We start from the raw sequence: 72089 nt of genomic DNA, 5'->3' as shown, positions 1-72089 counted from the left end.
CCACTCTCATCCGAAGACCTCTCCTCCCGCTTTTGTTAATATATTTGAACTTTAGTCGGACATTCAAACCTTCTTGCAGCTGAACCACCTCCGCTCCCTGTTTTGATCATATATGGTCTGGCAATACTACCTTTTCTTACCCGTTTGTGAGTAATTATGGCTGGACATTCACACCTACTTGCAGCCGAACACAACCTCTCTCGCATTTGATGATGTATGGACCGGCATTCTTACCTTTTCTAACACATTTTTCAGCAATTATGGTCGGAGATTCACACCTACTCACAGCCGAACAACTCCGCTCCCGCATTTGATGGTGTATAGTCGGGCATTCTCACCCTTTCTCATCAGCTTTTTGCAAATTATGATCTGACATTCACACCTACTTGCAGTCGAACAGCTCTGCTCCCGCTTTTGATTATGGATGGTTGGATATTCGAACCTTTTCTTAACTGCTTTTTACAAACTTTGGTTGGACGTTCACACCTTCTTGTAGCCGAACACATGCACTCCTTCTTTTGATGATGTATGGTTGGGCATTCGCACCTTTTTTTTACCCATTTTTCAGGTATTATGGGTGGACATTCACACCTTCTTGCAGCTGAACACCTCCTCTCCCACTTATGATCATGTGTGGTTTGATTTTCGAAAATTTTCTTTCATGTTTTCTAGCAATTATTGATGGACATTTAGACCTTCTTGCAGCTGAACACCACCTCTCCCGATTTTGATGATGTATGGACCGGCATTTTTACCTTTTCTAACACATTTTTCAGCAATTATGGTTGGAGATTCACACCTACTCACAGCCGAATAACTCCGCTACCGCATTTGATGGTGTATAGTCGGGCATTCTCACCCTTTCTCATCAGCTTTTTGCAAATTATGATCTGACATTCACACCTACTTCCAGTCGAACAGCTCTGCTCCCGCTTTTGATTATATTTGGTTAGATATTCGAACCTTTTCTTAACTGCTTTTTACAAACTTTGGTCGGACGTTCACAATATCTTGCAGCCGAACACCTCCGCTTCCGCTTTTGATGGTGTATATTCGGGCATACGAACCTTTTCTTACCCGCTTTTTACAAACCAAGGTCGGACTTTCACACCTTCTCTTAGCTGAACAACTCCGCTCCCTCTTTTGATTGAGTACAGTCGGGTAATTTAACCTTTTCTTACCCGCTTTTTACCATCTATGGTCGGACATTCACACCGTCTTACAGCGGAACACCTCCGCTCCCTCTTTTGATGATGTATGGTTAGACATTCGCACCTTTTCTTACCCATTTTTCAGTAATTATGGGTAGACATTCACACCTTCTTGCAGCTGAACACCTCCTCTCCCGCTTATGATCATGTGCAGTTTGATATTCGAAAATTTTCTTTCATGTTTTCTAGCAATTATTGATGGACATTCAGACCGTCTTGCAGCTGAACACCTCCGCTCCCACTTTTGATGGTGTATAGTCGGGCTTTCGAGCCTTTTCTTCCCCGGTTTTTACAAATTATGGTTGGACATTCAGACCTTCTTGCAGCCGAAAACCTCCACTCCCTCTTTTGATCATACATTGTCGGGCATTCGCACCTTTTCTTACCCGCTTTTTACAAACCATGGTCGGACTTTCACACCTTTTAGTAGCCGAACAACTCCGCTCCCGCTATTGATTGTGTACAGTCGGGTATTTTAACCTTTTCTTACCCGCTTTTTACCAACTATGGTTGGACATTCACACCCACTTGCATCCGAAGACCTCCGCCCCCACTTTTGTTGATATTTAGTCGGTCATTCGCACCTTACCCGCTTTTGGCAAACTATGGCCTTCTTGCAGCCAAACACCTCTGATCTCGCTTTTGATGATGTAAGGTTGGGCATTCAGACCTTGCTTCACCTGCTTTTCACCAAATATAGTCGGACATTCACACCTTCTTGCAGCCGAACACTTCCGCTTTTAGTGTTCTATGAGGCATTCACATATTTTTTTTCACCGTATTTTATAGATTATGGTTGGAAATTCTCACCCACTCTCATCCGAAGACCTCTCCTCCCGCTTTTGTTAATATATAGTCGGGCATTCGAACCTTTTCTTATCCGCTTTTTACAAATTATGGTCGAACATTCACACCTACTTGCAGCTGAATACTTCCGCTCCACCTTTTAGGTATGTATGGTTGGCATTTGCACCTCTTTTTATACTGATTGCTGAAGATTAAGTTGTTCTTTCTCAAACTACAAATTTTTTTTAATTGTTGAAACTTGATTTGAAGTGGATAAATAAGGAGGACAAACAGTTTTAAGTCAGGCTGATAGAAGGAATTAATTTTATAGCAAAATCTGTATTTCGTCATATGTCGAGAGATGCTTATTGCTGAAGAAGTTCTTTCTCATTCTACAAAGTACAACATTGTTTATCGTTGAAACTTGATTAGACATGAATAAATATGAAGGACAAAGCAGTCTTAACTTGGTTTGAGTTAATGAATTCGTTTTATAGGAGAATCCGAATTCGTGCATAACTCATAAAATAGAGCTTATTTTCGGATTCCTGAAGAATGAGTCTGGTTCTTTCTCATAATACAAAGTTTGTTGTTGAAACTTCATCAGAAGTGAAGAAATAAATGAATGCCTATCAACAAATGTGGGATCTAAACTCTAGTGCTTCCTCTAAAATAATTTCCTTTCTCAATTTAGAAATGTGTGTGTGTAAGTCACAACACCCGTGACACCAAAACGGCTTTCTTTTCTCTACACTCTGCACTATGAGCACACACACCAAATCAGAAAGGCTTTTTTCTCTCTTTTCTACATTATGGACTGTGGGGACACAAAACCGCTCTCTCTCTTTTTTTTTTTTTATCGTGTGCCAGGGCGTTGTCTCACGTATTAGATTATGCTTAAGATACGAATGGGTTTATCAGTCACATCAGAATCCATACATACTGATCCTCCCGTAATAAAATGGTCGGATCTTATCAAACACACTTTGTTTCTTGTGACAATCAAGTCAGCGAAACAGCGTATACACGTCAAGACACTGAATCAAGTTTGCCACAAGAACTCTAAAGTTTGGCAGTATTGCTCTGCCGTCAGCAATCATACACCCATTTTATTTTCGTGAGACATGTGCAAGCACCTGTTCATCTACTGTTCTATCACTATGAATTAGTGATCTATTATCAATAAGGATACTTCTACAACTACTATCAAAGTATGTCCGGACTTCTTATGTTGTCAGTTGCTATATATGAATAAGTGGGTAGCTACTGACAAGCATTAAGCATGTCACACAGCCCAAACATATAACATTTCAGGACACACCACACAGTTAACAACCACAGTGAAGCGTGTCAAAGCCCAAACATGTAACATTCAACAGGACACTTACACAACTCCCGGTAATATAATAGAAACAACTCATTAGTGCTGCTCTCCACGGAAGTCTTTAGTAAAAGGCGAAAGACTTGTATGTTATGAAGAGAAACCAGAGTACGATTATCCGTCACTGCGGGAGCAGGGCATCAGGCTAGTTGGTATAGCCACCTTCCCCATGGTGAGCTTTGCTTGGTTGAGACGCTTGCCCCCCCCCCCCCCTTGCTCCTCGGCTGACCAAGTAGGAACAATCGGGCCCTATTCGATGGCTGCCTTGTCTTTTACTCTATGCAAAAGACAAGGCAGCAACAAAAACACCACGAGAATCCCGTATTGAGGCTTTGTTCTGACCGCTTATTCGGTGTCGCGTTTCTTTCAAGCAAATCTCCCGGTTAGCCCACACTCGGCTCGCTCCCATAGCCGTGTTAAAGTCTACTTCGCATTCACTCTCTTTTCTCTGCAGACTCTTGGGATTTTATCTATAAAATGAATTCCTTCACTCAAACTATGTTAAAACTGCTTTGTCGTTCATATTTACCATGTCTAGAAAGATTTAAACAAAAAAAACAACGTTGTACTTTGCAGTAAAAGAAAGAGCAAATCTAAAGTTTCAGGAATCCGAGAATAAGCTTACTTTCATGAGTGCTTCACGATTTCGGATTTTGCTATAAAATGAATTCCTTCACTCAAACTAAATTAAAACTGCTAAACCGCTAATCTGTTACATGTAAGGCAGATGTCAAATTCACCGAAATAGGATCTAAGGGTATTCGGCCAATCGAGCTGTAGCAGCTTCGGTAAAAGAGTATAAGTTGAAGAGTTTGTGAATAAAGGTGTGCGCACACATAGTGAGCTGTAGGAAAATAGGCAGGGAGCAATGCCGGCTGGGGTATATGTTCTTGTATGTTGTCTGACTGTTTGATTTGAATGTGTTGTGTAAGTGTCCTGTTGAATGTTACATGTTTGGGCTTTGACACGCTTCACTGTGGTTGTTAACTGTGTGGTGTGTCCTGAAATGTTATATGTTTGGGCTGTGTGACATGCTTAATGCTTGTCAGTAGCTACCCACTTATTCATATATAGCAACTGACAACATAAGAAGTCTGGACATACTTTGATAGTAGTTGTAGAAGTATCCTTATTGATAATAGATAAACTAATTCATAGTGATAGAACAGTAGATGAACAGGTGCCTGCACGTCTCACGAAAATAAAATGGGTGTATGATTGCTGACGGCAGAGCAATACTGCCAAACTTATGAGTTCTTGTGGCAAACTTGATTCAGTGTCTTGACGTGTATACGCTGTTTCGCTGACTTGATTGTCACAAGAAACAAAGTGTGTTTGATAAGATCCGACCATTTTATTACGGGAGGATCAGCATGTATGGATTCTGATGTGACTGATAAACCCATTCGTATCTTAAGCATAATCTAATACGTGAGACAACGCCCTGGCACACAATCAAAAAAAAAAAGAGAGAGCGGTTTTGTGTCCCCACAGTCCATAATGTAGAAAAGAGAGAAAAAAGCCTTTCTGATTTGGTGTGTGTGCTCATAGTGCAGAGTGTAGAGAAAAGAGAGAAAAGAAAGCCGTTTTGGTGTCACGGGTGTTGTGACTTACACACACACATTTCTGAATTGAGAAAAGAAATTATTTTAGAGGAAGCAGTAGAGTTTAGATCCCACATTTGTTGATAGGCATTCATTTATTTCTTCGCTTCTGATGAAGTTTCAACAATAAACAACAAACTTTGTATTATGAGAAAGAACCAGACTCATTCTTCAGGAATCCGAAAATAAGCACGAATTCGGATTCTCCTATAAAACGAATTAATTAACTCAAACCAAGTTAAGACTGCTTTGTCCTTCATATTTATTCATGTCTAATCAAGTTTCAACGATAAACAACGTTGTACTTTGTAGAATGTGAAAGAACTTCTTCAGCAATAAGCATCTCTCGACATATGACGAAATACAGATTTTGCTATAAAATTAATTTCTTCTATCAGCGTGACTTAAAAATGTTTGTCCTCCTTATTTATCCACTTCAAATCAAGTTTCAACAATTAAAAAAAAATTGTAGTTTGAGAAAGAACAACTTAATCTTCAGCAATCAGTATAAAAAGAGGGTAACAAAAGGTGCAAATGCCAACCATACATCACTAAAAGGTGGAGCGGAAGTATTCAGCTGCAAGTAGGTGTGAATGTTCGACCATAATTTGTAAAAAGTGGGTAAGAAAAGGTTCGAATGCCCGACTAAATATTAACAAAAGCGGGAGGAGAGGTCTTCGGATGAGAGTGGGTGAGAATTTCCTACCATACAAGTATGGTGGAGAGGAAGCTGTGATTGGCCGACAATAGTAAAAAGCAGGTGAGAAAAGGTGCGAATGTCAAAACATACATGATCAAAACAGGGAGCGGAGGTGTTTGGCTGCGACAAGGTGTGAATGTCCACCCATAATTAATGAAAAACGGGCAAAAAGTAGGTTCGAATGCCCAACCATACATCATCAAAAGCAGGAGTGGATGTGTTCGGCTTCAAGAAGGTATGAATGTCCATCAATAATTGCTATAAAACATGAAAGAAAATTTTCGAATATCAAACCGCACATAATCATAAGCGGGAGAGGAGGTGTTCCGCTGCAAGAAGGTGTGAATATCCACCCATAATTACTGAAAAATGGGTAAGAAAAGGTGCGAATGCCCAACCATACGTCATCAAAAGCAGGAGTGGATGTGTTCGGCTACAAGAAGGTTTGAATGTCCGACCATAGTTTGTAAAAAGCGGGTAAGAACAGGTTTGTATGCCCGACTGTACACCATCAAATGCGGGAGCGGAGGTGTTCGGCTGTGAGTAGGTGTGAATCTCCAACCATAATTGCTGAAAAATGTGTTAGAAAAGGTAAGAATGCCGGTCCATACATCATCAAAAGCAGGAGAGGTGGTGTTCGGCTGCAAGTAGGTGTGAATGTCCAGCCATAATTACTCACAAATGGGTAAGAAAAGGTAGTATTGCCAGACCATACATGATCAAAACAGGGAGCGGAGGTGGTTAAGCTGCAAGAAGGTGTTAATGTCCGACTAAAGTTCAAATATATTAACAAAAGCGGGAGGAGAGGTCTTCGGATGAGAGTGGTTGAAAATTTCCGACCATAATGTATAAAATGCGGTGAAAAAAAGGTGTGATAGAACACTAAAAGGTGGAGCGGAAGTGTTCGGCTGCAAGAAGGTGTGAATGTCCGACTATATTTGGTGAAAAGCAGGTGAAGCAAGGTCTGAATGCCCAACCTTACATCATCAAAAGCGAGATCAGAGGTGTTTGGCTGCAAGAAGGCCATAGTTTGCCAAAAGCGGGTAAGGTGCGAATGTCCGACTAAATATCAACAAAATTTGGGGGGGAGGTCTTCGGATGCAAGTGGGTGTGAATATCCCACCATACAAGTATGGTGGAGAGGAAGCTGTGAATAGCCGACCATAGTTTGGAAAAAGCGGGTAAGAAAAGGTTTGAATGCCCGAACATACACCATCAAAAGAGGGAGCGGAGGTGTTCCGCTGTACGAAGGTGTGAATGTCCGACCATACTTGGTAAAAAGCGGGTAAGAAAAGGTTAAAATACCCGACTGTACACAATCAATAGCGGGAGCGGATGTGTTCGGCTACAAGAAGATGTGACAGTCCGACCATGGTTTGTAAAAAGCGGGTAAGAAAAGGTGCGAATGTCCGACAATGTATGATCAAAAGAGAGAGCGGAGGTTTTCGGATACAAGAAGGTTTGAATGTCCCACCATAGTTTGTAAAAAGCGGGTAAGAAAAGGTTCGAATGCCCGACTATACACCATCAAAAGCGGGAGCAGAGGTGTTCCGCTGTAAGACGGTGTGAATGTCCGACCATAGTTGGTAAAAAGCGGGTAAGAAAAGGTTAAAATACCCGACTGTACACAATCAATAGCGGGAGCGGAGTTGTTCGGCTACAAGAAGGTGTGAAAGTCCCACCATGGTTTGTAAAAACCGGAAAGAAAAGGCTCGAAAGCCCGACTATACACCATCAAAAAGAAGGTTTGAATGTCCATCAATAATTGCTTTAAAACAAGAAAGTAAATTTTCGAATATCAAACCGCACATGATCATAAGCGGGAGAGGAGGTGTTCGGCTGCAAGAAGGTGTGAATGTCCACCCATAATTCATGAAAAATGGGTAAAAAAAAGGTGCGAATGCCTACCAATACATTATCAAAAGCAGGTGTGAATGTCAGATCATAATTTGTAAAAAGCTGATGAGATAGGGTGAGAATGCCCGACTATACACCATCAAATGCGGGAGCGGAGGTGTTCGGCTCTGAGTAGGTGTGAATGTCCGACCATAATTGCTGAAGAATGTGTTAGAAAAGGTAAGAATGCTGGACCATACATCATCAAAAGCGGGAGAGGTGGTGTTCGGCTGCAAAAAGGTGTGACTGTTCGACTAAAGTTTGTAAAAAGTGGGTAAGACAAGGTGCGAATGCCTGACAATGTATGATCAAAAGCGGGAGCGGAGGTGTTCAGCTGCAAGAAGGTCTACATGTCCATCAATAATTGCTAGAAAACATGAAAGAAACTTTTCGAAAATCAAACCGCACATGAGCATAAGTGGGATAGGAGGTGTTCAGCTGCAAGGTGTGAATGTCCACCCATAATTCCTGAAAAATGGGCAAAAAAAAGGTGTGAATGCCCAACCATACATCATCAAAAGCAGGAGCTGAAGTGTTCGGCTACAAGAAGGTGTGAACGTCCAACCAAAATATGTAAAAAGAAGTTAAGAAAAGGTTCGAATATCCAACCAAACATAATCAAAAGCGGGAGCAGAGCTGTTCGACTGCAAGTAGGTGTGAATGTCAGATCATAATTTGCAAAAAGCTGATGAGAAAGGGTGAGAATGCCCGACTATACATCATCAAATGCGAGAGAAATAAAAGGACACCTTTATTCAAACTCATTTTGACAGGTGACCTCTGACCTCTTATCGATCAATCAAATGAATATGACAGGTGACCTTTGTTTGACATCCGTTTGCTGACATCTGGGGATATGACTTTTGACCTCTTATCGATCGATCAAGCTATTTTGACGTGTGACCTCTGTTTGACATAGATTAGCCATCTGTTGAAGAGATCTAAGGAAGGAAGGGGGAGTTTATGGCTAGGGTTAAGAATGATTACAGCTAAAGTCAGGAGGTTGTGAGAAATATATTAGTTGAATGTTTAAATAAGAGAAAGGGTTAGGGTTAATAGAAAAGGTTAAGTTGTAGAAGCGGTCAGCATTTTAACAGCTTCAAAGACCGGTCCCTGTAAGGTAAAGATGGGAAAATAATTAGATGTGTGGGGTGGGGTATTGTTCGACCCCCAGGTTTGAGGGCCAATGGGTGGACAGGGGAGGTGTTTCGAGTAAAGGATAAAAACCCTGAGACAGTCAGTGTGTAGAGAACGACTTTGGGGTGAAAGATAGCTGATTCAAGATGCCGAGGACAAGAAGCAGAGTGAGTGTAGAGGATAAATCTACGCAGGCCCCGGAGAGGACGTGTGCTCTGCGGTCTCTCATTTGTGAGACTCCGGTAACGATAATTGAAGATCAGCCCTTGGTACCTAATGCTCCCAAGAAAAGGATGGTGTTTCTGTGCAGAACGCAGCAACCGCCGCCCGTGTCTCTACGGGAAGAATGGTCACTGGAGCCTTATGGACTGCGGGGAAGATGGGGCTATGTGTTCATGTATGAAACAGGTGACCTCTGTCTGTATCAGCTTGACGAGGGTGGTGAGAAGCCGGGACCTCTGACCACTGTGGGTATGCTAACTTCCAACGACTGGGGAGTGTTGAAACTAGCGATACCGCGTCATAGAGAAGGAGGCATGGGCTCGGCTGAGGAGGTGTTAACAGTGAAAGAAGAACCCGAAGAAATCCCGGCAACGTCTGCAGCCAAACGGCCGAGACTGGAGAGTCCGAGACTGAGGAATCCTCTGGATGATGCTGAGCTGGCCAAAACAAGGATGGTTTTCACTGCTGTGTGGCAATCGAAAACAGGCGTTACAGGCCGTTGGTTCTTCCGTGCAAGCCACCGGAAATCTAATGAGAATGAAGACGGGGATCTTTTTGTTCTTGAGTGCTATAACTCTGACTGTGGTGTGTTTAGGACGCTGTTAGCAATACCTCATGCAGCCTGGGTGGAGAAGATGAATGATATAGCGGATCGAGTTTCCACGCTGTTCCGCAGTTGCCAGAACTGGGGTGAGATTCTAGCAGTCAAGAAAACCCTGGCTGTGTAGACCTCCCTCCGCTGAGAACCCTCCTCCTCAACCTCAATAACCACACCCCCTTCAGGTTTATAAGGACACACTCCAGCACAGGTCATACACCGATCAACACGAGGAACAGGATGAGAACTAGCGTCCAGAAGACATTGTGCGAGGAGATCGCTGACCGCGATCTGGAGAATGCTTCTCCGTCGCTATTGGTGCATACAGGGAGTCCTTCTTCAACATCCACATCACCGCAGTTTGGATCACCAGACAGCGACAGATACTACCTGGAGCCGTATCACCCTCCTTCACCAGCGACTTCGTCATTACTACACTCTGATGCGGAGACTTTATAATCAACGATTCGTTGCTTCCATTCAACATCTTCTAACTGCGCGTAACATTTGTGAAGATGATGCCAGAGTCAGGGCTGTGGCAGAAGCTTACTTGTACGAACTAACTCTGGTGAAACAAATCAACACTTCTATACACGATATGTACGAGCAGTTGATTGGAGATGATGTAAAGAAATTGCAGCAGCTTCAAACCATGACAAAGTTCTGGGAGGGTTAAAAGAGGGGTGTTACATTCCTTCTTTCCATCAGCCGGATGTGTTTAGACTAATATTGTATTCGTGTGATGTTTTTATAACATTTAACTTTTCTTAAATCCTATATTACTAGCATTCCTGCTTTTTGTGATCATTTGTATGTGTGTGTGTGTGTGTGTGTATTATTACACATTAGAGAAAAAATAAAAGGTTGAAATATACTTGCGTTTTGTGTTTTCTGTCATTACAAGCCAGAGTTTGTATAAGGTGAGATGGCTGAAACGAGATTAATGAAAAAGGTTTTCTACGATCCTATCCACCCTGGTAGTTTTGGGGGAGTAGAGAGGTTGCGTAAAGCTGTACAGGACGAAACGGGTAAGAAAGTCGCGTGCGAAAAAGTGCAAGACTTCTTATCAGAGCAAGATGCATATACTCTACATAAACCTGCAAGAATACATTTTCCGAGAAACAGAGTTTTTGTCACCAGCCCCTTAAAACAATTCCAAGCAGATCTCTGCGACATGCAGGCCTTGGCTGAGTACAATGACGGGTATAATTATCTATTAACCGTCATTGACGTGTTTTCAAAAAAGGCTTACGTTCGCACTATGAAGAGAAAAACAGCCGCAGAGGTCGTAAAGGCTTTTGAATCTGTTTTTAGAGAAAGCGAGACCCCTAAAAAACTTCAAACTGATGCCGGGAAAGAATTTTTTAACAAAAAATTTAAGGCATTATTAGAGAACCACAGAGTTGTGCATTTTGCTACTCCGAGCGAGGTAAAGGCATCTGTGATTGAGAGGTTTAACCGCACGTTAAAAACCAGGATGTGGAGATATTTTACTGCTAATAACACACGTCGATACGTCGACGTCCTGCAGGATCTCGTGGAAAGTTACAACCACAGTTACCACACGAGCATCAAAATGAAGCCTGTAGAAGTGACTCTAGAAAACACCTTTAAAGTTTTTCAGAACCTGTACGGCTCTGCACGCGATCGATGCTGCAAGGACTCAAGGATAAAGTTTAAAAAAGGAGATCTTGTAAGAATATCTAAACTGCGAGGTGTGTTTGACAAGAAATATGAACAAAGTTTTACAGACGAAGTGTTTACAGTGACCGAGCAGCTTGCACGATCTCCCCCTGTGTACAAACTCAAAGATTTTGATGGAGAAGCTATTGAAGGTTCATTTTACGCGGAGGAGATTCAAAAAGTTAAACTGAATAAAGACAAGATGTATCAAGTGGAGAAGATATTAAAACGACGCAACATAAGGGGTGTAAAACAGGTTTTTGTCCGTTGGAAAAACTGGCCTGAGAAATTCAACAGCTGGGTCAGAGCCAGTGACCTTCACGAGGTATAAAGGGGGCCATCGCTACTCCTAGCCCGCTACATTACACCATGAACCGAACGGTGGAGGATGAGGGGTTTTATATCACCCTGCCCTCCAACGCTAGTCTCAACGTCTTTAAGAATAATACCAGTTCCAGTTTCCGCGTGGATTTAGCCCAGCATATCGATTTGGAAGGTTCGTGGCAGGTTGCCTTGACGGAGATTTCTTATCCGTACACATGGCATAACGCCCCCAAGGACCAGGCTTTTTTTGAATGGAGGAAAGCGGGGCTGGAAAATTTCTACCGCCACAATATAGGATGGGGACATTTCAAGGATTTGAATCAGCTCAAAGCCGAGATTGAGGGTCACCTTAGAAAAATAGGTTCTGATATTTATTTAGTCGTGAACACGGTGGAAAATAGACTCGTGTATCAGGCAGGTGGCCAGTACCACCTGCGTTTTTATCCACCACTGAGCTACATGCTAGGTGTGGAGCCTGGCAAATGGATCGTGTTTGATAAAAGGAGTGCCCCTTACCCGATGGATTTAAAAGCAGGTTTCTACCAGCTTTACTGTTACAGCGATGTGGTTGCTCCTCAGATAGTCGGCGATGCTTATGCCCCGCTCTTGCGAACAGCTAGAGTAGAGGGTAAGTTTGGCGATATAATTACGCATACTTTTAACCCGGTCAACTATTTACCTGTAGCAAAGAGGCATATTGAAAACATCCACATAGAGATTAAAACGGATCAAAACACTCCGGTAAATTTTACTTATGGGAAAACCGTTGTGAGACTACACTTCCGACCCGTGATATCACAACGCGTAATGAAATGATGGTCATTCACTCTAATATCACAGAGAGAGTAAGAGGTAATATATATATATATATGAAAACGGGTTGATCACAGACTCATTAGTCACTATCAAACAAACGTTCAGTCAGAGGTCACCTCAGTGTCTGTGTCTGTGTCAGGAGGAGGACGACAAAACAAAGCAACATGGTTCAGATAAACATGAGGGATGATCCTCACCGCTTTGTAAACTATTACCAGAACCAGGTCGGAGGTACCCTGCCTGGTTTTTATGGAGCACCTGTAATGTACGGTCGTGGAATAGGTTCTATATTTTCAAAATTATTTCGCTTCGTAGCCCCCCTTGTTAAAAAAGGTTTTGCTATAGCTAAGCCTCATCTGAAAACAGCAGCTACAAACATTGCCTCAGATGTCATAGGCAAAACCATGAGAAGGATCTCTGGTCCTGCAGAGACGGGAGGACAAGAAGGATCGGGTATCATGGTTCTGTCACGAAGACCAAGAAAGCGGCCGCCGGGTGAACGTGTGAGGAGGTCACAAATAGTGAGGCCGCTCAAAAGAAAGAAGTCAGTTGGAAGGATCAAGCCTAAAGGGAGGAAGTCTGCACGGAGCAGGGATATATTCCACTGAATCATAAATAGAGAGAGAAAGAGAGTGAAACATGGCTCTTTTGCATCACAAATCCCCTGAGTGCACCCTGGCAGAACTGGACTTATTTTCAGTCCCTATGACCCAGCTTTCTATCGAGGATAAGATCTACACGGAAATTATGCCTCTATCCGCTATTACTGAGAATGGTCCGATTGAGTTTTTTATACCGGGAGATTGTGAAAAGTATCTGGATCTCAACGATACCTTGTTACATCTACGCGTGAAGATCACCAATGCAGACGGCACAAACTTGGCGAACGACGCACCTGTGGGTCTCATCAATTATCCTCTCAATACACTATTCAGTCAATGCGATGTTACTCTGGGTGATAGATTAATTTCACAGTCTAGTGCCACCCACCCATATAGAGCTATGATCGAGACTCTGCTAAACTTTTCTGAAGACACGTTAAAGAGTCAGTTCAGCGCTGGTCTTTATTGTAAAGACACAGCCGGCGCCATAGACTCTATAGTAACCAATAATGGGCCAAACAGTGGGCTAAACCAGAGGGCTCTCTGTACAGCTAATTCCAGAGAAGTACACCTATTGGGCCCCCTCCATGGGGATATCTTTTTCTGCGAAAGGCTCCTGCTGAACTCTGTGGATATGAGAGTTAAACTAACCAGAGCCAGTGAGGCCTTCTATCTCATGGGAACCAGAGACTCGACTTACCGATTAATGATATTAGGAGCCTCTCTTTTTATCAAAAAAGTTTCCGTCTCCCCCGCTGTTCGTTTAGGCCACACATCGGCCTTAATGAGAGGAAACGCTCTCTACCCACTGTCACGAGTGAATGTAAAAACATACTCCATCCCTGAAAATTCGAGGATATGCAATCAGGAGAATCTCTTTTTGGGAGCGATGCCTAAATATATTGTTTTAGGTATGGTGCACCACGAGGCATTCACGGGAAGAAGGGACTTGTCACCCTTCAACTTTAAACATATGGATATAGAGTATCTAGCTCTTTGTCAGGATGGTAAACAAGTTCCCGCCAAGGCGTTCCAGCCTCAGTTCAACCAAGGCATTTCAGTCCGGGAATTTTACAATTTGTTCACAGCGACAGGTCGTCATTTAAAAGATCTCCCTCTGAGTATCACACGTGAAGAATTTAACAACGGTTACTCGCTGTTTATCTTTAATCTCAATCCTGGTGAGGATAGCGACGCCTTGTCACCTGTTTCTAATGGGAATTTAAGACTGGAGGCGAGGTTTAGAGTTCCGCTACCTCACACCACAACCCTCATTGTCTACGCATTTTACGATTCCATTTTGGAGATCAACTCAAGAAGACAGGTGCTGGTGGACTATTATTAAAAGAGTAAGCATGAATAACCACCAACTGGAGAGCCTGTTGCACCATCTACTGGGTGACCTATTTTGTGGCGTGTGGGCTAGTGACCAACTCCCCTTGCTCACACAAACGTTTACAAAGCCGGCTTACTTCATTGTGAACACACATGCTTCTCACATGCCTGGGGAGCATTGGCTAGCTCTGACTCTGGAGGAGAACGGTCAAGCCACCTTTTTCGACTCTTACGGGCTACCGCCAGATTTTTCTCACTACCCCTCAGACATTGTGTCATTTCTGAAAGACCGATCCCTGAAGATAACGTACCATAATCGCCAACTTCAGAACACCTTGTCCACCGTGTGCGGTCAGCAGTGCGTTTATTACCTCTGCCACCGGGCGTGCGGAATGTCTCTGCAGCAAGTATTATCCTCCTACAGTGACGATGTTCTTAAAAATGATGTGATGGTATCTAACTATGTGAAAAAATATCAGAGATGCATCAGAAAGCACAGTGCTACCTCATTTCATCACGGAGCCTGTTCTTTACAGATGTTCAAAGAGTGCTATAAATTGTGAATGCATGAAAGTGATGACTCTGTAGACTCTGAAAATTGGAATCAATACAAATTTTTTATTGAGAACAAATGACGGTATCATTTTATTCATTTCTTACAGAAATTTATGGTGAAAAGGTAACCCAGCGCGGAGGCTTTATCTTTTTACGCAGACTATGTTCATCTACAGCCTCGTCTCGCTCACCATGTCCAGATCTTAAAAAATGTGGGGAGAGGGTTATCTTCTTCTTCGGTTTTACAGATGGTATTTTCTCTATTCCGCTCGACTCTGTTTTGAGACGACGATATTGTTCACGGGCTTGCGGATTATTCACAGAGGATAAAGGTATGTTCAGTTCATTCAGAACATTGAGAAAACTTGTCCAGCCTGCTGGTTGCATGGTTTGGGCTTTTCTTTTAAAAGGGAGCAGAAGGTTTTTAAGTAAATCAACCAAATGTGATCCTCTCACAACCTGCCCCTGATAAACAAATTCTCCTCTGGTGGTCCAGCCATTTCTCTCAGATAATTTCCTCAAGATGTATTCACCATTTCTGCGATCGCGCTTTGGAAGGATTTTTAATACCTCACTCGCCGTTGCATCCAATTCTAGCTGATCGGGCTCGTGAACACGATCCGTCTCACGGGAATCTGATTCAGGTATTGGATCATTAAGATTGTTTCGCTGAAGAGTCACAGTCATCCGCGGCTCCTCCATCTGACCTTGCTTGATTAGGGTGAGGTATCTTTGCAGCAGGGCGTCGTATTTCTTAATTTTTTCATAAGAGGTCATTCCTGACTCGTCGAGTATCGCTCTCATTTTACTATCCAAATCATCCTCCGCCGTCTGTCTGATAGAAGTCTCTGACTGACTCAAGTGTTTGAACTGATGAGGTGAGATGAGAAACATCTTTTGTGCTGTCCTGAGCGACATCTTATCTTCTAACGATTCCGGCCACTAGATCCCCAATTACGGGTGCAAGAGCCGTTAGGATGGGGAGAATAAACCCTCCTCCTTGACTTTTGAGAGCCAGCTGCTTACGTTTTAAACCGGTTCTCTTATCAGCCAGCAGTCTGATAACTTTCTTTTGCTTTTTCAAACTCCGATACTGGGGAGGGGATAGCTTAATGTTACCCTTTAAAATATTCAGAGCAATCTCACACAAAGCTTTAAGAAAGTCGGGTGAACAATGGCCGAGAATGTCCTTACGTTTCTGAGGTGTGGCGTGGTACAGAGCTCGGAGTAACGGAGCATTCCTTTTTATACGGGCTGACATGATAAATTACTATGCTTTCGGAACATAGACAACTGGCCACTGACTAGGAAGTAAACCCGTTCTCAGTCTGTATTGTTCTGGGCATGAGTGGGTCAGGTCGACGATTAAATACCCGTGCGGCTCTCTGGTGGCGTCCTCAAAGCTCTCCAGAAAAATAGCTTTCTCTGAGGGGAAGATTTGACGGGCTAGTATATTCACCTGCAATCTATCTCTGGGATTCTTAAACAGCACCAGGTAGTTACTGTTCAGGCTGATGGTGCGACTGTATTTCCCTTGATGAAATACATTTTGAGTCAACATCATGACACTCATATTTCTGTGATGTCTGTACTGAGTGAAAATTTTTACCACTTCAGGATGGTCTGAAGCCTGAAAAATGACATCGTCCAGAATAACCAAGTGCTTACGATCAGGAGGGAACAGATTTTCATCTTCAAAAGAATGAGGCAATCCTTCCACAAATTTGATGTTTTTATTCAACCGCTGCAGTTCAGCATACAGTGGTTGGAAAGAGGTATAAATCCAAACAATATTATCCGGTACAACATCCATCACATGGTTACACTTTTTTAAAACACTTTTAACAAAAAATGATTTTCCACATCCGCTGGGCCCCACAATCAGACATGAAAAAGGAGTCTTTAGTCTGGGGTCAAAATCAATCTCCTTCATATCAGAAAATTGCGGCATTTTTATTTTTTATTTTTTTCCCTCTCTTAACCACCTTAATACCTTAATAACCGAAAGGCAGAGTTGTACCGTCAGGAAAAAGGCGTCTCTTGTCATACACCACCCGGAACTTTTTCTGGAATGTCACATTTTTTAACAGAAACCCCTTTTTATCTCTTCTGATGGTACGCTGAGGGGTCTCGATCACTGTTTCTCTGGAGTCAGCCAAGTATCCCTCCACTAACTCTTTGACGCTGTCAAAGTTGACCTTCTCGCTGCATTCATGCGTCTTAGTGATGCCTTTAACGCGCATCGATACTTTTTTCTGATTTCTGGTCTGGTAGGCGTAACTCTTGGGTCCTGCTGCAACAAATTCCTGAATTGTGTCACCTCCCAGCTCGTCGGTCAAATCCCCCAGATAGTTTCCCAGTTTCAGTGGAGTCTCACCTTTTTTCACCACATAGATCAGACTGTCTGTGTCTATGTAGAGAATTTTGTCCTGCATTACTTCCAGACAGCTGTACAGTTTTAAACGTGCATATGCGGTGGTAAATGCTGCAATGAATACATTGTTTACCTTGTTGGGTGGAGCGATGCACCGTTTGTTGTAAGTCCACTGCAACATGCACATGTCAGGGTTTAGAAAGTGGAAGTAGGCTATCTTGTATTTACCCGAGAACATGAAATTAAAAAATTCATTCGGGTCTGTGACGATGGTGGTCTGATGGAGGTCGCTTCTCTGCGCAAATTTCCCCCAGAAACTGTTCAGACACAGTTTAGCCACCTGTCTTTTAGCAGGGTTCACCTCTATTTTGCTGGTATCCAACTGAATACCTTGATGGAGTTTGTAATCTCTGACGTACCTCTGCTTACTCTCCTCATCAACTGCGTCTGCGGGATATCCTGAAGCCTCTTGTTTACCCTTAAGAAATGTGTGTATGTAGTCTACAAAGATTGAGCTACTGGTCCTGTCAAAGTGCCACACCTCAGTGATTTTAGCAAGGCGATAACCAAGCTTTAACGCCTTGCTAAACTCCACACTCACCCACACACCTGTTAGTGCTCTCTCCTCATCGCTGTGGCTGCACGCACCTGCCTGGTTATTCATTTCAGCACAGGTGCGACAGAGAGTGAATACAAGTTTTCCGTGAGATGACTTGTAAGGTAAAACTGGGAAAAACAGCCCACGCGGAGGATAAACAACAGCTCTTATGAAACCAAAGTAGCTGTCAGGGTCATCAAAATCTCTGCAGATGATTCTGGGATGGCCGAGAGGGTAAGGAAAGCTGCAATTTACATAGGGGTAAAGAGATGTAAAGTCAGCGTAGTGCACAGTTTCATCTACCCCCGCACTGTACCTCAACCTGAGTGCGCAGGTCCGACCACCGTACAGTGCCTGTCTTGGAGAGAGAGGTTCAGGGGCGTTAAAGCTCTTGAGAAATTCAATCACCTCCGGATGGGACTTTTTCATCTCAGTCCACTCGTGCTCCCACATGATATGCAGACGAAGACCGTACACTGACTGAAGTTCTCTCTCTCTCTCATGGGTCTCTGCATAGAACTTTTCAAACGGCTCCTTCCTCAGCGGACATGTGTCTTGAGGCTGATAGCAGATGGGGCAGCCGTGAAAGAAACAGCCGTAAAACTCAAAAGCTACCCTCACACCGTCAATTTCCGCATACCCATCTACGTGATAAGGACCGATTCCTTTTTCCCCTGTGTTTAACGCATGGCTAATCTCAATCCCTCTGCTAAACGCTAACCACTCCAGCCACTGGATGGATGCGTTTGAGAAGGTCTTACTCTGCTGACTGTAATCAACGGGTGAAGGTATGGCCAGGGTTTTAGGCTGCAGAAAGTTGGCGGTAAAAACCTTCATACAGGCCGACGCGATCGTGATGCATTTCAGGGGGTCCACGCGCGTCTCGTTAAAGAATTGCTCGCGGAATTTGACACACCCCTTGAACAGTATATCTACATCATTTTTGCAGTAAAGCATGCTCTGTTCACGAAAGTTAAAGGTGCCTTTACAAACTCCATCGTACCATCTGTAGAACTCTCCCTGCTCACTGGGGCTCATGAGTTCTACAGAGTAGTAACTCGGTGAAGGAAAAGGCCCCACATATTTCAAATTCTGCTCTGAAGAGAATCTGTGGGGAAAGAAACCTTTGGTATGATCACTGAAACCTAACGCTTTCGGCATCATACTCAGTTTCATAGCCAGGAAGGACAGACTATCGATGAATCTCAAACCATAATCACAGTCTGTAAAACAGAGAATTTTACTCCCCTGTGTGATGAGAGAGGGCTTCATACCTAGTTGCACCATGACGTTAAGGATTAGATAACTATCATAACCTCGTCCGTTGTGAGCAATAAACGTGTATCCACGGTAGCGTGGTCTCCTGAAACGGAGGAGGAATTTCTTGACACAATCCAACCCGTAGGCAGACCACTCCACACCTTTCAGCGTTTTTGCACAGACCAGAAAGGGGACATGCACATCGTTCTGACCGACTAAGGATTCAAAATCATAAAAGATCAGTTTTTCGTCAAGCCGTTCGTCGGTGCTGGTAGGCTGAATGTAACACTGATATCCACCGAGAGTTGGTGTAGAACCGAGGGTCAGTTTCTCACCACAGATTTTACATTTTAAACCTTCACACACGTGGGGGGTTTTTACCTTAGTCATCGCAACGCGATAAAATCTCTTACACGTCGGACACCTTTTAATCAGATCACAATGACTCACTTGCATTCTGGCTTGGGGTCTCTCACGAGGTTCTTTGTGTCTGTTGAAGCACGACGAGTTACGACAGCTTCTGTTGCAATCGCCACAAAATACAGGACTGAGCTCTTGATTTGTACATGACGAGTCGCAACACACAGGACAGTAACCAGGACAGTAGTGTGAGTGTGGCTCATTGTAACTGGTGTAGCAGTGCTCGCAAATGTACTTCGACCCTAAAAATCCTTTGAGGTTTTTTATTCCATAGTAATGGTTTTGGAGTAATAACAGAAAGAGAGGGCTTGATCGATCTCTGAAATCAGTCTCAAATTTACACAGAGCTCGATCACCCTTGGTTCTGTGAAACACCACAATTTTTCTGTTTAGGATTTTTTCGAATTTTCCAACATCACCGAAAGACACAGGCGTCTGATCAGTCAGCCCTGCCTGACGCTGCCACTCTCTCGCCTGGGCCGAAGCCTGACTATCGGTAAATTTAGAACCGGAGATGTGCGCGAGACTGATGGCGAAACAGAGCTGATTGTCACAGTTATCTGTAATGTACAAGTGACGTTTTTTCTTATGGATTAATTCGCATTCTAAGGTTTTTGAAGCCTTCCGTTTGGCGCCCCCTGTAGGGTTTCTTACTACCTGGAGGACTAACTCCATGTTAGTATCAGAGGCAATCTCTGCGTTCGATTGAGTTAACTCGTCTAAAAAGTCCAGAAAGGCTTTCAGGATTACATCAGACTCATTTGTGACAGAAACGGTAATATGTTGAGAAATACTCTCACCTACTAATTCTAGCTGGACGACATCATTACATCTGGCGTGTGATCGCGCTGTTTCTGCCACTTCAATAAGATTGCTCATAACAGCTGAAGTGAACTCAGCGATGTTGGGCATTCTATCAGGGCACGGACGCGGTATTGTGACGGGACGTCTTATTTCAAGACAATTGTAGCGTTCCCGCTCAATCGGTTGAGGTGTAGCTCTCCGACTCGTTTCAGGGACGGCTACGTTCTCCTGATTCACCCCCCTACCATGCTGCAGAGTTTGTTCTGCTGCAGCTGGAGAAGGTAAAGAATTCAGATTTGATGAGGCTGTGTCTGATGCTGAAGATTGAGAAGCACTAATCGCTGAGGCTGTCTCTAGTGATGTGACACAAGGAGCTGGATTTGATGACTCATTTTGTAAACTCGGGCCGGGTGGCGGAGGCCCGTTTAAATTCAGGACTGACGATTCTAATTCAGGGACGGCTACGTTCTCCTGATTCACCCCCCTACCATGCTGCAGAGTTTGCTCTGCTGCAGCTGGAGAAGGTAAAGAATTCAGATTTGATGAGGCTGTGTCTGATGCTGAAGATTGAGAAGCACTAATCGCTGAGGCTGTCTCTAGTGATGTGACACAAGGAGCTGGTTTTGATGACTCATTTTGTAAACTCGGGCCGGGTGGCGGAGGCCCGTTTAAATTCAGGACTGATGATTCTAATTCATGTAACACATCAATTTGACCATTTTCATCTTCTTCAATATTCATAGGAGATGATTGATAATCGATATTAAGGAGCGCATACTCCAGTGGTGTAAAGTAATCCCACACATGAACCGGTATGGGTATGTTTTCCAAATTTCCCACAGCCTCGGATATTACAGCCGGCACAGCTCTGCCTGCTTGATTATCCATCTTTACACAGAATTGAGAATGGCTAAGAGGGGTTAAGATATCTACTTATATATATATACACACATTTACTTTACTTCGAAATCACGGCCAAGTCACGGTTAATTCTCTGTATAAGAATCTCGCTACTTCTCATGAATGCCCGAGCTCTTGATCTTTCACGTCGGATGGTAGCGTTTCTTTTCCTCCACAGACGAGGGTCGGGCCGGTTTGGAGGATTTATCCGTTCTATTGACAGATCGGCCTCTGTGGTTGAAGGAGAAATAACCATAAAAGTATTTTGAATATACCTGGTTCAGTGATTGTGAATTTAAAAAAAATAAATAAATAAAAAAAATAAATAAATAAAAAAAAATTAAGAATTAAAAATTTAAATTAAAGTTTAAAAAAAAAAAAAATTTAATTAAAAATTAAAAATTTAAATTAAAATAAATGAAAAAAATTAAAGAAATTATATATAAAAAATTTTTAAAAAAAATTAATAATAATAATTTAAAATAATAATAATAATAATAATAATAATAATAATAGGCTGTACCTTTCATTAGCCCTTCGACAAGCGACAGTCTGTTGCGCACTCTATTGCACCGCCGATTCTACACCACGGACCTCACGGGAGCTATAACATCAGATTCTGTCAAATTGAAACACAGTTTAATAGCGTAAAATAGATAAATAAATAAATTAAAAAAAAAAAAAACCTTGCTTAAGTATACACTATGTGAAATTTGCATAGATGTTACCATGTAATGCTCCCGTTGAATGCAGCACGGATAAGTGGACAGAGCAGTAATAATATATCAACTGGCTTGTTTTACAGGCACCAGACATGAGTTCTACTGGAAAAAAAAAGGCTGCGCTCTTTTAACCCCTCTCACCCTTCACGCTCTCCCTATGCGTCACATCCGTGTTGATGACGTATGACGCTTACGCGCTCACGTGAGAAAACAAAAACAATGAGTGATGAGTTTTTTTTAAAAACTTACCCCGCTGATCAGGCTGTTTAGCGAGGGGTCCCTCCTCCCCGCGAGCAACGCTTGGCGCCTCTAATAGCTGCGCCGTTATGCAGCCTAGTAAACCGACAGCCCCTTCAGCCCCTGCAGCCGTGTCGGTATGGTAGCCGCTCACAGGCGACTCGGGTCGTTGGGTTTCTCGTGGGCTGTAAGGTATACTCGGTGGTGTGTGTAGAACAGATGTTTCCTGCCGTCCGTCCTCTGTACTAACACTCGGACACTCAGTTGAAAACTGGTTGTGTTGTACAGGGAGCAGTCTTCGTCGTAGCCGGGATTTATTCAGGGAAAGTCCGTTTCCCCCTCCCGGCGCGTTTAAAGTCAATTCACCTTCGAACACGGCTGGGTTCTTCTTTTTTCGGCCTTGCTCCACACTGTTTAGTAAATCTGTGAACAATTACATCTGTTGTTATTTCATTGAAACATTTCACTTGTTAAAGGTTATTAAAGTTAAAGTAACATTACCATAATCGGCTTGCGTCAATATGAAGTCATCCAAATCCTCTGCGTCCAACTCTGGAAATTAACACTCTGTCATGGTGTGGTAATATAATTATACACGCATTCATATGTTTATCATCAGATCTTTTTTACTTACCGTTGAATACTCCTAAGAGTGCCAAAGAACCGCCGGTTGGCTGTGTATGGATGTCAGCTCTTGTTTTCCGTCCTAAAAAAGTTGTTTGTTGTTGGTTTTTTTTTTTTTGGTTTTTTTTTGTTGTTTTTTTTTTTTTTTAAAGTTTTAAGGAGACTTTTTGCGTACCTGTGTCCATGGTTCCTATCCTGTCGGTTGAGCCCCTGACGTAAATGCCTGAACCATTTTATATAGTCTTACCCCCCTCCATAGAAATAAGGGAGTGTTTTAAAAATTTCTTGAAGTGCTAATTTCAACCCATTTGCTCTTCACACTTAGTTTATATCCACCCTACGGTTAGTAACAGATTGATTCTGTTTACTTGTGAAGTAAGACGTTGTCTCATTCCCACACAGCATGGTGCATCCTAGTGAACATCATATATGTTCATTTGTTTACTTGCGAACTAAGACAACGACATATACTGTTTACCACACTGTACTTTGCATTCTTAATGAACCCATTTGTCCTTACTGTTCAGTGCCACAGCATGATGCATTCTTACGACCCCCTGCAGTTGGCTCTCATAGTATCAGTCAGAGCGAGAACTACATGTAAACTTTATGGGCAACCTGTTCTATTAGTGAATTCTCTGTAGATTAGCCCATGATACCATATACAACATGTATGCAAACTAAGAGGGAAACCTTTTTCATGTAATTTAAACCTACCTCTATTTGCTATAAACAACCCATCCTCCGTTCAGTGTCACAGTATGGTGCAGCCAGAGACAACCAGATGTCTGTTAACACCCCCCCCCCCCACCCCACCCCACCCAAATCCATGCAGTGCTAGCAACACCTGGTAAAAGGAGGACTTTCCGGCACCCTGAGCCTTGCTCGTACGAGACTTAAAATGTTATCTCATTCCCACACAGCATGGTGCATCCTTGTGAACATCATATATGTTCATTTGTTTACTTGCGAACTAAGACAAGGACACATACTGTTTACCACACTGTACTTTGCATTCTTATTGACCCGGGCCATTTGCCCCCTACAGCCCAGTGCCACAGCATGATGCATTCTTACGACCCCCTGCAGTTGGCTCTCATAGTATCAGTCAGAGCGAGAACTAGATGTAAACTTTATGGGCAACCTGTTCTATTAGTGAATTCTCTGTAGATTAGCCCATGATACCATATACAACATGTATGCAAACTAAGAGGGAAACCTTTTTCATGTAATTTAAACCTACCTCTATTTGCTATAAACAACCCATCCTCCGTTCAGTGTCACAGTATGGTGCAGCCAGAGACAACCAGATGTCTGTTAACAGACCCCACCCCACACATCTAATTATTTTCCCATCTTTACCTTACAGGGACCGGTCTTTGAAGCTGTTAAAATGCTGACCGCTTCTACAACTTAACCTTTTCTATTAACCCTAACCCTTTCTCTTATTTAAACATTCAACTAATATATTTCTCACAACCTCCTGACTTTAGCTGTAATAATTCTTAACCCTAGCCATAAACTCCCCCTTCCTTCCTTAGATCTCTTCAACAGATGGCTAATCTATGTCAAACAGAGGTCACACGTCAAAATAGCTTGATCGATCGATAAGAGGTCAAAAGTCATATCCCCAGATGTCAGCAAACGGATGTCAAACAAAGGTCACCTGTCATATTAATTTGATTGATCGATAAGAGGTCAGAGGTCACCTGTCAAAATGAGTTTGAATAAAGGTGTCCTTTTATTTCTCTAATGCGGGAGCGGAGTTGTTCGGCTGTGAGTAGGTGTGAATCTCCGACCATAATTGCTGAAAAATGTGTTAGAAAAGGTAAAAATGCCGGTCCATACATCATCAAAGGCGAGAGAGGTTGTGTTCGGCTGCAAGTAGGTGTGAATGTCCAGCCATAATTACTCACAAACGGGTAAGAAAAGGTAGTAGCCAGACCATATATGATCAAAACAGGGAGCGGAGGTGGTTCAGCTGCAAGAAGGTTTGAATGTCAAACTAAAGTTCAAATATATTAACAAAAGTGGGAGGAGAGGTCTTCGGATGAGAGTGGTTGAAAATTTCCAACCATAATGTATAAAATGCGGTGAAAAAAAAGGTGTGATAGAACACTAAAAGGTGGAGCGGAAGTGTTCGGCTGCAAGAAGGTGTGAATGTCCGACTATATTTGGTGAAAAGCAGGTGAAGCAAGGTCTGAATGCCCAACCTTACATCATCAAAAGCAAGATCAGAGTTGTTTGGCTGCAAGAAGGCCATAGTTTGCCAAAAGCGGGTAAGGTGCGAATGTCCGACTAAATATCAACAAAATTTGGGGCGGAGGTCTTCGGATGCAAGTGGGTGTGAATATCCCACCATACAAGTATGGTGGAGAGGAAGCTGTGAATAGCCGACCATAGTTTGGAAAAAGCGGGTAAGAAAAGGTTGGAATGCCCGAACATACACCATCAAAAGAGGGAGCGGAGGTGTTCCGCTGTACGAAGGTGTGAATGTCCAACCATACTTGGTAAAAAGCGGGTAAGAAAAGGTTAATATACCCGACTGTACACAATCAATAGCGGGAGCGGATGTGTTCGGCTACAAGAAGGTTTGAATGTCCCACCATAGTTTGTAAAAAGCGGGTAAGAAAAGGTTCGAATGCCCGACTATACACCATCAAAAGCGGGAGCAGAGGTGTTCCGCTGTAAGACGGTGTGAATGTCCGACCATAGTTGGTAAAAAGCGGGTAAGAAAAGGTTAAAATACCCGACTGTACACAATCAATAGCGGGAGCGGAGTTGTTCGGCTACAAGAAGGTGTGAAAGTCCGACCATGGTTTGTAAAAACCGGAAAGAAAAGGCTCGAAAGCCCGACTATACACCATCAAAAAGAAGGTTTGAATGTCCATCAATAATTGCTTTAAAACAAGAAAGTAAATTTTCGAATATCAAACCGCACATGATCATAAGCGGGAGAGGAGGTGTTCGGCTGCAAGAAGGTGTGAATGTCCACCCATAATTCATGAAAAATGGGTAAAAAAAAAGGTGCGAATGCCTACCAATACATTATCAAAAGCAGGTGTGAATGTCAGATCATAATTTGTAAAAAGCTGATGAGATAGGGTGAGAATGCCCGACTATACACCATCAAATGCGGGAGCGGAGGTGTTCGGCTCTGAGTAGGTGTGAATGTCCGACCATAATTGCTGAAGAATGTGTTAGAAAAGGTAAGAATGCTGGACCATACATCATCAAAAGCGGGAGAGGTGGTGTTCGGCTGCAAAAAGGTGTGACTGTTCGACTAAAGTTTGTAAAAAGTGGGTAAGACAAGGTGCGAATGCCTGACAATGTATGATCAAAAGCGGGAGCGGAGGTGTTCAGCTGCAAGAAGGTCTACATGTCCATCAATAATTGCTAGAAAACATGAAAGAAACTTTTCGAAAATCAAACCGCACATGAGCATAAGTGGGATAGGAGGTGTTCAGCTGCAAGGTGTGAATGTCCACCCATAATTCCTGAAAAATGGGCAAAAAAAAGGTGTGAATGCCCAACCATACATCATCAAAAGCAGGAGCTGAAGTGTTCGGCTACAAGAAGGTGTGAACGTCCAACCAAAATATGTAAAAAGAAGTTAAGAAAAGGTTCGAATATCCAACCAAACATAATCAAAAGCAGGAGCAGAGCTGTTCGACTGCAAGTAGGTGTGAATGTCAGATCATAATTTGCAAAAAGCTGATGAGAAAGGGTGAGAATGCCCGACTATACATCATCAAATGCGGGAGCGGAGTTGTTCGGCTGTGAGTAGGTGTGAATCTCCGACCATAATTGCTGAAAAATGTGTTAGAAAAGGTAAAAATGCCGGTCCATACATCATCAAAGGCGAGAGAGGTTGTGTTCGGCTGCAAGTAGGTGTGAATGTCCAGCCATAATTACTCACAAACGGGTAAGAAAAGGTAGTAGCCAGACCATATATGATCAAAACAGGGAGCGGAGGTGGTTCAGCTGCAAGAAGGTTTGAATGTCAAACTAAAGTTCAAATATATTAACAAGAGTGGCAGGAGAGGTCTTCGGATGAGAGTGGTTGAAAATTTCCAACCATAATGTATAAAATGCGGTGAAAAAAAGGTGTGATAGAACACTAAAAGGTGGAGCGGAAGTGTTCGGCTGCAAGAAGGTGTGAATGTCCGACTATATTTGGTGAAAAGCAGGTGAAGCAAGGTCTGAATGCCCAACCTTACATCATTAAAAGCAAGATCAGAGTTGTTTGGCTGCAAGAAGGCCATAGTTTGCCAAAAGCGGGTAAGGTGCGAATGTCCGACTAAATATCAACAAAATTTGGGGCGGAGGTCTTCGGATGCAAGTGGGTGTGAATATCCCACCATACAAGTATGGTGGAGAGGAAGCTGTGAATAGCCGACCATAGTTTGGAAAAAGCGGGTAAGAAAAGGTTGGAATGCCCGAACATACACCATCAAAAGAGGGAGCGGAGGTGTTCCGCTGTACGAAGGTGTGAATGTCCAACCATACTTGGTAAAAAGCGGGTAAGAAAAGGTTAATATACCCGACTGTACACAATCAATAGCGGGAGCGGATGTGTTCGGCTACAAGAAGGTGTGACAGTCCGACCATGGTTTGTAAAAAGCGGGTAAGAAAAGGTGCGAATGTCCGACAATGTATGATCAAAAGAGAGAGCGGAGGTTTTCGGATACACGAAAGTTTGAATGTCCTACCATAGTTTGTAAATAGCGGGTAAGAAAAGGTTCGAATGCCCGACTATACACCATAAAAAGCGGGAGCGGAGGTGTTCCGCTGTAAGACGGTGTGAATGTCCGACCATAGTTGGTAAAAAGCGGGTAAGAAAAGGTTAAAATACCCGACTGTACAAAATCAATAGCGGGAGCGGAGTTGTTCGGCTACAAGGTCTGAAAGTCCGACCATGGTTTGTAAAAAGCAATTAAGAAAAGGTTCGAATATCCAACCAAACATAATCAAAAGCGGGAGCAGAGCTGTTCCACTGCAAGTAGGTGTGAATGTCCAGCCATAATTACTCACAAACGGGGGAAGAAAAGGTAGTATTGCCAGACCATACATGATCAAAACAGGGAGCGGAGGTTCAGCTGCAAGGTTTGAATGTCCGACTAAAGTTTGTAAAAAGCGGGTAAGACAAGGTGCGAATGCCCGACAATGTATGATCAAAAGAGAGAGCGGAAGTGTTCGGCTGCAAGGTCTGAATGTCCAACCATAATTTGTAAAAACTGGGTAAGAAAAGGCTCGAAAGCCCGACTATACATCATCAAAAGCGGGAGCGGAGGTGTTCAGCTGCAAGAAGGTGTGAATGTTCGACTAAAGTTTGTAAAAAGCTGTTAAGACAAGGAGCGATGTCCCGACATTGTATGATCAAAAGCGGGAGCGGCGGTGTCCAGCTGTGAGTAGGTGTGAATGTCCGACCATAATTGCTGAAAAATGTGTTAGAAAAGGTAAGAATACTGGACCATACATCATCAAAAGCGGGACAGGAGGTGTTCAGCTGCAAGAAGGTGTGAAAGTCCGACAATGGTTTGTAAAAAGCGGGTAATAAAAGGTTCGAATGCCCGAATATACATCATCAAAAGCGGAAGCGGAGGTGTTCGGATGCAAGAAGGTGTGAACGTCCAACAAAAATATGTAAAAAGAAGTTAAGAAAAGGTTCGAATATCCAACCAAACATAATCAAAAGCGGGAGCAGAGCTGTTCGACTGCAAGTAGGTGTGAATGTCAGATCATAATTTGCAAAAAGCTGATGAGAAAGGGTGAGAATGCCCGACTATACATCATTAAATGCGGGAGCGGAGTTGTTCGGCTGTGAGTAGGTGTGAATCTCCGACCATAATTGCTGAAAAATGTGTTAGAAAAGGTAAAAATGCCGGTCCATACATCATCAAAAGCGAGAGAGGTTGTGTTCGGCTGCAAGTAGGTGTGAATGTCCAGCCATAATTACTCACAAACGGGTAAGAAAAGGTAGTATTGCCAGACCATATATGATCAAAACAGGGAGCGGAGGTGGTTCAGCTGCAAGAAGGTTTTAATGTCAAACTAAAGTTCAAATATATTAACAAAAGCGGGAGGAGAGGTCTTCGGATGAAAGTGGTTGAAAATTTCCAACCATAATGTATAAAATGCGGTGAAAAAAAAGGTGTGATAGAACACTAAAAGGTGGAAGAAGACCATAGTTTGCCAAAAGCGGGTAAGGTGCGAATGTCCGACTAAATATCAACAAAATTTGGGGCGGAGGTTTTCGGATGCAAGTGGGTGTGAATATCCCACCATACAAGTATGGTGGAGAGGAAGCTGTGAATAGCCGACCATAGTTTGGAAAAAGTGGGTAAGAAAAGGTTTGAATGCCCGAACATACACCATCAAAAGAGGGAGCGGAGGTGTTCCGCTGTACGAAGGTGTGAATGTCCGACCATACTTGGTAAAAAGCGGGTAAGAAAAGGTTAAAATACCCGACTGTTCACAATCAATAGCGGGAGCGGATGTGTTCGGCTACAAGAAGGTGTGACAGTCCGGCCATGGTTTGTAAAAAGCGGGTAAGAAAAGGTGCGAATGTCCGACAATGTATGATCAAAAGAGAGAGCGGAGGTTTTCGGATACACGAAGGTTTGAATGTCCTACCATAGTTTGTAAATAGCGGGTAAGAAAAGGTTCGAATGCCCGACTATACACCATAAAAAGCGGGAGCGGAGGTGTTCCGCTGTAAGACGGTGTGAATGTCCGACCATAGTTGGTAAAAAGCGGGTAAGAAAAGTTAAAATACCCGACTGTACACAATCAATAGCGGGAGCGGAGTTGTTCGGCTGCAAGAAGGTGTGAAAGTCCGACCATGGTTTGTAAAAAGCGGGTAAGAAAAGGTTTGAATGCCCGAACATACACCATCAAAAGAGGGAGCGGAGGTGTTCCGCTGTACGAAGGTGTGAATGTCCGACCATACTTGGTAAAAAGCGGGTAAGAAAAGGTTAAAATACCCGACTGTACACAATCAATAGCGGGAGCGGATGTGTTCGGCTACAAGAAGGTGTGACAGTCCGACCATGGTTTGTAAAAAGCGGGTAAGAAAAGGTGCGAATGTCCGACAATGTATGATCAAAAGAGAGAGCGGAGTTTTCGGATACACGAAGGTTTGAATGTCGTACCATAGTTTGTAAATAGCGGGTAAGAAAAGGTTCGAATGCCCGACTATACACCATAAAAAGCGGGAGTGGAGGTGTTCCGCTGTAAGACGGTGTGAATGTCCGACCATAGTTGGTAAAAAGCGGGTAAGAAAAGGTTAAAATACCCGACTGTACACAATCAATAGCGGGAGCGGAGTTGTTCGGCTACAAGAAGGTGTGAAAGTCCGACCATGGTTTGTAAAAAGCAGTTAAGAAAAGGTTTGAATATCCAAACCAAACATAATCAAAAGCGGTAGCAGAGCAGTTCGACTGCAAGTAGGTGTGAATGTCCAGCCATAATTACTCACAAACGGGGGAAGAAAAGGTAGTATAACCAGACCATACATGATCAAAACAGGGAGCGGAGGTGTTCGGCTGCAAGGTCTGAATGTCCAACCATAATTTGTAAAAAGCGGGTAAGAAAAGGCTCGAAAGCCCGACTATACATCATCAAAAGCGGGAGCGGAGGTGTTCAGCTGCAAGAAGGTGTGAATGTTCGACTAAAGTTTGTAAAAAGCTGGTAAGACAAGGAGCGATGTCCCGACATTGTATGATCAAAAGCGGGAGCGGAGGTGTCCAGCTGTGAGTAGGTGTGATTGTCCGACCATAATTGCTGAAAAATGTGTTAGAAAAGGTAAGAATACTGGACCATACATCATCAAAAGCGGGAGAGGTGGTGTTCGGCTGCAAGAAGGTGTGAAAGTCCGACAATGGTTTGTAAAAAGCGGGTAATAAAAGGTTCGAATGCCCGAATATACATCATCAAAAGCGGAAGCGGAGGTGTTCGGATGCAAGAAGGTGTGAACGTCCAACCAAAGTTTGTAAAAAGCAGTGAAAAGCGAGAAAAAGCATTTCGTGAGTTCCGCATGATTTGGGATTTTGCTTATAAAATGCATTACTTCACTCAAACTATGTTAAAACTGATTTGTCCTTCATATTTACCATGTCTAGACATATTTAAACAAAAAAACAACGTTGTACTTTGCAGTAAAAGAAAGAGCAAATCTTAAGTTTCAGGAATCCGAGTATAAGCCTGCTTTCATGAGTTCTGCACGATTTCGGATTTTGCTATAAAATGAATTGCTTTGCTCAAACCAAGTTAAAACTGCTTTGTCCTTCCATATTCATCAATGTCTAGATCGACTTCAACAAAGAAAAACATTGGACTTTGCAGTAGAAGAAGTTGAAATCCATCTACACATTGATAAATATGAAGGACAAAGCAGTTCCCACTTGCCCATAAGAAAATAAGCTTATTCTCGGATTCCTGATCCTTCAGTGTTGCTCTTTCTTCTACTGCAAAATACAATGTTGTTCTTTGTTGAAGTCGATCTAGACATTGATAAATATGAAGGAAAAAGCAGTTTTAACTTGGTTTGAGTGAATGAATTAATTTTATACATAAAATCCGAAATCGTGCAGAACTCATGAAAATAAGCTTATTCTCGGATTCCTAAAACTTTTGATTGGCTCTTTCTTTTACTGCAAAGTACAACGTTGTTTTTTGTTTAAATCTATCGAGACATTGATAAATATGAAGGTAAAAGCCGTTTTAACATAGTTTGAGTGAAGGAATTGATTTTATAGATAAAATCCCAAATCATGCAGAACTCCTCAAAAGGGGCGTATGGCTTAATCACAAGTGTGGTTCTTTCTCATTCGGGGTAGTATGAGGAAGTTTATGCTTGAAATATATGTAGAAATGGGTACATATGAAGGACAAAGCAGTGTTAATTTAGTTTGAGTGAAGGAATTCATTTTATACATAAAATCCCAAATCATGCAGAACGTATGAAAAGAAGCTTATTCTCGGATTCCTGATCCTTCAGTTTTGCTCTTTCTTCTACTGCAAAATACAATGTTGTTCTTTGTTGAAGTCGATCTAGACATTGATAAATATGAAGGAAAAAGCAGTTTTAACTTGGTTTGAGTGAATGAATTCATTTTATACATAAAATCCGAAATCGTGCAGAACTCATGAAAATAAGCTTATTCTCGGATTCCTAAAACTTTTGATGTGCTCTTTCTTTTATTGCAAAGTACAACGTTGTTTTTTTGTTTAAATCTATCGAGACATTGATAAATATGAAGGTAAAAGCCGTTTTAACATAGTTTGAGTGAAGGAATTCATTTTATAGATAAAATCCCAAATCATGCAGAACTCCTCAAAAGGGAGGTATGGCTTAATCACAAGTGTGGCTCTTTCTCATTCAGGGTAATATGAGGAAGTTTATGCTTGAAATATATGTAGAAATGGGTACATATGAAGGACAAAGCAGTGTTAACTTAGTTTGCGTGAAGAAATTAATTTTATACATAAAATCCGAAATCGTGCAGAACTCATGAAAATAAGCTTATTCTCGGATTCCTAAAACTTTTGATTTGCACTTTCTTTTACTGCAAAGTACAACGTTGTTTTTTGTTGAAATCTATCTAGACATTGATAAATACCAGCCAAAACTCTGCTGCCGCTTTTGATAATTTATGGTTGGGCATTCTTACCTTTTCTTACCCGCTTTTTACAAATTATGATCTTACATTCACACCTACTTGCAGTCGAACACCTTCTCATCCACTTATGATCATGTGCGGTTGGGCTTTCGCACCTTTTCTTACCCATTTTTCAGTAATAATAACCTTCTTGCAGCCGAAAACCTCCGCTCCTCTTTTGATCATACATTGTCGGGCATTCACACCTTGTCTTACCCGCTTTTTACAAACTTTAGTCGGACATTCAAACCTTCTTGCAGCTGAACCACCTCCGCTCCCTGTTTTGATCATATATGGTCTGGCAATAGTACCTTTTCTTACCCGTTTGTGAGTAATTATGGCTGGAAATTCACACCTTCTTGCAGCTGAACACCTCCTCTCCTGCTAATGATCATGTATGGTTTGATATTCGAAAATTTTATTTCATGTTTTAAAGCAATTATTAATGGACATTCACACCTACTTGCAGCCGAACACCACCTCTCCCGCTTTTGATGATGTATGGACAGGCATTCTTACCTTTTCTAACACATTTTTCAGCAATTATGGTTGGAGAATCACACCTACTCACAGCCGAACAACTCCGCTACCGCATTTGATGGTGTATAGTCGGGATTTCTCACCCTTTCTCATCAGCTTTTTGCAAATTATGTTCTGACATTCACACCTACTTGCAGTCGAACACCTTCTCATCCACTTATGATCATGTGCGGTTGGGCTTTCGCACCTTTTCTTACCCATTTTTCAGTAATAATAACCTTCTTGCAGCCGAAAACCTCCGCTCCTCTTTTGATCATACATTGTCGGGCATTCACACCTTGTCTTACCCGCTTTTTACAAACTTTAGTCGGACATTCAAACCTTCTTGCAGCTGAACCACCTCCGCTCCCTGTTTTGATCATATATGGTCTGGCAATAGTACCTTTTCTTACCCGTTTGTGAGTAATTATGGCTGGAAATTCACACCTTCTTGCAGCTGAACACCTCCTCTCCTGCTAATGATCATGTATGGTTTGATATTCGAAAATTTTATTTCATGTTTTAAAGCAATTATTAATGGACATTCACACCTACTTGCAGCCGAACACCACCTCTCCCGCTTTTGATGATGTATGGACAGGCATTCTTACCTTTTCTAACACATTTTTCAGCAATTATGGTTGGAGAATCACACCTACTCACAGCCGAACAACTCCGCTACCGCATTTGATGGTGTATAGTCGGGATTTCTCACCCTTTCTCATCAGCTTTTTGCAAATTATGATCTGACATTCACACCTACTTGCAGTCGAACACCTTATCATCCGCTTTTGATTATGTTTGGTTAGATATTCGCACCTTTTCTTAACTGCTTTTTTACAAACTTTGGTCGGACGTTCACACCTTCTTGCAGCCGAACACCTACGCTTCCGGTTTTGATAGTGTATATTCGGGCATACGAACCTTTTCTTACCCGCTTTTTACAAACCATGGTCGGACTTTCACACCTTCTCTTAGCCGAACAACTCCGCTCCCTCTTTTGATTGTGTACAGTCGGGTATTTTAACCTTTTCTTACCCGCTTTTTACCAACTATTGTCGGACATTCACACCGTCTTAGAGCGGAACACCTCCTCTCCCGCTTATGATCATGTACGGTTTGATGTTCGAAAATTTACTTTCTTGTTTTAAAGCAATTATTGATGGACATTCAAACCTTCTTTTTGATGGTGTATAGTCGGGCTTTCGAGCCTTTTCTTCCCGGTTTTTACAAACCATGGTCGGACTTTCACACCTTCTTGTAGCCGAACAACTCCGCTCCCGCTATTGATTGTGTACAGTCGGGTATTTTAACCTTTTCTTACCCGCTTTTTACCAACTATGGTCGGACATTCACACCGTCTTACAGCGGAACACCTCTGCTCCCGCTTTTGATGGTGTATAGTCGGGCATTCGAACCTTTTCTTACCCGCTTTTTACAAACTATGGTGGGACATTCAAACCTTCTTATATCCGAAAACCTCCGCTCTCTCTTTTGATCATACATTGTCGGACATTCGCACCTTTTCTTACCCGCTTTTTACAAACCATGGTCGGACTTTCACACCTTCTTGTAGCCGAACACATCCGCTCCCGCTATTGATTGTGTACAGTCGGGTATTTTAACCTTTTCTTACCCGCTTCTTACCAACTATGGTCGGACATTCACACCTTCGTACAGCGGAACACCTCTGCTCCCTCTTTTGATGGTGTATGTTCGGGTATTCAAACCTTTTCTTACCCGCTTTTTCCAAACTATGGTCGGCTATTCACAGCTTCCTCTCCACCATACTTGTATGGTTGGATATTCACACCCACTTGCATCCGAAGACCTCTGCCCCAAATTTTGTTGATATTTAGTATGACATTCGCACCTTACCCGCTTTTGGCAAACTATGGCCTTCTTGCAGCCAAACACCTCTGATCTCGCTTTTGATGATGTAAGGTTGGGCATTCAGACCTTGCTTCACCTGCTTTTCACCAAATATAGTCGGACATTCACACCTTCTTGCAGCCGAACACTTCCGCTCCACCTTTTAGTGTTCTATCACACCTTTTTTTCACCGCATTTTATACATTATGGTCGGAAATTTTCAACCACTCTCATCCGAAGACCTCTCCTCCCGCTTTCGTTAATATATTTGAACTTTAGTCGGACATTCAAACCTTCTTGCAGCTGAACCACCTCCGCTCCCTGTTTTGATCATATATGGTCTGGCAATACTACCTTTTCTTACCCGTTTGTGAGTAATTATGGCTGGACATTCACACCTACTTGCAGCCGAACACAACCTCTCTCACTTTTGATGATGTATGGACCGGCATTTTTACCTTTTCTAACACATTTTTCAGCAATTATGGTCGGAGATTCACACCTACTCACAGCCGAACAACTCCGCTCCCGCATTTGATGATGTATAGTCGGGCATTCTCACCCTTTCTCATCAGCTTTTTGCAAATTATGATCTGACATTCACACCTACTTGCAGTCGAAAAGCTCTGCTCCCGCTTTTGATTATGTATGGTTGGATATTCGAACCTTTTCTTAACTGCTTTTTACATATTTTGGTTGGACGTTCACACCTTCTTGTAGCCGAACACTTCCACTCCTGCTTTTGATGATGTATGGTTGGGCATTCACACCTTTTTTTTGCCCATTTTTCAGGAATTATGGGTGGACATTCACACCTTGCAGCTGAACACCTCCTATCCCACTTATGATCATGTGTGGTTTGATTTTCGAAAAGTTTCTTTCATGTTTTCTAGCAATTATTGATGGACATGTAGACCTTCTTGCAGCTGAACACCTCCGCTCCCGCTTTTGATCATACATTGTCAGGCATTCGCATCTTGTCTTACCCACTTTTTACAAACTTTAGTCGAACAGTCACACCTACTTGCAGCCGAACACAACCTCTCTCGCTCAATGATAATGTATGGACCGGCATTCTTACCTTTTCTAACACATTTTTCAGCAATTATGGTCGGAGATTCACACCTACTCACAGCCGAACAACTCCGCTCCCGCATTTGATGGTGTATAGTCGGGCATTCTCACCCTTTCTCATCAGCTTTTTGCAAAATTATGATCTGACATTCACACCTACTTGCAGTCGAAAAGCTCTGCTCCAGCTTTTGATTATGTTTGGTTGGATATTCGAACCTTTTCTTAACTGCTTTTTTCAAACTTTGGTTGGACGTTCACACCTTCTTGTAGCCGAACACATGCACTCCTGCTTTTGATGATGTATGGTTGGGCATTCGCACCTTTTTTTTACCCATTTTTCAGGTATTATGGGTGGACATTCACACCTTCTTGCAGCTGAACACCTCCTCTCCCACTTATGATCATGTGTGGTTTGATTTTCGAAAATTTTCTTTCATGTTTTCTAGCAATTATTGATGGACATTTAGACCTTCTTGCAGCTGAACACCACCTCTCCCGATTTTGATGATGTATGGACCGGCATTTTTACCTTTTCTAACACATTTTTCAGCAATTATGGTTGGAGATTCACACCTACTCACAGCCAAATAACTCCGCTACCGCATTTGATGGTGTATAGTCGGGCATTCTCACCCTTTCTCATCAGCTTTTTGCAAATTATGATCTGACATTCACACCTACTTCCAGTCGAACTGCTCTGCTCCCGCTTTTGATTATGTTTGGTTAGATATTTGAACCTTTTCTTAACTGCTTTTTACAAACTTTGGTCGGACGTTCACAATATCTTGCAGCCGAACACCTCCGCTTCCGCTTTTGATGGTGTATATTCGGGCATACGAACCTTTTCTTACCCGCTTTTTACAAACCAAGGTCGGACTTTCACACCTTCTCTTAGCTGAACAACTCCGCTCCCTCTTTTGATTGTGTACAGTCGGGTAATTTAACCTTTTCTTACCCACTTTTTACCATCTATGGTCGGACATTCACACCGTCTTACAGCGGAACACCTCCGCTCCCTCTTTTGATGATGTATGGTTAGGCATTCGCACCTTTTCTTACCCATTTTTCAGTAATTATGGGTAGACATTCACACCTTCTTGCAGCTGAACACCTCCTCTCCCGCTTATGATCATGTGCAGTTTGATATTCGAAAATTTTCTTTCATGTTTTCTAGCAATTATTGATGGACATTCAGACCGTCTTGCAGCTGAACACCTCCGCTCCCACTTTTGATGGTGTATAGTCGGGCTTTCGAGCCTTTTCCTCCCCGGTTTTTACAAATTATGGTTGGACATTCAGACCTTCTTGCAGCCGAAAACCTCCACTCCCTCTTTTGATCATACATTGTCGGACATTCGCACCTTTTCTTACCCGCTTTTTACAAACCATGGTCGGACTTTCACACCTTTTAGTAGCCGAACTAATCCGCTCCCGCTATTGATTGTGTACAGTCGGGTATTTTAACCTTTTCTTACCCGCTTTTTACCAACTATGGTTGGACATTCACACCTTCTTACAGCAGAACACCTCCGCTCCCTGTTTTGATTATGTAAGGTTTGACATTCGCACCTTCTCTCACTCGCCTTTTACTATGGTCGGCCATTCACAGCTTCCTCTCCACCATACTTGTATGGTGGGATATTCACACCCACCTGCATCCGAAGACCTCCGCCCCCACTTTTGTTGATATTTAGTCGGTCATTCGCACCTTACCCGCTTTTGGCAAACTATGGCCTTCTTGCAGCCAAACACCTCTGATCTCGCTTTTGATGATGTAAGGTTGGGCATTCAGACCTTGCTTCACCTGCTTTTCACCAAATATAGTCGGACATTCACACCTTCTTGCAGCCGAACACTTCCGCTCCACCTTTTAGTGTTCTATCACACCTTTTTTTCACCGCATTTTATACATTATGGTTGGAAATTTTCAACCACTCTCATCCGAAGACCTCTCCCCCCGCTTTTGTTAATATATTTGAACTTTAGTCGGACATTCAAACCTTCTTGCAGCTGAACCACCTCTGCTCCCTGTTTTGATCATATATGGTCTGGCAATACTACCTTTTCTTACCCGTTTGTGAGTAATTATGGCTGGACATTCACACCTACTTGCAGCCGAACACAACCTCTCTCGCTTTTGATGATGTATGGACCGGCATTCTTACCTTTTCTAACACATTTTTCAGCAATTATGGTCGGAGATTCACACCTACTCAAAGCCGAACAACTCCGCTCCCGCATTTGATGGTGTATAGTCGGGCATTCTCACCCTTTCTCATCAGCTTTTTCCAAATTATGATCTGACATTCACCCCTATTTGCAGTCGAACAGCTCTGCTCCCGCTTTTGATTATGTATGGTTGGATATTCGAACCTTTTCTTATCTGCTTTTTACAAACTTTGGTTGGACGTTCACACCTTCTTGTAGCCGAACACATGCACTCCTGCTTTTGATGATGTATGGTTGGGCATTGGCACCTTTTTTTTACCCATTTTCCAGGTATTATGGGTGGACATTCACACCTTCTTGCAGCTGAACACCTCCTCTCCCACTTATGATCATGTGTGGTTTGATTTTCGAAAATTTTCTTTCATGTTTTCTAGCAATTATTGATGGACATTTAGACCTTCTTGCAGCTGAACACCACCTCTCCCGATTTTGATTATGTATGGACCGGCATTTTTACCTTTTCTAACACATTTTTCAGCAATTATGGTTGGAGATTCACACCTACTCACAGCCGAACAACTCCGCTACCGCATTTGATGGTGTATAGTCGGGCATTCTCACTCTTTCTCATCAGCTTTTTGCAAATTATGATCTGACATCCACACCTACTTGCAGTCGAACAGCTCTGCTCCCGCTTTTGATTATGTATGGTTGGATATTCGAACCTTTTCTTAACTGCTTTTTACAAACTTTGGTTGGACGTTCACACCTTCTTGTAGCCGAACACATGCACTCCTGCTTTTGATGATGTATGGTTGGGCATTCGCACCTTTTTTTTACCCATTTTTCAGGTATTATGGGTGGACATTCACACCTTCTTGCAGCTGAACACCTCCTCTCCCACTTATGATCATGTGTGGTTTGATTTTCGAAAATTTTCTTTCATGTTTTCTAGCAATTATTGATGGACATTTAGACCTTCTTGCAGCTGAACACCACCTCTCCCGATTTTGATGATGTATGGACTGGCATTTTTACCTTTTCTAACACATTTTTCAGCAATTATGGTTGGAGATTCACACCTACTCACAGCCGAACAACTCCGCTACCGCATTTGATGGTGTATAGTCGGGCATTCTCACCCTTTCTCATCAGCTTTTTGCAAATTATGATCTGACATTCACACCTACTTCCAGTCGAACAGCTCTGCTCCCGCTTTTGATTATGTTTGGTTAGATATTCAAAACCTTTTCTTAACTGCTTTTTACAAACTTTGGTCGGACGTTCACAATATCTTGCAGCCGAACACCTCCGCTTCCGCTCTTGATGGTGTATATTCGGGCATACGAACCTTTTCTTACCCGCTTTTTACAAACCAAGGTCGGACTTTCACACCTTCTCTTAGCTGAACAACTCCGCTCCCTCTTTTGATTGTGTACAGTCGGGTAATTTAACCTTTTATTACCCGCTTTTTACCATCTATGGTCGGACATTCACACCGTCTTACAGCGGAACACCTCCGCTCCCTCTTTTGATGATGTATGGTTAGGCATTCGTGCAGTTTGATATTCGAAAATTTTCTTTCATGTTTTCTAGCAATTATTGATGGACATTCAGACCGTCTTGCAGCTGAACACCTCCGCTCCCACTTTTGATGGTGTATAGTCGGGCTTTCGAGCCTTTTCTTCCCCGGTTTTTACAAATTATGGTTGGACATTCAGACCTTCTTGCAGCCGAAAACCTCCACTCCCTCTTTTGATCATACATTGTCCGGGCATTCGCACCTTTTCTTACCCGCTTTTTACAAACCATGGTCGGACTTTCACACCTTTAGTAGCCGAACAACTCCGCTCCCGCTATTGATTGTGTACAGTCGGGTATTTTAACCTTTTCTTACCCGCTTTTTACCAACTATGGTTGGACATTCACACCTTCTTACAGCAGAACACCTCCGCTCCCTGTTTTGATTATGTATGGTTTGACATTCGCACCTTCTCTCACCCGCCTTTTACTATGGTCGGCCATTCACAGCTTCCTCTCCACCATACTTGTATGGTGGGATATTCACACCCACTTCCATCCGAAGACCTCCGCCCCCACTTTTGTTGATATTTAGTCGGTCATTCGCACCTTACCCGCTTTTGGCAAACTATGGCCTTCTTGCAGCCGAACACCTCTGATCTCGCTTTTGATGATGTAAGGTTGGGCATTCAGACCTTGCTTCACCTGCTTTTCACCAAATATAGTCGGACATTCACACCTTCTTGCAGCCAAACGCTTCCGCTTTTAGTGTTCTATGAGGCATTCACATATTTTTTTTCACCGTATTTTATAGATTATGGTTGGAAATTCTCACCCACTCTCATCCGAAGACCTCTCCTCCCGCTTTTGTTAATATATAGTCGGGCATTCGAACCTTTTCTTACCCGCTTTTTACAAATTATGGTCGAACATTCACTCCTACTTGCAGCTGAATACTTCCGCTCCACCTTTTAGGTATGTATGGTTGGCATTTGCACCTCTTTTTATACTGATTGCTGAAGATTAAGTTGTTCTTTCTCAAACTACAAATTTTTTTTAATTGTTGAAACTTGATTTGAAGTGGATAAATAAGGAGGACAAACAGTTTTAAGTCAGGCTGATAGAAGGAATTAATTTTATAGCAAAATCTGTATTTCGTCATATGTCGAGAGATGCTTATTGCTGAAGAAGTTCTTTCTCATTCTACAAAGTACAACGTTGTTTATCGTTGAAACTTGATTAGACATGAATAAATATGAAGGACAAAGCAGTCTTAACTTGGTTTGAGTTAATGAATTCGTTTTATAGGAGAATCCGAATTCGTGCATAACTCATAAAATAGAGCTTATTTTCGGATTCCTGAAGAATGAGTCTGGTTCTTTCTCATAATACAAAGTTTGTTGTTTATTGTTGAAACTTCATCAGAAGTGAAGAAATAAATGAATGCCTATCAATAAATGTGGGATCTAAACTCTAGTGCTTCCTCTAAAATAATTTCCTTTCTCAATTTAGAAATGTGTGTGTGTAAGTCACAACACCCGTGACACCAAAACGGCTTTCTTTTCTCTACACTCTGCACTATGAGCACACACACCAAATCAGAAAGGCTTTTTTCTCTCTTTTCTACATTATGGACTGTGGGGACACAAAACCGCTCTCTCTCTTTTTTTTTTTTATCGTGTGCCAGGGCGTTGTCTCACGTATTAGATTATGCTTAAGATACGAATGGGTTTATCAGTCACATCAGAATCCATACTGATCCTCCCGTAATAAAATGGTCGGATCTTATCAAACACACTTTGTTTCTTGTGACAATCAAGTCAGCGAAACAGCGTATACACGTCAAGACACTGAATCAAGTTTGCCACAAGAACTCATAAGTTTGGCAGTATTGCTCTGCCGTCAGCAATCATACACCCATTTTATTTTCGTGAGACATGTGCAAGCACCTGTTCATCTACTGTTCTATCACTATGAATTAGTGATCTATTATCAATAAGGATACTTCTACAACTACTATCAAAGTATGTCCAGACTTCTTATGTTGTCAGTTGCTATATATGAATAAGTGGGTAGCTACTGACAAGCATTAAGCATGTCACACAGCCCAAACATATAACATTTCAGGACACACCACACAGTTAACAACCACAGTGAAGCGTGTCAAAGCCCAAACATGTAACATTCAACAGGACACTTACACAACACATTCAAATCAAACAGGCAGACAACATACAAGAACATATACCCCAGCCGGCATTGCTCCCTGCCTATTTTCGTACAGCACACTATGTGTGCGCACACCTTTATTCACAAACTCTTCAACTTATACTCTTTTACCGAAGCTGCTACAGCTCGATTGGCCGAATACCCTTTGATCCTATTTCGGTGAATTTGACATCTGCCTTACATATAACAGATTAGCGGTTTAGCAGTTTTAATTTAGTTTGAGTGAAGGAATTCATTTTATAGCAAAATCCGAAATCGTGAAGAACTCATGAAAGTAAGCTTATTCTCGGATTCCTGAAACTTTAGATTTGCTCTTTCTTTTACTGCAAAGTACAACGTTGTTTTTTTTGTTTAAATCTTTCTAGACATGGTAAATATTAAGGACAAAGCAGTTTTCACATAGTTTGAGTGAAGGAATTCATTTTATAGATAAAATCCCAAGAGTCTGCTGAGAAAAGAGAGTGAATGCGAAGTAGACTTTAACACGGCTATGGGAGTGAGCCGAGTGTGGGCTAACCGGCAAGCGTCTCAACCAAGCAAAGCTCACCATGGGGAAGGTGGCTATACCAACTAGCCTGATGCCCTGCTCCCGCAGTGACGGATAATCGTACTCTGGTTTCTCTTCATAACATACAAGTCTTTCGCCTTTTACTAAAGACTTCCGTGGAGAGCAGCACTAATGAGTTGTTTCTATTATTGGCAGGCTTTACCTTTGCGGGTGAAGCCCTTTCTGTCTGTGCAAAAGAAATCTTGCTACTTTGCAGAGTGACTTCTCTGAGTAGAGTCGCCTTACTTGTTGCGACTGTGCCGATGTTCGAAGCTGGAGTGCAAAGTTGTTGCTTGAATGGTGCTTGCTGGAGCATGCGGGAGTGCAAAGTTATACCATTTAAAAGGGCTGAAGAGTGCTCAGTGCAGCGGGTGGGCGGAGGTGCAACGTGACACTCTGGCCACCTATGGCCATAAAAAGAACACTGCTACAAGTGCGCATTGTGCCAGCAAGGGCCCTCGGACCTGAAACAGTGGACAGTTATCGCTTCTCGGCCTTTTGGCTAAGATCAAGTGTAGTATCTGTTCTTATCAGTTTAATATGTCCTCTATACGAGGACAACATATTAAATGGATTTTTAAGAATAGGAGTTGAAAAAGAAGCTTGCTCCGTTCACTCCAAGCCTCGACCCGGTACTGCAGTGCCGCTGGGAACGGTGCGCTCTCCTCTGCTCTTGTGAAAAAGCAAACAGCGGTGCAGGATGGAAGTTTCAGGGAGCCCAAGATGAAACTTTCTTTTAATCTGCTGAGAAAAGAGAGTGAATGCGAAGTGGACTTTAACACGGCTCTGGGAGCGAGCCGAGTGCGGGCTAACCGGGAGAATTGCTTGAAAGAAACGCGACACCGAATGAGTGGTCAGAACAAAGCCTCAATACGGTGTTCCCGTGGTGTTTGTGGCTGCCTTGTCTTTTGCACAGAGTAAAAGACAAGGCAGCCATCGAATAGATTGTTTCTACTTGGTCAGCCGAGGAGCAGGGGGGGGGGGGGGGGGGGGGGGGGGGGCAAGCGTCTCAACCAAGCAAAGCTCACCAAGTAGGAACAATCGGGCCCTTTTCGATGGCTGCAACACCTGAAAGAGATATTGATGCGAGACCCGATCAAATGCTTTTTCAAAGTCTAAATTTAAGATGACAAGCCGGGTGTTTCTGTCTCTAGCGTAATCAATGATGTCTCGAATCAGTACGAGGCTGTCGGTGAGTTGTCTCCCTGAGATGGCACAAGTTTGGTCTGGGTGAATTACCTCCTCTAAAACAGAGGACATCCGTGTCGCTAAAACCTTGCTAAAAAGTTTACAGTCAAAGTTTAAAAGTGTGATGGGCCTCCAATTCTTTAGGTCAGTCTTATCATTTTTTTTATAAAGTAGAGTCACTATTCCCACTCTAAAACTGTCAGGCAGTCGGTCGAGTTTTTCAAAATCTTTAAAAACATCTAAAATGTCTGATGATAAAAGGTCCCAATAGGTCAGATAGAATTCTGCAGGAAGCCCGTCTAAACCCGGAGCTCGACTTCTCTTAAAACCTGTTAGGCATTTTTTTAACTCTAAAGCAGTAAAATTCTGTGTCAAGTGTGCATTCTCTTTTACGGTTTTGTCAACGAATTTTAAGATTTCTGCCGATGTTTCCAAGTGCACTGGTTTCTCTTTGTACATGTTACTATAAAAGGTATGTACAGTTTCAATCATCTCTTGTGTGGATTTTGTTAAAAACCCATCTTCTCTTTTTAGATTTTGAATACACTCCTTTTTATTTATAACTTTCTTTATTTTTCACCTTCCTCAATTTCCTGCTCCCTGCTTCTTACAAAAATTCCTTTACTCTTTATTTCTGCTGAAACTGACATTTCCTTTTTGACATCTTTGATTTCTTCTTTAAAGTCTATGCCACACTGATTTAGTTTAAAGTAGCGCTGTAAGCGTTTATGTAGTCCCATCATACATCTATTCTCTTTCCTTTTTTTACGTTTACCTTGCTGTTTAAAAAAAGTCTGGGTCGTTTCCTTCACCATTTCCCACCATTGTGCATGTGTTTCGTAGAGGTCTTGAAGGGTCTGCCACTCTTTATAACATTCCCTGTACTGACTGACTATGATTTCATCCTCCAACAGGGAACAGTTGAGTTTCCACAGACCACTTCCTACCGTCACACCAGAAGGGGGTGAAAGGGTGCAGGAGAGCATAAGGTGGTCTGAAAAGAAAACAGGGGTTAATCTAACATCAGTGGGTGGGCAATCTCTAGTAAAGAAATAATCAATGCGAGAGGCTCTGGTGCCATCATGACTAAACCAGGTGAAGCCCTCCTCTCTGGGATGCATGGTTTTAAAACAGTCAGTAAGCTTAAAATCCCTGCATATGCCCTGAAGTAAAATCGAAGTCTTATCCACTTTAAAATCTACCCCTGCTCTTTTTCTGTCTTTCCTGCTCAAGATACAGTTAAAATCCCCTCCTACAACTAAAGGTACTTGCCCTAGCATGTAAAGCTGTATATCTTCTAAAAGGTCATACCTTTCATTTTTTCCATTGAAACCATAAATATTTAAGAGGTTAAAGTCTTGCCCCATAAAATTCAAGTGTGCTAAAAGTGCCCGTCCGTCTCTCACCACTGTGCTACCTTTCACCATAACATGCGGATTTTTAATTAGAATGGCCACACCATCATTTTTATTTTGATTTGAGCCACTCCATATCGATAAATGGGGCCACATTTCCTCCCATTGTCTATGGTTTTTTAAAAAAGGTAGTCCACATTCTTGTATTAAAAACACATCTGATTTTATGGAGTCTAAGAAGGATAAAATACTCTGGGCTCTTGTCTTTGATTTCACACTTCTCACATTTAGTGTTGAGAAGGTGAGAACCATTAAAAGCATAAAGGAAAGTAGGTATGTCATTTTCGTTTTTCTAAGTTATCAAAACAAATTACACACAGGTTATTTCTTGGGAAACTAGCTCTTCCTTCATTTCTTTAGGTGAAAAGTGAGTAGGGTGATCTATATTTCCTTTTCGGACTCTCGGTGTTGGCCTCTGACGCAATGTTGCATTTAACTTTGAGTCCCTGGGGGTTGATTGCAGAGCTGAAGTTAAAAAGGAGACCTCATTTGGTGAGTCGGAGGGGAAGACTCTAGGTTCTTCCACTGAAGAACTGTCTGAAAGGGACCTAACCCTTCCCCTCTTCTCTGATACAACTGGGGAATCAGAGGCTCAGATGCCGTCCTCTTTGGCTGTTGACCTTCGGGGAGGTGAGTATCTTCACTAGACTCACCTGTCTGCTCTTCCTCCTCATTTAGCGTAGCTCCACCCTCTGCCTGTGAATTCTCACAGACTTCAACACTGAGTGGTGAGGCCTCTACAGACCCCTTCCCTTTTTGCTCCTCACTTCCAATCCAAGCTTTTGGCGGGAAGTTTGAATTTATTGGGTCAACCTCTTCACTTTGTTCACCAACTGCCACCTTTGGTCCTTCTCTTTGTTGGCTTGACTGTGGCTTTACCGTCTTTAATTTGTTGGCAAAAGATTTAGGGCAATCTCTGAAGAGGTGATTTAATTCTCCACAGAGATTACATTTCCTGCCATTTGGACACTCTCCAAAAGTTTGCCCAATTTCTCTGCTCTTCCCACATAACACCTTGGTACAAGCCTCAACCAGGTGCCCATGCTCACCACACTTGCGGCAGAACTTGGGCTGCCCCTGGTAGTGGATGTAACCTCGGTTTTCAAGGTGGCCAGAGTGTCGCCCACCCGCTGCACTGAGCACTGAGCACTTCAGCCCTTTTAAATGGTATAACTTTGCACTCCCGCACGCTCCAGCAAGCACCATTCAAGCAACAACTTTGCACTCCAGCTTCGAACATCGGCACAGTCGCAACAAGTAAGGCGACTCTACTCAGAGAAGTCACTCTGCACAGTAAGAAGATTTCTTTTGCACAGACAGAAAGGGCTTCACCCGCAAAGGTAAAGCCTGCCAAAAATAGAAACAACTCATTAGTGCTGCTCTCCACAGAAATCTTTAGTAAAAGGCGAAAGACTTGTACGTTATGAAGAGAAACCAGAGTACGATTATCCGTCACTGCGGGAGCAGGGCATCAGGCTAGTTGGCATAGCCACCTTCCCCATGGTGAGCTTTGCTTGGTTGAGACGCTTGCTCCCCCCCCCCCTTGCTCCTCGGCTGACCAACTAGGAACAATCGGGCCCTATTCGATGGCTGCCTTGTCTTTTACTCTGTGCAAAAGACAAGGCAGCAACAAAAACACCACGAGAATCCCGTATTGAGGCTTTGTTCTGATCGCTCATTCGGTGTCGCGTTTCTTTCAAGCAATTCTCCCGGTTAGCCCACACTCGGCTCGCTCCCATAGCCGTGTTAAAGTCTACTTCGCATTCACTCTCTTTTCTCAGCAGACTCTTGGGATTTTATCTATAAAATGAATTCCTTCACTCAAACTATGTGAAAACTGCTTTGTCCTTAATATTTACCATGTCTAGAAAGATTTAAACAAAAAAAACAACGTTGTACTTTGCAGTAAAAGAAAGAGCAAATCTAAAGTTTCAGGAATCCGAGAATAAGCTTACTTTCATGAGTTCTTCACGATTTCGGATTTTGCTATAAAATGAATTCCTTCACTCAAACTAAATTAAAACTGCTAAACCGCTAATCTGTTATATGTAAGGCAGATGTCAAATTCACCGAAATAGGATTAAAGGGTATTCGGCCAATCGAGCTGTAGCAGCTTCGGTAAAAGAGTATAAGTTGAAGAGTTTGTGAATAAAGGTGTGCGCACACATAGTGTGCTGTACGAAAATAGGCAGGGAGCAATGCCGGCTGGGGTATATGTTCTTGTATGTTGTCTGACTGTTTGATTTGAATGTGTTGTGTAAGTGTCCTGTTGAATGTTACATGTTTGGGCTTTGACACGCTTCACTGTGGTTGTTAACTGTGTGGTGTGTCCTGAAATGTTATATGTTTGGGCTGTGTGACATGCTTAATGCTTGTCAGTAGCTACCCACTTATTCATATATAGCAACTGACAACATAAGAAGTCTGGACATACTTTGATAGTAGTTGTAGAAGTATCCTTATTGATAATAGATCACTAATTCATAGTGATAGAACAGTAGATGAACAGGTGCTTGCACATGTCTCACGAAAATAAAATGGGTGTATGATTGCTGACGGCAGAGCAATACTGCCAAACTTATGAGTTCTTGTGGCAAACTTGATTCAGTGTCTTGACGTGTATACGCTGTTTCGCTGACTTGATTGTCACAAGAAACAAAGTGTGTTTGATAAGATCCGACCATTTTATTACGGGAGGATCAGTATGTATGGATTCTGATGTGACTGATAAACCCATTCGTATCTTAAGCATAATCTAATACGTGAGACAACGCCCTGGCACACGATAAAAAAAAAAAAGAGAGAGAGCGGTTTTGTGTCCCCACAGTCCATAATGTAGAAAAGAGAGAAAAAAGCCTTTCTGATTTGGTGTGTGTGCTCATAGTGCAGAGTGTAGAGAAAAGAAAGCCGTTTTGGTGTCACGGGTGTTGTGACTTACACACACACATTTCTAAATTGAGAAAGGAAATTATTTTAGAGGAAGCACTAGAGTTTAGATCCCACATTTGTTGATAGGCATTCATTTATTTCTTCACTTCTGATGAAGTTTCAACAATAAACAACAAACTTTGTATTATGAGAAAGAACCAGACTCATTCTTCAGGAATCCGAAAATAAGCTCTATTTTATGAGTTATGCACGAATTCGGATTCTCCTATGAAACGAATTCATTAACTCAAACCAAGTTAAGACTGCTTTGTCCTTCATATTTATTCATGTCTAATCAAGTTTCAACGATAAACAACGTTGTACTTTGTAGAATGAGAAAGAACTTCTTCAGCAATAAGCATCTCTCGACATATGACGAAATACAGATTTTGCTATAAAATTAATTCCTTCTATCAGCCTGACTTAAAACTGTTTGTCCTCCTTATTTATCCACTTCAAATCAAGTTTCAACAATTAAAAAAAAATTGTAGTTTGAGAAAGAACAACTTAATCTTCAGCAATCAGTATAAAAAGAGGTGCAAATGCCAACCATACATACCTAAAAGGTGGAGCGGAAGTATTCAGCTGCAAGTAGGAGTGAATGTTCGACCATAATTTGTAAAAAGCGGGTAAGAAAAGGTTCGAATGCCCGACTATATATTAACAAAAGCGGGAGGAGAGGTCTTCGGATGAGAGTGGGTGAGAATTTCCAACCATAATCTATAAAATACGGTGAAAAAAAATATGTGAATGCCTCATAGAACACTAAAAGCGGAAGCGTTTGGCTGCAAGAAGGTGTGAATGTCCGACTATATTTGGTGAAAAGCAGGTGAAGCAAGGTCTGAATGCCCAACCTTACATCATCAAAAGCGAGATCAGAGGTGTTCGGCTGCAAGAAGGCCATAGTTTGCCAAAAGCGGGTAAGGTGCGAATGACCGACTAAATATCAACAAAAGTGGGGGCGGAGGTCTTCGGATGGAAGTGGGTGTGAATATCCCACCATACAAGTATGGTGGAGAGGAAGCTGTGAATGGCCGACCATAGTAAAAGGCGGGTGAGAGAAGGTGCGAATGTCAAACCATACATAATCAAAACAGGGAGCGGAGGTGTTCTGCTGTAAGAAGGTGTGAATGTCCAACCATAGTTGGTAAAAAGCGGGTAAGAAAAGGTTAAAATACCCGACTGTACACAATCAATAGCGGGAGCGGAGTTGTTCGGCTACTAAAAGGTGTGAAAGTCCGACCATGGTTTGTAAAAAGCGGGTAAGAAAAGGTGCGAATGCCCGACAATGTATGATCAAAAGAGGGAGTGGAGGTTTTCGGCTGCAAGAAGGTCTGAATGTCCAACCATAATTTGTAAAAACCGGGGAAGAAAAGGCTCGAAAGCCCGACTATACACCATCAAAAGTGGGAGCGGAGGTGTTCAGCTGCAAGACGGTCTGAATGTCCATCAATAATTGCTAGAAAACATGAAAGAAAATCTTCGAATATCAAACTGCACATGATCATAAGCGGGAGAGGAGGTGTTCAGCTGCAAGAAGGTGTGAATGTCTACCCATAATTACTGAAAAATGGGTAAGAAAAGTTGCGAATGCCTAACCATACATCATCAAAAGAGGGAGCGGAGGTGTTCCGCTGTAAGACGGTGTGAATGTCCGACCATAGATGGTAAAAAGCGGGTAAGAAAAGGTTAAATTACCCGACTGTACACAATCAAAAGAGGGAGCGGAGTTGTTCAGCTAAGAGAAGGTGTGAAAGTCCGACCTTGGTTTGTAAAAAGCGGGTAAGAAAAGGTTCGTATGCCCGAATATACACCATCAAGAGCGGAAGCGGAGGTGTTCGGCTGCAAGATATTGTGAACGTCCGACCAAAGTTTGTAAAAAGCAGTTAAGAAAAGGTTCGAATATCTAACCAAACATAATCAAAAGCGGGAGCAGAGCTGTTCGACTGGAAGTAGGTGTGAATGTCAGATCATAATTTGCAAAAAGCTGATGAGAAAGGGTGAGAATGCCCGACTATACACCATCAAATGCGGTAGCGGAGTTGTTCGGCTGTGAGTAGGTGTGAATCTCCAACCATAATTGCTGAAAAATGTGTTAGAAAAGGTAAAAATGCTGGTCCATACATAATCAAAATCGGGAGAGGTGGTGTTCAGCTGCAAGAAGGTCTAAATGTCCATCAATAATTGCTAGAAAACATGAAAGAAAATTTTCGAAAATCAAACCACACATGATCATAAGTGGGAGAGGAGGTGTTCAGCTGCAAGAAGGTGTGAATGTCCACCCATAATACCTGAAAAATGGGTAAAAAAAAGGTGCGAATGCCCAACCATACATCATCAAAAGCAGGAGTGCATGTGTTCGGCTACAAGAAGGTGTGAACGTCCAACCAAAGTTTGTAAAAAGCAGTTAAGAAAAGGTTCGAATATCCAACCATACATAATCAAAAGCGGGAGCAGAGCTGTTCGACTGCAAGTAGGTGTGGATGTCAGATCATAATTTGCAAAAAGCTGATGAGAAAGGGTGAGAATGCCCGACTATACACCATCAAATGCGGTAGCGGAGTTGTTCGGCTGTGAGTAGGTGTGAATCTCCAACCATAATTGCTGAAAAATGTGTTAGAAAAGGTAAAAATACCGGTCCATACATAATCAAAATCGGGAGAGGTGGTGTTCAGCTGCAAGAAGGTCTAAATGTCCATCAATAATTGCTAGAAAACATGAAAGAAAATTTTCGAAAATCAAACCACACATGATCATAAGTGGGAGAGGAGGTGTTCAGCTGCAAGAAGGTGTGAATGTCCACCCATAATACCTGAAAAATGGGTAAAAAAAGGTGCGAATGCCCAACCATACATCATCAAAAGCAGGAGTGCATGTGTTCGGCTACAAGAAGGTGTGAACGTCCAACCAAAGTTTGTAAAAAGCAGTTAAGAAAAGGTTCGAATATCCAACCATACATAATCAAAAGCGGGAGCAGAGCTGTTCGACTGCAAATAGGGGTGAATGTCAGATCATAATTTGGAAAAAGCTGATGAGAAAGGGTGAGAATGCCCGACTATACACCATCAAATGCGGGAGCGGAGTTGTTCGGCTTTGAGTAGGTGTGAATCTCCGACCATAATTGCTGAAAAATGTGTTAGAAAAGGTAAGAATGCCGGTCCATACATCATCAAAAGCGAGAGAGGTTGTGTTCGGCTGCAAGTAGGTGTGAATGTCCAGCCATAATTACTCACAAACGGGTAAGAAAAGGTAGTATTGCCAGACCATATATGATCAAAACAGGGAGCGGAGGTGGTTCAGCTGCAAGAAGGTTTGAATGTCCGACTAAAGTTCAAATATATTAACAAAAGCGGGAGGAGAGGTCTTCGGATGAGAGTGGTTGAAAATTTCCAACCATAATGTATAAAATGCGGTGAAAAAAAGGTGTGATAGAACACTAAAAGGTGGAGCGGAAGTGTTCGGCTGCAAGAAGGTGTGAATGTCCGACTATATTTGGTGAAAAGCAGGTGAAGCAAGGTCTGAATGCCCAACCTTACATCATCAAAAGCGAGATCAGAGGTGTTTGGCTGCAAGAAGGCCATAGTTTGCCAAAAGCGGGTAAGGTGCAAATGTCCGACTAAATATCAACAAAATTTGGGGCAGAGGTCTTCGGATGCAAGTGGGTGTGAATATCCAACCATACAAGTATGGTGGAGAGGAAGCTGTGAATAGCCGACCATAGTTTGGAAAAAGCGGGTAAGAAAAGGTTTGAATACCCGAACATACACCATCAAAAGAGGGAGCGGAGGTGTTCCGCTGTACGAAGGTGTGAATGTCCGACCATAGTTGGTAAGAAGCGGGTAAGAAAAGGTTAAAATACCCGACTGTACACAATCAATAGCGGGAGCGGATGTGTTCGGCTACAAGAAGGTGTGAAAGTCCGACCATGGTTTGTAAAAAGCGGGTAAGAAAAGGTGCGAATGTCCGACAATGTATGATCAAAAGAGAGAGCGGAGGTTTTCGGATATAAGAAGGTTTGAATGTCCCACCATAGTTTGTAAAAAGCGGGTAAGAAAAGGTTCGAATGCCCGACTATACACCATCAAAAGCGGGAGCAGAGGTGTTCCGCTGTAAGACGGTGTGAATGTCCGACCATAGTTGGTAAAAAGCGGGTAAGAAAAGGTTAAAATACCCGACTGTACACAATCAATAGCGGGAGCGGAGTTGTTCGGCTACAAGAAGGTGTGAAAGTCCGACCATGGTTTGTAAAAACCGGGAAGAAAAGGCTCGAAAGCCCGACTATACACCATCAAAAAGAAGGTTTGAATGTCCATCAATAATTGCTTTAAAACAAGAAAGTAAATTTTCGAACATCAAACCGTACATGATCATAAGCGGGAGAGGAGGTGTTCCGCTCTAAGACGGTGTGAATGTCCGACAATAGTTGGTAAAAAGCGGGTAAGAAAAGGTTAAAATACCCGACTGTACACAATCAATAGCGGGAGCGGAGGTTTTCGGCTACTAAAAGGTGTGAAAGTCCGATCCTGGTTTGTAAAAAGCGGGTAAGAAAAGGTTCGAATGCCCGAACATACACCATCAAAAGAGGGAGCGGAGGTGTTCGGCTGTAAGACGGTGTGAATGTCCGATCATAGTTGGTAAAAAGCGGGTAAGAAAAGGTTAAAATACCCGACTGTACACAATCAAAAGAGGGAGCGGAGTTGTTCAGCTAAGAGAAGGTGTGAAAGTCCGACCATGGTTTGTAAAAAGCGGGTAAGAAAAGGTTCGTATGCCCGAATATACACTATCAAAACCGGAAGCGTAGGTGTTCGGCTGCAAGAAGGTGTGAACGTCCGACCAAAGTTTGTAAAAAAGCAGTTAAGAAAAGGTTCGAATATCTAACCAAACATAATCAAAAGCGGATGAGAAGGTGTTCGACTGCAAGTAGGTGTGAATGTCAGAGAATAATTTGCAAAAAGCTGATGAGAAAGGGTGAGAATGCCCGACTATACACCATCAAATGCGGTAGCGGAGTTGTTCGGCCGTGAGTAGGTGTGATTCTCCAACCATAATTGCTGAAAAATGTGTTAGAAAAGGTAAGAATGCCTGTCCATACATCATCAAAAGCGGGAGAGGTGGTGTTCGGCTGCAAGTAGGTGTGAATGTCCATTAATAATTGCTTTAAAACATGAAAGAAAATTTTCGAATATCAAACCATACATGATCATTAGCAGGAGAGGAGGTGTTCAGCTGCAAGAAGGTGTGAATGTCCAGCCATAATTACTCACAAATGGGTAAGAAAAGGTACTATTGCCAGACCATATATGATCAAAACAGGGAGCGGAGGTGGTTCAGCTGCAAGAAGGTTTGAATGTCCGACTAAAGTTTGTAAAAAGCGGGTAAGACAAGGTGTGAATGCCCGACAATGTATGATCAAAAGAGGAGCGGAGGTTTTCGGCTGCAAGACGGTCTGAATGTCCACCCATAATTACTGAAAAATGGGTAAGAAAAGGTGCGAAAGCCCAACCGCACATGATCATAAGTGGATGAGAAGGTGTTCGACTGCAAGTAGGTGTGAATGTAAGATCATAATTTGTAAAAAGCGGGTAAGAAAAGGTAAGAATGCCCAACCATAAATTATCAAAAGCGGCAGCAGAGTTTTGGCTGGTATTTATCAATGTCTAGATAGATTTCAACAAAAAACAACGTTGTACTTTGCAGTAAAAGAAAGGGCAAATCAAAAGTTTTAGGAATCCGAGAATAAGCTTATTTTCATGAGTTCTGCACGATTTCGGATTTTATGTATAAAATGAATTTCTTCACGCAAACTAAGTTAACACTGCTTTGTCCTTCATATGTACCCATTTCTACATATATTTCAAGCATAAACTTCCTCATATTACCCTGAATGAGAAAGAGCCACACTTGTGATTAAGCCATACCTCCCTTTTGAGGAGTTCTGCATGATTTGGGATTTTATCTATAAAATTAATTCCTTCACTCAAACTATGTTAAAACGGCTTTTACCTTCATATTTATCAATGTCTCGATAGATTTAAACAAAAAAACAACGTTGTACTTTGCAATAAAAGAAAGAGCAAATCAAAAGTTTTAGGAATCCGAGAATAAGCTTATTTTCATGAGTTCTGCACGATTTCGGATTTTATGTATAAAATTAATTCATTCACTCAAACCAAGTTAAAACTGCTTTTTCCTTCATATTTATCAATGTCTAGATCGACTTCAACAAAGAACAACATTGTATTTTGCAGTAGAAGAAAGAGCAAAACTGAAGGATCAGGAATCCGAGAATAAGCTTCTTTTCATACGTTCTGCATGATTTGGGATTTTATGTATAAAATGAATTCCTTCACTCAAACTAAGTTAACACTGCTTTGTCCTTCATATGTACCCATTTCTACATATATTTCAAGCATAAACTTCCTCATACTACCCTGAATGAGAAAGAACCACACTTGTGATTAAGCCATACGCCCCTTTTGAGGAGTTCTGCATGATTTGGGATTTTATCTATAAAATCAATTCCTTCACTCAAACTATGTTAAAACGGCTTTTACCTTCATATTTATCAATGTCTCGATAGATTTAAACAAAAAACAACGTTGTACTTTGCAGTAAAAGAAAGAGCCAATCAAAAGTTTTAGGAATCCGAGAATAAGCTTATTTTCATGAGTTCTGCACGATTTCGGATTTTATGTATAAAATGAATTCATTCACTCAAACCAAGTTAAAACTGCTTTTTCCTTCATATTTATCAATGTCTAGATCGACTTCAACAAAGAACAACATTGTATTTTGCAGTATAAGAAAGAGCAACACTGAAGGATCAGGAATCCGAGAATAAGCTTATTTTCTTATGGGCAAGTGGGAACTGCTTTGTCCTTCATATTTATCAATGTGTAGATGGATTTCAACTTCTTCTACTGCAAAGTCCAATGTTTTTCTTTGTTGAAGTCGATCTAGACATTGATGAATATGGAAGGACAAAGCAGTTTTAACTTGGTTTGAGCAAAGCAATTCATTTTATAGCAAAATCCGAAATCGTGCAGAACTCATGAAAGCAGGCTTATACTCGGATTCCTGAAACTTAAGATTTGCTCTTTCTTTTACTGCAAAGTACAACGTTGTTTTTTTGTTTAAATATGTCTAGACATGGTAAATATGAAGGACAAATCAGTTTTAACATAGTTTGAGTGAAGTAATGCATTTTATAAGCAAAATCCCAAATCATGCGGAACTCACGAAATGCTTTTTCTCGCTTTTCACTGCTTTTTACAAACTTTGGTTGGACGTTCACACCTTCCTGCATCCGAACACCTCCGCTTCCGCTTTTGATGATGTATATTCGGGCATTCGAACCTTTTATTACCCGCTTTTTACAAACCATTGTCGGACTTTCACACCTTCTTGCAGCCGAACACCAACTCTCCCGCTTTTGATGATGTATGGTCCAGTATTCTTACCTTTTCTAACACATTTTTCAGCAATTATGGTCGGACAATCACACCTACTCACAGCTGGACACCTCCGCTCCCGCTTTTGATCATACAATGTCGGGACATCGCTCCTTGTCTTACCAGCTTTTTACAAACTTTAGTCGAACATTCACACCTTCTTGCAGCTGAACACCTCCGCTCCCGCTTTTGATGATGGATAGTCGGGCTTTCGAGCCTTTTCTTACCCGCTTTTTACAAATTATGGTTGGACATTCAGACCTTGCAGCCGAACACCTCCGCTCTCTCTTTTGATCATACATTGTTGGGCATTCGCACCTTGTCTTACCCGCTTTTTACAAACTATAGTCAGACATTCACACCTTGCAGCTGAACCTCCGCTCCCTGTTTTGATCAAGTATGGTCTGGCAATACTACCTTTACTTCCCCCGTTTGTGAGTAATTATGGCTGGACATTCACACCTACTTGCAGTCGAACTGCTCTGCTACCGCTTTTGATTATGTTTGGTTTGGATATTCGAACCTTTTCTTAACTGCTTTTTACAAACCATGGTCGGACTTTCACACCTTCTTGTAGCCGAACAACTCCGCTCCCGCTATTGATTGTGTACAGTCGGGTAATTTAACCTTTTCTTACCCGCTTTTTACCAACTATGGTCGGACATTCACACCGTCTTACAGCGGAACACCTCCACTCCCGCTTTTTATGGTGTATAGTCGGGCATTCGAACCTTTTCTTACCCGCTATTTACAAACTATGGTACGACATTCAAACCTTCGTGTATCCGAAAACTCCGCTCTCTCTTTTGATCATACATTGTCGGACATTCGCACCTTTTCTTACCCGCTTTTTACAAACCATGGTCGGACTGTCACACCTTCTTGTAGCCGAACACATCCGCTCCCTCTTTTGATTGTGTACAGTCGGGTATTTTAACCTTTTCTTACCCGCTTTTTACCAAGTATGGTCAGACATTCACACCTTCGTACAGCGGAACACCTCCGCTCCCTCTTTTGATGGTGTATGTTCGGGCATTCAAACCTTTTCTTACCCGCTTTTTACAAACCATGGTCGGACTTTCACACCTTCTTGTAGCCGAACAACTCCGCTCCCGCTATTGATTGTGTACAGTCGGGTATTTTAACTTTTCTTACCCGCTTTTTACCAACTATGGTCGGACATTCACACCGTCTTACAGCGGAACACCTCCACTCCCGCTTTTTATGGTGTATAGTCGGGCATTCGAACCTTTTCTTACCCGCTATTTACAAACTATGGTACGACATTCAAACCTTCGTGTATCCGAAAACTCCGCTCTCTCATTTGATCATACATTGTCGGACATTCGCACCTTTTCTTACCCGCTTTTTACAAACCATGGTCGGACTGTCACACCTTCTTGTAGCCGAACACATCCGCTCCCTCTTTTGATTGTGTACAGTCGGGTATTTTAACCTTTTCTTACCCGCTTTTTACCAAGTATGGTCAGACATTCACACCTTCGTACAGCGGAACACCTCCGCTCCCTCTTTTGATGGTGTATGTTCGGGCATTCAAACCTTTTCTTACCCGCTTTTTACAAACCATGGTCGGACTTTCACACCTTCTTGTAGCCGAACAACTCCGCTCCCGCTATTGATTGTGTACAGTCGGGTATTTTAACTTTTCTTACCCGCTTTTTACCAACTATGGTTGGACATTCACACCGTCTTACAGCGGAACACCTCCGCTCCCGCTTTTTATGGTGTATAGTCGGGCATTCGAACCTTTTCTTACCCGCTATTTACAAACTATGGTAGGATATTCAAACCTTCGTGTATCCGAAAACCTCCGCTCTCTCTTTTGATCATACATTGTCGGACATTCGCACCTTTTCTTACCCGCTTTTTACAAACCATGGTCGGACTGTCACACCTTCTTGTAGCCGAACACATCCGCTCCCGCTATTGATTGTGTACAGTCGGGTATTTTAACCTTTTCTTACCCGCTTTTTACCAAGTATGGTCGGACATTCACACCTTCGTACAGCGGAACACCTCCGCTCCCTCTTTTGATGGTGTATCTTCGGGCATTCAAACCTTTTCTTACCCGCTTTTTCCAAACTATGGTCGGCTATTCACAGCTTCCTCTCCACCATACTTGTATGGTGGGATATTCACACCCACTTGCATCCGAAAACCTCCGCCCCAAATTTTGTTGATATTTAGTCGGACATTCGCACCTTACCCGCTTTTGGCAAACTATGGCCTTCTTGCAGCCAAACAACTCTGATCTTGCTTTTGATGATGTAAGGTTGGGCATTCAGACCTTGCTTCACTTGCTTTTCACCAAATATAGTCGGACATTCACACCTTCTTGCAGCCGAACACTTCCGCTCCACCTTTTAGTGTTCTATCACACCTTTTTTTTCACCGCATTTTATACATTATGGTTGGAAATTTTCAACCACTTTCATCCGAAGACCTCTCCTCCCGCTTTTGTTAATATATTTGAACTTTAGTTTGACATTCAAACCTTCTTGCAGCTGAACCACCTCCGCTCCCTGTTTTGATCATATATGGTCTTGCAATACTACCTTTTCTTACCCGTTTGTGAGTAATTATGGCTGGACATTCACACCTACTTGCAGCCGAACACAACCTCTCTCGCTTTTGATGATGTATGGACCGGCATTCTTACCTTTTCTAACACATTTTTCAGCAATTATGGTCGGAGATTCACACCTACTCACAGCCGAACAACTCCGCTCCCGCATTTGATGGTGTATAGTCGGGCAATTCTCACCCTTTCTCATCAGCTTTTTGCAAATTACGATCTGACATTCACAACTACTTGCAGTCGAACAGCTCTGCTCCCGCTTTTGATTATGTATGGTTGGATATTCGAACCTTTTCTTAACTGCTTTTTACAAACTTTGGTTGGACGTTCACACCTTCTTGTAGCCGAACACATGCACTCCTGCTTTTGATGATGTATGGTTGGGAATTCGCACCTTTTTTTTTACCCATTTTTCAGGTATTATGGGTGGACATTCACACCTTCTTGCAGCTGAACACCTCCTCTCCCACTTATGATCATGTGTGGTTTGATTTTCGAAAATTTTCTTTCATGTTTTCTAGCAATTATTGATGGACATGTAGACCTTCTTGCAGCTGAACACCACCTCTCCCGATTTTGATGATGTATGGACCGGCATTTTTACCTTTTCTAACACATTTTTCAGCAATTATGGTTGGAGATTCACACCTACTCACAGCCGAACAACTCCGCTACCGCATTTGATGGTGTATAGTCGGGCATTCTCACCCTTTCTCATCAGCTTTTTGCAAATTATGATCTGACATTCACACCTACTTCCAGTCGAACAGCTCTGCTCCCGCTTTTGATTATGTTTGGTTAGATATTCGAACCTTTTCTTAACTGCTTTTTACAAACTTTGGTCGGACGTTCACAATATCTTGCAGCCGAACACCTCCGCTTCCGCTTTTGATGGTGTATATTCGGGCATACGAACCTTTTCTTACCCGCTTTTTACAAACCAAGGTCGGACTTTCACACCTTCTCTTAGCTGAACAACTCCGCTCCCTCTTTTGATTGTGTACAGTCGGGTAATTTAACCTTTTCTTACCCGCTTTTTACCATCTATGGTTGGACATTCACACCGTCTTACAGCGGAACACCTCCGCTCCCTCTTTTGATGATGTATGGTTAGGCATTCGCACCTTTTCTTACCCATTTTTCAGTAATTATGGGTAGACATTCACACCTTCTTGCAGCTGAACACCTCCTCTCCCGCTTATGATCATGTGCAGTTTGATATTCGAAAATTTTCTTTCATGTTTTCTAGCAATTATTGATGGACATTCAGACCGTCTTGCAGCTGAACACCTCCGCTCCCACTTTTGATGGTGTATAGTCGGGCTTTCGAGCCTTTTCTTCCCCGGTTTTTACAAATTATGGTTGGACATTCAGACCTTCTTGCAGCCGAAAACCTCCACTCCCTCTTTTGATCATACATTGTCGGGCATTCGCACCTTTTCTTACCCGCTTTTTACAAACCATGGTCGGACTTTCACACCTTTTAGTAGCCGAACAACTCCGCTCCCGCTATTGATTGTGTACAGTCGGGTATTTTAACCTTTTCTTACCCGCTTTTTACCAACTATGGTTGGACATTCACACCTTCTTACAGCAGAACACCTCCGCTCCCTGTTTTGATTATGTATGGTTTGACATTCGCACCTTCTCTCACCCGCCTTTTACTATGGTCGGCCATTCACAGTTTCCTCTCCACCATACTTGTATGGTGGGATATTCACACCCACTTGCATCCGAAGACCTCCGCCCCCACTTTTGTTGATATTTAGTCGGTCATTCGCACCTTACCCGCTTTTGGCAAACTATGGCCTTCTTGCAGCCAAACACCTCTGATCTCGCTTTTGATGATGTAAGGTTGGGCATTCAGACCTTGCTTCACCTGCTTTTCACCAAATATAGTCGGACATTCACACCCACTTGCATCCGAAGACCTCCGGCCCAAATTTTGTTGATATTTAGTCGGACATTCGCACCTTACCCGCTTTTGGCAAACTATGGCCTTCTTGCAGCCAAACACCTCTGATCTCACTTTTGATGATGTAAGGTTGGGCATTCAGACCTTGCTTCACCTGCTTTTCACCAAATATAGTCGGACATTCACACCTTCTTGCAGCCGAACACTTCCGCTCCACCTTTTAGTGTTCTATCACACCTTTTTTTCACCGCATTTTATACATTATGGTTGGAAATTTTCAACCACTCTCATCCGAAGACCTCTCCTCCCGCTTTTGTTAATATATTTGAACTTTAGTCGGACATTCAAACCTTCTTGCAGCTGAACCACCTCCGCTCCCTGTTTTGATCATATATGGTCTGGCAATACTACCTTTTCTTACCCGTTTGTGAGTAATTATGGCTGGACATTCACACCTACTTGCAGCCGAACACAACCTCTCTCGCTTTTGATGATGTATGGACCGGCATTCTTACCTTTTCTAACACATTTTTCAGCAATTATGGTTGGAGATTCACACCTACTCACAGCCGAACAACTCCGCTCCCGCATTTGATGGTGTATAGTCGGGCATTCTCACCCTTTCTCATCAGCTTTTTGCAAATTATGATCTGACATTCACACCTACTTGCAGTCGAACAGCTCTGCTCCCGATTTTGATTATGTATGGTTGGATATTCGAACCTTTTCTTAACTGCTTTTTACAAACTTTGGTTGGACGTTCACACCTTCTTGTAGCCGAACACATGCACTCCTTCTTTTGATGATGTATGGTTGGGCATTCGCACCTTTTTTTTACCCATTTTTCAGGTATTATGGGTGGACATTCACACCTTCTTGCAGCTGAACACCTCCTCTCCCACTTATGATCATGTGTGGTTTGATTTTCGAAAATTTTCTTTCATGTTTTCTAGCAATTATTGATGGACATGTAGACCTTCTTGCAGCTGAACACCACCTCTCCCGATTTTGATGATGTATGGACCGGCATTTTTACATTTTCTAACACATTTTTCAGCAATTATGGTTGGAGATTCACACCTACTCACAGCCGAACAACTCCGCTCCCGCATTTGATGGTGTATAGTCGGGCATTCTCACCCTTTCTCATCAGCTTTTTGCAAATTATGATCTGACATTCACACCTACTTCCAGTCGAACAGCTCTGCTCCCGCTTTTGATTATGTTTGGTTAGATATTCGAACCTTTTCTTAACTGCTTTTTACAAACTTTGGTCGGACGTTCACAATATCTTGCAGCCGAACACCTCCGCTTCCGCTTTTGATGGTGTACAGTCGGGAATTTTAACCTTTTCTTACCCGCTTTTTACCAAGTATGGTCGGACATTCACACCTTTGTACAGCGGAACACCTCCGCTCCCTCTATTGATGGTGTATGTTCGGGCATTCAAACCTTTTCTTACCCGCTTTTTCCAAACTATGGTCGGCTATTCACAGCTTCCTCTCCACCATACTTGTATGGTGGGATATTCACACCCACTTGCATCCGAAAACCTCCGCCCCAAATTTTGTTGATATTTAGTCGGACATTCGCACCTTACCCGCATTTTGCAAACTATGGCCTTCTTGCAGCCAAACAACTCTGATCTTAATTTTGATGATGTAAGGTTGGGCATTCAGACCTTGCTTCACCTGCTTTTCACCAAATATAGTCGGACATTCACACCTTCTTGCAGCCGAACACTTCCGCTCCACCTTTTAGTGTTCTATCACACCTTTTTTTTCACCGCATTTTATACATTATGGTTGGAAATTTTCAACCACTTTCATCCGAAGACCTCTCCTCCCGCTTTTGTTAATATATTTGAACTTTAGTTTGACATTCAAACCTTCTTGCAGCTGAACCTCCTCCGCTCCCGGTTTTGATCATATATGGTCTGGCAATACTACCTTTTCTTACCCGTTTGTGAGTAATTATGGCTGGACATTCACACCTACTTGCAGCCGAACACAACCTCTCTCGCTTTTGATGATGTATGGACCGGCATTTTTACCTTTTCTAACACATTTTTCAGCAATTATGGTCGGAGATTCACACCTACTCACAGCCGAACAACTCCGCTCCCGCATTTGATGATGTATAGTCGGGCATTCTCACCCTTTCTCATCAGCTTTTTGCAAATTATGATCTGACATTCACACCTACTTGCAGTCGAACAGCTCTGCTCCCGATTTTGATTATGTATGGTTGGATATTCGAACCTTTTCTTAACTGCTTTTTACAAACTTTGGTTGGACGTTCACACCTTCTTGTAGCCGAACACATGCACTCCTTCTTTTGATGATGTATGGTTGGGCATTCGCACCTTTTTTTTACCCATTTTTCAGGTATTATGGGTGGACATTCACACCTTCTTGCAGCTGAACACCTCCTCTCCCACTTATGATCATGTGTGGTTTGATTTTCGAAAATTTTCTTTCATGTTTTCTAGCAATTATTGATGGACATGTAGACCTTCTTGCAGCTGAACACCACCTCTCCCGATTTTGATGATGTATGGACCGGCATTTTTACCTTTTTTAACACATTTTTCAGCAATTATGGTTGGAGATTCACACCTACTCACAGCCGAACAACTCCGCTCCCGCATTTGATGGTGTATAGTCGGGCATTCTCACCCTTTCTCATCAGCTTTTTGCAAATTATGATCTGACATTCACACCTACTTCCAGTCGAACAGCTCTGCTCCCGCTTTTGATTATGTTTGGTTAGATATTCGAACCTTTTCTTAACTGCTTTTTACAAACTTTGGTCGGACGTTCACAATATCTTGCAGCCGAACACCTCCGCTTCCGCTTTTGATGGTGTACAGTCGGGAATTTTAACCTTTTCTTACCCGCTTTTTACCAAGTATGGTCGGACATTCACACCTTCGTACAGCGGAACACCTCCGCTCCCTCTATTGATGGTGTATGTTCGGGCATTCAAACCTTTTCTTACCCGCTTTTTCCAAACTATGGTCAGCTATTCACAGCTTCCTCTCCACCATACTTGTATGGTGGGATATTCACACCCACTTGCATCCGAAAACCTCCGCCCCAAATTTTGTTGATATTTAGTCGGACATTCGCACCTTACCCGCATTTTGCAAACTATGACCTTCTTGCAGCCAAACAACTCTGATCTTAATTTTGATGATGTAAGGTTGGGCATTCAGACCTTGCTTCACCTGCTTTTCACCAAATATAGTCGGACATTCATACCTTCTTGCAGCCGAACACTTCCGCTCCACCTTTTAGTGTTCTATCACACCTTTTTTTTCACCGCATTTTATACATTATGGTTGGAAATTTTCAACCACTTTCATCCGAAGACCTCTCCTCCCGCTTTTATTAATATATTTGAACTTTAGTTTGACATTCAAACCTTCTTGCAGCTGAACCTCCTCCGCTCCCTGTTTTGATCATATATGGTCTGGCAATACTACCTTTTCTTACCCGTTTGTGAGTAATTATGGCTGGACATTCACACCTACTTGCAGCCGAACACAACCTCTCTCGCTTTTGATGATGTATGGACCGGCATTTTTACCTTTTCTAACACATTTTTCAGCAATTATGGTCGGAGATTCACACCTACTCACAGCCGAACAACTCCGCTCCCGCATTTGATGATGTATAGTCGGGCATTCTCACCCTTTCTCATCAGCTTTTTGCAAATTATGATCTGACATTCACACCTACTTGCAGTCGAACAGCTCTGCTCCCGCTTTTGATTATGTTTGGTTGGATATTCGAACCTTTTCTTAACTTCTTTTTACATATTTTGGTTGGACGTTCACACCTTCTTGTAGCCGAACACTTCCACTCCTGCTTTTGATGATGTATGGTTGGGCATTCACACCTTTTTTTTGCCCATTTTTCAGGAATTATGGGTGGACATTCACACCTTGCAGCTGAACACCTCCTATCCCACTTATGATCATGTGCGGTTTGATTTTCGAAAAGTTTCTTTCATGTTTTCTAGCAATTATTGATGGACATGTAGACCTTCTTGCAGCTGAACACCTCCGCTCCCGCTTTTGATCATACATTGTCAGGCATTCGCACCTTGTCTTACCCACTTTTTACAAACTTTAGTCGAACAATCACACCTTTTTGCAGCCGAACACCACCTCTACCGCTTTTGATGATGTATGGTCCAGCATTCTTACCTTTTCTAACACATTCTTCAGCAATTATGGTCGGACATTCACACCTACTCAGAGCCGAACACTTCCGCTCCCGCATTTGATGGTCTATAGTCGGGCATTCTAAAGCGGAAAAGACTCATTCTTATGTTTGGTTAGATATTCGAACCTTTTCTTAACTGCTTTTTACAAACTTTGGTCGGACGTTCACAATATCTTGCAGCCGAACACCTCCGCTTCCGCTTTTGATGGTGTATATTCGGGCATACGAACCTTTTCTTACCCGCTTTTTACAAACCAAGGTCGGACTTTCACACCTTCTCTTTGCTGAACAACTCCGCTCCCTCTTTTGATTGTGTACAGTCTGGTAATTTAACCTTTTCTTACCCGCTTTTTACCATCTATGGTCGGACATTCACACCGTCTTACAGCGGAACACCTCCGCTCCCTCTTTTGATAATGTATGGTTAGGCATTCGCACCTTTTCTTACCCATTTTTCAGTAATTATGGGTAGACATTCACACCTTCTTGCAGCTGAACACCTCCTCTCCTGCTTAAGATCATGTGCAGTTTGATATTCGAAAATTTTCTTTCATGTTTTCTAGCAATTATTGATGGACATTCAGACCGTCTTGCAGCTGAACACCTCCGCTCCCACTTTTGATGGTGTATAGTCGGGCTTTCGAGCCTTTTCTTCCCCGGTTTTTACAAATTATGGTTGGACATTCAGACCTTCTTGCAGCCGAAAACCTCCACTCCCTCTTTTGATCATACATTGTCGGGCATTCGCACCTTTTCTTATCCGCTTTTTACAAACCATGGTCGGACTTTCACACCTTCTTACAGCAGAACACCTCCGCTCCCTGTTTTGATTATGTATGGTTTGACATTCGCACCTTCTCTCACCCGCCTTTTACTATGGTCGGCCATTCACAGCTTCCTCTCCACCATACTTGTATGGTGGGATATTCACACCCACTTGCATCCGAAGACCTCCGCCCCCACTTTTGTTGATATTTAGTCGGTCATTCGCACCTTACCCGCTTTTGGCAAACTATGGCCTTCTTGCAGCCAAACACCTCTGATCTCGCTTTTGATGATGTAAGGTTGGGCATTCAGACCTTGCTTCACCTGCTTTTCACCAAATATAGTCGGACATTCACACCTTCTTGCAGCTGAACACTTCCGCTTTTAGTGTTCTATGAGGCATTCACATATTTTTTTTCACCGTATTTTATAGATTATGGTTGGAAATTCTCACCCACTCTCATCCGAAGACCTCTCCTCCCGCTTTTGTTAATATATAGTCGGGCATTCGAACCTTTTCTTACCCGCTTTTTACAAATTATGGTCGAACATTCACACCTACTTGCAGCTGAATACTTCCGCTCCACCTTTTAGGTATGTATGGTTGGCATTTGCACCTCTTTTTATACTGATTGCTGAAGATTAAGTTGTTCTTTCTCAAACTACAATTTTTTTTTAATTGTTGAAACTTGATTTGAAGTGGATAAATAAGGAGGACAAACAGTTTTAAGTCAGGCTGATAGAAGGAATTCATTTTATAGCAAAATCTGTATTTCGTCATATGTCGAGAGATGCTTATTGCTGAAGAAGTTCTTTCTCATCTTTCTCACAAAGCAGTCTTAACTTGGTTTGAGTTAATGAATTCGTTTTATAGGAGAATCCGAATTCGTGCATAACTCATAAAATAGAGCTTATTTTCGGATTCCTGAAGAATGAGTCTGGTTCTTTCTCATAATACAAAGTTTGTTGTTTATTGTTGAAACTTCATCAGAAGTGAAGAAATAAATGAATGCCTATCAACAAATGTGGGATCTAAACTCTAGTGCTTCCTCTAAAATAATTTCCTTTCTCAATTTAGAAATGTGTGTGTGTAAGTCACAACACCAGTGACACCAAAACGGCTTTCTTTTCTCTACACTCTGCACTATGAGCACACACACCAAATCAGAAAGGCTTTTTTCTCTCTTTTCTACGTTATGGACTGTGGGGACACAAAACCGCTCTCTCTCTTTTTTTTTTTTTATCGTGTGCCAGGGCGTTGTCTCACGTATTAGATTATGCTTAAGATACGAATGGGTTTATCAGTCACATCAGAATCCATACATACTGATCCTCCTGTAATAAAATGGTCGGATCTTATCAAACACACTTTGTTTCTTGTGACAATCAAGTCAGCGAAACAGCGTATACACGTCAAGACACTGAATCAAGTTTGCCACAAGAACTCATAAGTTTGGCAGTATTGCTCTGCCGTCAGCAATCATACACCCATTTTATTTTCGTGAGACATGTGCAAGCACCTGTTCATCTACTGTTCTATCACTATGAATTAGTGATCTATTATCAATAAGGATACTTCTACAAGGACTTCTTATGTTGTCAGTTGCTATATATGAATAAGTGGGTAGCTACTGACAAGCATTAAGCATGTCACACAGCCCAAACATATAACATTTCAGGACACACCACACAGTTAACAACCACAGTGAAGCGTGTCAAAGCCCAAACATGTAACATTCAAGAGGACACTTACACAACACATTCAAATCAAACAGGCAGACAACATACAAGAACATATACCCCAGCCGGCATTGCTCCCTGCCTATTTTCGTACAGCACACTATGTGTGCGCACACCTTTATTCACAAACTCTTCAACTTATACTCTTTTACCGAAGCTGCTACAGCTCGATTGGCCGAATACCCTTTGATCCTATTTCAGTGAATTTGACATCTGCCTTACATATAACAGATTAGCGGTTTAGCAGTTTTAATTTAGTTTGAGTGAAGGAATTCATTTTATAGCAAAATCCGAAATCGTGAAGAACTCATGAAAGTAAGCTTATTCTCGGATTCCTGAAACTTTAGATTTGCTCTTTCTTTTACTGCAAAGTACAACGTTGTTTTTTTTGTTTAAATCTTTCTAGACATGGTAAATATTAAGGACAAAGCAGTTTTCACATAGTTTGAGTGAAGGAATTCATTTTATAGATAAAATCCCAAGAGTCTGCTGAGAAAAGAGAGTGAATGCGAAGTAGACTTTAACACGGCTATGGGAGCGAGCCGAGTGTGGGCTAACCGGGAGAATTGCTTGAAAGAAACGCGACACCGAATGAGCGGTCAGAACAAAGCCTCAATACGGGATTCTCGTGGTGTTTTTGTTGCTGCCTTGTCTTTTGCATAGAGTAAAAGACAAGGCAGCCATCGAATAGGGCCCGATTGTTCCTACTTGGTCAGCCGAGGAGCAAGGGGGGGGGGGGGGGGGGGCAAGCGTCTCAACCAAGCAAAGCTCACCATGGGGAAGGTGACTATACCAACTAGCCTGATGCCCTGCTCCCGCAGTGACGGATAATTGTACTCTGGTTTCTCTTCATAACATACAAGTCTTTCGCCTTTTACTAAAGACCTCTGTGGAGAGCAGCACTAATGAGTTGTTTCTATTATTGGCAGGCTTTACCTTTGCGGGTGAAGCCCTTTCTGTCTGTGCAAAAGAAATCTTGCTACTTTGCAGAGTGACTTCTCTGAGTAGAGTCGCCTTACTTGTTGCGACTGTGCCGATGTTCGAAGCTGGAGTGCAAAGTTGTTGCTTGAATGGTGCTTGCTGGAGCATGCGGGAGTGCAAAGTTATACCATTTAAAAGGGCTGAAGAGTGCTCAGTGCAGCGGGTGGGCGGAGGTGCAACGTGACACTCTGGCCACCTATGGCCATAAAAAGAACATTGCTACAAGTGCGCATTGTGCCAGCAAGGGCCCTCGGACCTGAAACAGTGGACAGTTATCGCTTCTCGGCCTTTTGGCTAAGATCAAGTGTAGTATCTGTTCTTATCAGTTTAATATGTCCTCTATACGAGGACAACATATTAAATGGATTTTTAAGAATAGGAGTTGAAAAAGAAGCTTGCTCCGTTCACTCCAAGCCTCGACCCGGTACTGCAGTGCCGCTGGGAACGGTGCGCTCTCCTCTGCTCTTGTGAAAAAGCAAACAGCGGTGCAGGATGGAAGTTTCAGGGAGCCCAAGATGAAACTTTCTTTTAATCTGCTGAGAAAAGAGAGTGAATGCGAAGTGGACTTTAACACGGCTCTGGGAGCGAGCCGAGTGCGGGCTAACCGGGAGAATTGCTTGAAAGAAACGCGACACCGAATGAGTGGTCAGAACAAAGCCTCAATACGGTGTTCCCGTGGTGTTTGTGGCTGCCTTGTCTTTTGCACAGAGTAAAAGACAAGGCAGCCATCGAATAGATTGTTTCTACTTGGTCAGCCGAGGAGCAGGGGGGGGGGGGGGGGGGGGGGGGCAAGCGTCTCAACCAAGCAAAGCTCACCAAGTAGGAACAATCGGGCCCTTTTCGATGGCTGCAACACCTGAAAGAGATATTGATGCGAGACCCGATCAAATGCTTTTTCAAAGTCTAAATTTAAGATGACAAGCCGGGTGTTTCTGTCTCTAGCGTAATCAATGATGTCTCGAATCAGTACGAGGCTGTCGGTGAGTTGTCTCCCTGAGATGGCACAAGTTTGGTCTGGGTGAATTACCTCCTCTAAAACAGAGGACATCCGTGTCGCTAAAACCTTGCTAAAAAGTTTACAGTCAAAGTTTAAAAGTGTGATGGGCCTCCAATTCTTTAGGTCAGTCTTATCATTTTTTTTATAAAGTAGAGTCACTATTCCCACTCTAAAACTGTCAGGCAGTCGGTCGAGTTTTTCAAAATCTTTAAAAACATCTAAAATGTCTGATGATAAAAGGTCCCAATAGGTCAGATAGAATTCTGCAGGAAGCCCGTCTAAACCCGGAGCTCGACTTCTCTTAAAACCTGTTAGGCATTTTTTTAACTCTAAAGCAGTAAAATTCTGTGTCAAGTGTGCATTCTCTTTTACGGTTTTGTCAACGAATTTTAAGATTTCTGCCGATGTTTCCAAGTGCACTGGTTTCTCTTTGTACATGTTACTATAAAAGGTATGTACAGTTTCAATCATCTCTTGTGTGGATTTTGTTAAAAACCCATCTTCTCTTTTTAGATTTTGAATACACTCCTTTTTATTTATAACTTTCTTTATTTTTCACCTTCCTCAATTTCCTGCTCCCTGCTTCTTACAAAAATTCCTTTACTCTTTATTTCTGCTGAAACTGACATTTCCTTTTTGACATCTTTGATTTCTTCTTTAAAGTCTATGCCACACTGATTTAGTTTAAAGTAGCGCTGTAAGCGTTTATGTAGTCCCATCATACATCTATTCTCTTTCCTTTTTTTACGTTTACCTTGCTGTTTAAAAAAAGTCTGGGTCGTTTCCTTCACCATTTCCCACCATTGTGCATGTGTTTCGTAGAGGTCTTGAAGGGTCTGCCACTCTTTATAACATTCCCTGTACTGACTGACTATGATTTCATCCTCCAACAGGGAACAGTTGAGTTTCCACAGACCACTTCCTACCGTCACACCAGAAGGGGGTGAAAGGGTGCAGGAGAGCATAAGGTGGTCTGAAAAGAAAACAGGGGTTAATCTAACATCAGTGGGTGGGCAATCTCTAGTAAAGAAATAATCAATGCGAGAGGCTCTGGTGCCATCATGACTAAACCAGGTGAAGCCCTCCTCTCTGGGATGCATGGTTTTAAAACAGTCAGTAAGCTTAAAATCCCTGCATATGCCCTGAAGTAAAATCGAAGTCTTATCCACTTTAAAATCTACCCCTGCTCTTTTTCTATCTTTCCTGCTCAAGATACAGTTAAAACCCCCTCCTACAACTAAAGGTACTTGCCCTAGCATGTAAAGCTGTATATCTTCTAAAAGGTCATACCTTTCATTTTTTCCATTGAAACCATAAATATTTAAGAGGTTAAAGTCTTGCCCCATAAAATTCAAGTGTGCTAAAAGTGCCCGTCCGTCTCTCACCACTGTGCTACCTTTCACCAGAACATGCGGATTTTTTATTAGAATGGCCACACCATCATTTTTATTTTGATTTGAGCCACTCCATATCGATAAATGGGGCCACATTTCCTCCCATTGTCTATGGTTTTTTTAAAAAAGGTAGTCCACATTCTTGTATTAAAAACACATCTGATTTTATGGAGTCTAAGAAGGATAAAATACTCTGGGCTCTTGTCTTTGATTTCACACTTCTCACATTTAGTGTTGAGAAGGTGAGAACCATTAAAAGCATAAAGGAAAGTAGGTATGTCATTTTCGTTTTTCTAAGTTATCAAAACAAATTACACACAGGTTATTTCTTGGGAAACTAGCTCTTCCTTCATTTCTTTAGGTGAAAAGTGAGTAGGGTGATCTATATTTCCTTTTCGGACTCTCGGTGTTGGCCTCTGACGCAATGTTGCATTTAACTTTGAGTCCCTGGGGGTTGATTGCAGAGCTGAAGTTAAAAAGGAGACCTCATTTGGTGAGTCGGAGGGGAAGACTCTAGGTTCTTCCACTGAAGAACTGTCTGAAAGGGACCTAACCCTTCCCCTCTTCTCTGATACCACTGGGGAATCAGAGGCTCAGATGCCGTCCTCTTCGGCTGTTGACCTTCGGGGAGGTGAGTATCTTCACTAGACTCACCTGTCTGCTCTTCCTCCTCATTTAGCGTAGCTCCACCCTCTGCCTGTGAATTCTCACAGACTTCAACACTGAGTGGTGAGGCCTCTACAGACCCCTCCCCTTTTTGCTCCTCACTTCCAATCCAAGCTTTTGGCGGGAAGTTTGAATTTATTGGGTCAACCTCTTCACTTTGTTCACCAACTGCCACCTTTGGTCCTTCTCTTTGTTGGCTTGACTGTGGCTTTACCGTCTTTAATTTGTTGGCAAAAGATTTAGGGCAATCTCTGAAGAGGTGATTTAATTCTCCACAGAGATTACATTTCCTGCCATTTGGACACTCTCCAAAAGTTTGCCCAATTTCTCTGCTCTTCCCACATAACACCTTGGTACAAGCCTCAACCAGGTGCCCATGCTCACCACACTTGCGGCAGAACTTGGGCTGCCCCTGCTAGTGGATGTAACCTCGGTTTTCAAGGTGGCCAGAGTGTCGCCCACCCGCTGCACTGAGCACTCTTCAGCCCTTTTAAATGGTATAACTTTGCACTCCCGCACGCTCCAGCAAGCACCATTCAAGCAACAACTTTGCACTCCAGCTTCGAACATCGGCACAGTCGCAACAAGTAAGGCGACTCTACTCAGAGAAGTCACTCTGCACAGTAAGAAGATTTCTTTTGCACAGACAGAAAGGGCTTCACCCGCAAAGGTAAAGCCTGCCAAAAATAGAAACAACTCATTAGTGCTGCTCTCCACAGAAATCTTTAGTAAAAGGCGAAAGACTTGTACGTTATGAAGAGAAACCAGAGTACGATTATCCGTCACTGCGGGAGCAGGGCATCAGGCTAGTTGGCATAGCCACCTTCCCCATGGTGAGCTTTGCTTGGTTGAGACGCTTGCTCCCCCCCCCCCCCCCTTGCTCCTCGGCTGACCAACCAGGAACAATCGGGCCCTATTCGATGGCTGCCTTGTCTTTTACTCTGTGCAAAAGACAAGGCAGCAACAAAAACACCACGAGAATCCCGTATTGAGGCTTTGTTCTGATCGCTCATTCGGTGTCGCGTTTCTTTCAAGCAATTCTCCCGGTTAGCCCACACTCGGCTCGCTCCCATAGCCGTGTTAAAGTCTACTTCGCATTCACTCTCTTTTCTCAGCAGACTCTTGGGATTTTATCTATAAAATGAATTCCTTCACTCAAACTATGTGAAAACTGCTTTGTCCTTAATATTTACCATGTCTAGAAAGATTTAAACAAAAAAAACAACGTTGTACTTTGCAGTAAAAGAAAGAGCAAATCTAAAGTTTCAGGAATCCGAGAATAAGCTTACTTTCATGAGTTCTTCACGATTTCGGATTTTGCTATAAAATGAATTCCTTCACTCAAACTAAATTAAAACTGCTAAACCGCTAATCTGTTATATGTAAGGCAGATGTCAAATTCACCGAAATAGGATCAAAGGGTATTCGGCCAATCG

General features: G+C 42.4%; 7 non-coding genes across 7 annotated transcripts; 4 read left to right on the top strand and 3 right to left on the bottom strand.

The window, feature by feature from the left end:
• Positions 1-3374: 3374 nt before the first annotated feature.
• LOC140310807 (U5 spliceosomal RNA) lies at positions 3375-3490 on the bottom strand. The gene has a single exon (XR_011916843.1). It is a non-coding gene; the product is annotated as a U5 spliceosomal RNA (small nuclear RNA).
• A 38952-nt stretch (positions 3491-42442) lies between these two features.
• Positions 42443-42556, top strand: LOC140310553 (U5 spliceosomal RNA). Its single transcript, XR_011916611.1, has one exon. It is a non-coding gene; the product is annotated as a U5 spliceosomal RNA (small nuclear RNA).
• A 308-nt stretch (positions 42557-42864) lies between these two features.
• On the top strand, positions 42865-43048 carry LOC140310409 (U2 spliceosomal RNA). Its single transcript, XR_011916483.1, has one exon. It is a non-coding gene; the product is annotated as a U2 spliceosomal RNA (small nuclear RNA).
• Positions 43049-46314: 3266 nt separating this feature from the next.
• On the bottom strand, positions 46315-46428 carry LOC140310633 (U5 spliceosomal RNA). The gene has a single exon (XR_011916685.1). It is a non-coding gene; the product is annotated as a U5 spliceosomal RNA (small nuclear RNA).
• A 21020-nt stretch (positions 46429-67448) lies between these two features.
• On the top strand, positions 67449-67562 carry LOC140310842 (U5 spliceosomal RNA). Its single transcript, XR_011916875.1, has one exon. It is a non-coding gene; the product is annotated as a U5 spliceosomal RNA (small nuclear RNA).
• Positions 67563-67870: 308 nt separating this feature from the next.
• On the top strand, positions 67871-68054 carry LOC140310408 (U2 spliceosomal RNA). The gene has a single exon (XR_011916482.1). It is a non-coding gene; the product is annotated as a U2 spliceosomal RNA (small nuclear RNA).
• A 3258-nt stretch (positions 68055-71312) lies between these two features.
• On the bottom strand, positions 71313-71426 carry LOC140310632 (U5 spliceosomal RNA). Its single transcript, XR_011916684.1, has one exon. It is a non-coding gene; the product is annotated as a U5 spliceosomal RNA (small nuclear RNA).
• Between the last annotated feature and the right edge of the window lie 663 nt (positions 71427-72089).

This window comes from Leuresthes tenuis, unplaced genomic scaffold, assembly GCF_036924035.1.
Source record: "Leuresthes tenuis unplaced genomic scaffold, fLeuTen1.0.hap1 SCAF_6, whole genome shotgun sequence".
NCBI lineage: Eukaryota > Metazoa > Chordata > Actinopteri > Atheriniformes > Atherinopsidae > Leuresthes > Leuresthes tenuis.
The sequence above is the reverse complement of the archived record's forward strand: the minus strand, read 5'-3'. Positions and strand labels throughout refer to the sequence as shown.